The 60,948-nt window shown below is 41.2% G+C and overlaps 2 protein-coding genes across 5 annotated transcripts in view; both read left to right on the top strand.

Annotated features, from left to right (window-relative positions):
• The first annotated feature begins 17,225 nt into the window (after positions 1-17,225).
• Positions 17,226-29,101, top strand: CNDP1 (carnosine dipeptidase 1). The gene is made up of 11 exons (XM_086742143.1): positions 17,226-17,326; positions 18,093-18,236; positions 19,833-19,995; positions 21,106-21,194; positions 23,167-23,367; positions 24,793-24,877; positions 25,450-25,610; positions 27,074-27,238; positions 27,434-27,575; positions 27,982-28,129; positions 28,996-29,101. Exons 1-11 carry the CDS (start codon positions 17,240-17,242, stop codon positions 29,099-29,101), a joined length of 1,491 nt encoding a protein of 496 aa, XP_086598269.1. The 5' UTR covers positions 17,226-17,239.
• An 11,693-nt stretch (positions 29,102-40,794) lies between these two features.
• The window catches only part of ZNF407 (zinc finger protein 407), a 345,968-nt gene continuing 325,814 nt past the window's right edge, over positions 40,795-60,948 (top strand). For 2 of the 4 annotated variants that reach the window (XM_086740543.1, XM_086740547.1), the window contains exons 1-3: positions 40,812-40,865; positions 59,162-59,267; positions 60,320-60,373. In XM_086740543.1, coding sequence (XP_086596669.1) covers positions 60,352-60,373 — 22 coding nt within the window. In that variant the 5' untranslated portion in view covers positions 40,812-40,865; positions 59,162-59,267; positions 60,320-60,351. Of the gene's footprint in view, positions 40,866-59,161; positions 59,268-60,319; positions 60,374-60,948 lie in introns of all 4 variants that reach the window. The other 2 variants (XM_086740546.1, XM_086740544.1) reach the window with 2 other exon arrangements.

The raw sequence follows: 60,948 nt of genomic DNA, 5'->3' as shown, positions 1-60,948 counted from the left end.
TCTTGATCATACCATTCTACATCATTATGTTAGATTATGACAAACCCTGAATGCTAAGACATGTTTTTCCAGTACTTTTACATATTCATCTTTCTATTAATTTTAAATATCCTTAGTGATTCTGAGATTTCTTGAGGACTGCTGAAAATGCATGCCAATAAAATATGCTGGCTGATACTGACACCTACAGTAATGCAGTGTCCTCCTGTTTGGGCAAGCTTATGTTCTTCTCAATCATGGAGACAGCCTGTGGACCTCTTTAGACTGAAAAATGAGATAACCAATGCAGCTGAGCAGCTGCTTTTGTCATTGTTATTGTACCACGCTCTCCTTCGAAAAAGCAGATGTCCTGTTTGCAGTGCATTTGAATCATGAGAATTGTTGCATCATCAGAGGATGTGTGGTCTCTTCACAAAAAAATAAAAGCTAACTCCACCAAGATAACTTTAGGAGTAACTATGTAGTTATAATCTATAACAACTGTGACCCACAGCACAAAGTGCCAAATATTGTTGGAAAGTGAAATATGTTTGGTTATTAGGTACTTCAGAAAGTCTTTGTGTAGAGATCTCTTCTGCTTTAGCTGTTGCTTTTGAATACGTATGCCTTAGAGTTGTCAATCACAATCCACCGGTCTGTGGATTTACTGCTAGCTTTAATAAAGTCTAAGTGTTCACAAGCAACATGTATGAATAGCATTTAGGGAAGGATCATCTGAAGGCTGCTGTTACTGTCTATATCATAGAATCTTAAGGTTGGAAGAGACCTCCAAGATCATCAAGTCCAACTGTCAACCCAATACCACCGTGCCTACTAAACCATGTACTGGAGTGCCATGTCTACACATTCTTTGAACACCTCCAGGGAGGTGTTCACCACTTCCTTGGGCAGCCTGTTCCAGTGCCTGATCACTCTTTCAGTAAAGAAGTGTTTTCTAACATCCAACCTAAACCTCCCCCACTGCAACTTGAGGCCATTTCCTCTCATCCTATCACAAGTTATTTGGGAGAAGAAAGAAACACCTGCCTCCCTTCAACGTCCTTTCAGGTAGTTATAGAGACTAGTGAGCTAGGCCTGTAGCATTGCATGGGGTTGTTGTGACCAAAGTGCAGGACTCACCACTTGGCCTTGTTGAACCTCATACAGTTCACCTTGGCCCATTGATCCAGATCAATGAATCAATCTGACCTGTTCAGATCCCTCTGCAGAGCCTTCCTACTCTCAAGCAGACCGACATTCCTGCCTAGTTTGGTGTCATCTGCAAACTTACTGAGGGAGCACTCAATCCCCTCATCCAGATAAAGATATTAAACAGAACTGGCCCCAGCACTGAGCCCTGAGGAACACTGGCTGCCAACTGGATTTAACTCTGCTCACCACAACCTTCTGAGCTTGGCCATCCAGCCAGTTTTTAACCCATTGCAGGGTACACCTGTCCAAGCCATGAGCCACCAGCTTCTCTAGAAGAATGCTGTGGCAGACAGTGTCAAAGGCTTTGCTAAATCCAGGTAGATCACATCCACAGCCTTCCTGTCATCCACTATGCGGGTTGTCTGGTCATAGAAGAAGATCAGCTTGGTCAAGCAGAACATGCCCTTCATAAACCTGTGCTGGCTGGACCTGATCCCCTGGTTGTCCTGCACATGCTAGGTGAGCACACTCAGGATGAACCGCTCCATAACCTTACCCAGCACCGAGGTCAGGCTGATAGGCCTGTAGTTCCCCAGATCCTCCTTACTGCCCTTCTTGTAGATGGGCATCACATTGGAAAGCCTCCAGTCATCTGGGAGCTCCCCTGTTAACCAGGACTGCTGATAAATGATGGAGAGTGGCTTGGCAAGCTCCTCCGCCAGCTCCCACAGTACCCTCGGGCGTATCGCATCTGGCCCCGTAGACTTGTGCGTGTCCAGGTGGCATAGCACGTCAATAACTGCTTCCTCCTGGATTGTAGGGGTTTCATTCTGCTCTCTGTCCCTGTCTTCCAGCTCAGGGGGCTGAAGACCCTGGGGATAACTGGTCTGGCTATTAAAGACTGAGGCAAAGAAAGCATTAAGTACCTCAGCCTTTCTGAGATGCTGCTGCTTGATTTCAAGAAAACCTATTAAACTCTTCCTTAGACTTGCGGCCATTCGCAAAGTAACAGTATGACAAAACTAACTGAAGTGTTAAGGTAGAACAGCTGCAAAAGACTCTTGCAAGCCAGAATGCTGTCCAGTATTTATTTATGAAAATGCCTTTGATAAGGTGTTGTTTTCAGACTGTCTTACTGGGGTTGACATCTTTCTCTCTTTCATTATGAACTATGTACTCGTGCATCATTAGAAACCTTTTAAATGCAAGAATTCTGTTTATTTTGACGGACTTTTTAATAGTATGTGCAGAGTACAGAATGCCTGGCCTTTGTTGCCTCCAGTACTCCCTGTTGCTGCTGCTCTTTCTGCTCCCCCTCTCCTGCTATTTTTTCCTGTCATTCCCACGAGGGGAGCTAACTCTGCAAGGGTGACCCATGGAGTTTCCCAGGAATATGACCAAGCTTTCACTTTATAATGGGATCATTTATATGTTGACTGGACTGAGTCTCTTCTACTTTTTGTATTAAGATTGTAGTTTTTCTAAAGCTAACATGGAAAATGCTAGCAGGCAATGATCTTTAATTTCAACTTTACTCTGTAGTTGCCACTGCAATGGTCCTCAGTTTTTGGAAGTTGGCACAACATTAAATGGAGTGGGAAAAGGTAACTTTTTGTTTCAAAATTCTTCTCCATTAACCTCTTTACTCTTTGGGTCAATAGCAATCTGTAAAAATTCTGGCAGAAGAGTAGCTATTTCTGCAAGTCCACTGGAACACACTTTTTAATTTGTGGAAATACTGGAAATTAAAGGCATCAGACAAAAGACACTGGTTCCAAGGCAAATCTGTTTAGGTTTTTCTATTGTATGTGAACACTTAGCTGGATGACTCAAGTTCAAAGCTGTAAGAATACAATATAAATTCAAAATACAGTATAGACTGCATGTCATCATCTTCAGGAACTGGTTGTCAAACAGAGAGAATTAATAAAAAGAAAGCCAAAGATTTTTTTCTGCACAGCTTTGACTCTTGTTTGTATTTCAGAAATATCCTGTAATGCGTTGTCAGCCACATCCTAAACTTTTGTACAAGAAGGCACAGTGCTGCTCATGATTATTGTAAAATAGTTTTAATTCTGACCGGGTGGCTTCAGAAGTACAAATCAAGAAGGGGGAAGACTGGATCATGTTGGTTACCAATTATGTTGTCTGGCAACAGAATTTCAGTATAAAGATATATCAGTGTATATACTGATACAAAGATATATCAGTATAAAGATAACTTGAATGTGGAGAGATTGGGGAGAAAGACAGGTAGAGAGCAGGTTTCAGAACTGAAGTAAAAGTCTTCATGAAAAAGGTATAAATGAATGTATAAATATATGTTCCTGGAGTACAGGCGGCCAGAGTTTATTAGCTTCTAGGCTTTAGTCTGCTAATATTCCTTTGCACTGGTCTGGAAATGATGTTTAATGGAACTTGGCTGGTGATGAACTTCTGTAGGTTTGCAGAGCTGCACAGAATTCTTGGAAGCTTTACTTGGAGTTGTCTGACACTCATAGGTGGAATTTAAATACCTTAGGACCACTTCAGAAGTCCTTATTTTTTAAAGTTAATAGGATTTTTGAGGAAGGGATTTGAGAAATGGTGAATAAAACATTGTCTTTAACTGCAGAGAAGTTTAAAATAGAAGTACACTGAAAAGTAGCAAACACATCTGAGTTTTTTTCCCCTGGAAAACAGGAGTGCTAGATTTACTGAGTATTAAATGAATAGAAAACTATGTTGTATTACATTGCCGGCTTTGTGAAAGTGTTCCTATAGGATATGACAGGTAATTGAGTCATCAACATAAAATATTAATATTTAAGATGATATATCCCACTTCCTTAATGCGTTGTAGTTCCACATCTATCTACATGCAAATGACACAGATTTACTGGGACACAGCAGTCACCTTGGAGCTCTGCTCAGTAACAGCTGATTAGCATTATCTGTTCCAAATGTAAAACAAGTTCAGCCTCTCTGACCTCATTAGAGGGAGCTGAGAGCGCCTCAGGAATAAATGTTCCTCTAGCTCCTTCCAGTATTTTGATTTATATGGCAGAAAGTTTTAATGACACAATCCCTGCCACTAACTGACTAGCAGTCCTTAAGGATGTAGAAGAAAAATTCTGAAAATAAGTAGACAGCACCAAAATTAAAAAGGAGGCTAGAAAAGGAAAATGTTATTTTTTTTTCAATAGCACACAGTCTGCAGTACAACAGTTTTTTCATCCACTTATATTCCTAGATGTCAATACGGAAGTGAGACTAATATATCCAGAAGTGCATGGTAACCTGTTCATAAACTTAGATCTATCCACCTGTTTTCTTTTGAATTTGAATGACTAGAGTCTGTGTCTATCAAAAATAATTAACATTCTGGCACACTGTTTATTAGTCTTTCGCAATTACTGACTGGAAGAATTTGGGGTTATGAAATGACAAAGTGGTCTGTAAATCTGAGAGCCTGCTTTAAGTTTGCATCTAATCAAAAGCACAAGACATGGTGATTTCAAACTCTGAAATGTTCCAAAACTTGTTTGCTGTATAACAGAGCAAGAAAGTAAACTTTAATTTCACAGACTTTGCATAAGATTATAATGCAAAAATAGAGATTGTAATTAATCTGTTCCAAATATTCTCTCTGTATTGTTAGAAACTAATGTGTCATCCTGAGCCCTTTAAACTTGCTAACTCAAAACGAACAAAGAGAAAAATGGTATAAAAGCCTCTCTCTTGTCATTTGCAATTAGGGAGAATTGTTTTCTTCAGGTATATATGCTAATGCATAAATTTATAAACTTGGCCTGTCACTCATTTTTCACAGATTTATCAATATTCAGAGAGTCTTCAAGGTCAGCAGGAGCAGAGAGCGACTTCTATTGCTGTTAGCAAAGGAACACATCAAATGCCACAAAGCCCACTCTGTAAACCCCTTATTTCATAACTTGAAGTGGCACATGTCACCTGGATAACATCCATTTATCTTTCAGTTTATAGATCAAAAACCCTCTGTATGTTTTCACAGTGCTCTGAATTTGAGAGCTTGATCCCACTAAATCTGTTAGCTGGTTTAAGGCTCAATTACTACTCATCGGAACAAAAGAAATCTTCAGATAAGATGACACCATGCTGAGATAATTCAAAAGGAATCAGTCACACTACTTCAGGCTGACACTTTTTTTCCTTGAAATATGATTCTGTGAAAACTGACTGTTTATTAGAAAAAAGCACTTTTTTTTTTCCTTTGCTTGCAACTCACAGCCTCAGCTGTGAGTTGCATTATCTTTCTAATATCTCCACAGAGCATTTCCTCACTCCTCAGCTCAGAAAGAGCAAATCTAGGTAGATAAGAGGTGTGTTTACACGTGGCTGGGAAGGCGGCACACCGATGAAGAATGTGACATCTCTGACACCTCTGTATTCAGCTGAAGTCACTCATAAGGTACGAAAATGGATGCACAGCTTGAGTCCATCGTGTTCCAGAGTTAGAGTCTTCTGTAAGAGTCCTTCACGTAACTACTGCTTTGGAAATGGAGGTATGTGCTGCCTCTAGCACTACTTGTAATAATAACAACTTTTCCTTTACCCCAACAGTGACCGATCAGGTAGATGAAAGAAGACTTATTGTCAATGGAGAAATGAAGGCTGACATAAATATATTTGTACTTTTCTAAACGTGTCAGGAAAACTGGGTCCATTTCATTACACCATTATCTTCAGTCAGTCCTCATTTTCTTGTGCTAGATTCCTGCACACACTGTTGTGTGTGCTCCTCATGTAGGTTTTTGTGGTGGGAATCTACTTGACCAGCCAGTTTCCCAGTAGGTAGCAACATGGAAATAAAGTATCCTAATCTCTGTAACCTTAAAGAGGAAAGGCACCATGGGAAAGTAAGGTGACATCAGAATACCTTTTTTGGTTCCTGTGTGCTTTTCTGTAATCTAGGATATTGACCTGTGACATAAGAAATACAAAAAACCTGCTAAACAAAAAGTTTGTTTGTATTCTGATAGAGAGGCATAGCAAAAGACGCAGGCATTGTGCTTTTTACACATAGAGAACTAAAGAAAAAAAAACCTGCCCCTAAATTTTAAATGTTTTGTTATGGGAAGTTTCTGTGTAACTGCATGTCATAGACTCAGATAAAGAATATCCAGCTGTACCACTGACTATCTCTGTTCCAGCATGTAGTAAACAACCAAAGAATACAACGTGGTCATGCAAAGAAATGCAAGGCAAAAGCTATCAGTGTGTCAGACTGGGGTGGTTTGTGGTTAAGAGTCAAATTTTTAAAACCTGGAGTTGTTTGGTTAGGCTGTCCAGTAGCACTCTGCTACTACAGAGGGGTTTGGATGATGACCAGTTTGGGTTGAGCCCTGGAGGGGAGCCTGGAGCCCTGCAGTGGGAGCAGTGCCTGTAGCGACGCATCAGGCACAGATCCATGCTACCAGGCAGCCCTGCAAGCGAAGGGAGCAAGCTGAGGGCTGCCCTAACATTCAACTCAGCGTGGCAGGGAGAACTCAGCACCTCTCAAAGACAGGTGACAAAAACTTTGTATTCAGGGGCCTAAGCAGGAAACCCTTGAAACAGGGAATTAACTATCTGTTAAATATTGCTTGATTTAGGAGACTGTCTGCTAGAGAATGCCTAACAATCCTGTTTGCTTTGAAACGCACTTAAGCTTATCAGGGACTGGTATTTGTCAAGAACCTGGTATTCGTCAAGGACTAATATGTCTAGCAGAGGATGGAATGTTAGTTCCACCACAAATTTGGTCAGAAGTCGGGAAACTGCTGAAATCGCTAAGTGAAAGGAGAGGATGGGTGAATGACTAAAGTTCATCTAGAGGAAGATAAGACCCCTGAAGAAGTAAACGACCACCAGAGACAGATCTGAAATGCTAACACAAGTGTTTTTTTAATAACCCCGCCTCACTTATGCATATGTATGTATGTCTGTATTGTGCAATCCTATGAATATGTATACCTGCACACCGTATAAATTTTTAGTAAAATGTGCTGTCGGTGCGCGTGCTTTTGGAGGAGCGATCCCCCACGCACCCAGCACCGAATAAACATGCCTGCTTTATAACTCTCTCCGAGTTTGATCCGCACATCACCCTCGTCAAAAACAGATGAAAACCAAGCTCATCAGCAGCACAAGAATCTTGCAGCTCAAGCACATGTTCAGGCAATGTGTATCACAGCATCACAGAATGGTTTGGGCTGGAAGGGACCTTAGATACCATCTATTTCCAACCTCCCTGCAAGAAGCAGGGGTATCTCTAACTAGATCAGGTCACTCAAAGCCCCATCCAGCCTGGCCTTGGACATTTCCAGGGATGGGGCATCCACAGCTTCCCTGAGCAACCTGTTCCAGTGCTTCACCACCTTCACCGTAAAGAATTCCTTCCTTATGTCTAATCTAAATCTTCTTCCAATTTAAAGCCATTACTCCTTGTCCCATCACTACCTGCCCTTGTCAAAAGTCCCTCCTCTGTTTTCTTGTAGGCCCCCTTTAGGTACTGGAAGACCGCTATAAGGTCTCCCTGGAGCCTTCTCTTCTCCAGCTGAACAATGCCAGCTTTCTCAGCCGGTCCTCATAGGATAGGTGCTCCAGCCCTCTGATGTGTCCAATGTATTTGAGGTGTGATTTCCTCCCCTTCCTTCCCATTTCCCAGCTTGCAGGAAAGGGTGTATAGTTTATTGCAAAGGGAAAGAAGATATTTTTCCTTCTGGTCAAGCTGTGTCCCCCTTAAAGACTGGCTTCCAGGCAAGAGGAGAGGAGTACAGGGTGGAACCGTTCCTCTAACAGCTGTTTGTGCATTTGATCTTTCATAGCTAATGGCTTAAATGCATTATTATTATTATTATTATTATTATTATTATTATGGGATTTGCCCTGTTTCTCTTTTTTAGTTCACCCTAAAACTTAATTACCTCTGAGGTGCAGTGAGTGAGGGGGTACAAACCTTATGCATCTTCATTAATTATCTCAAATATTTCAACTAAAATTTCATAACTTATATAAAGATTTAGGAGTGTGAGATTAATGACTTACATCCAAACCAGTGATTTTCAGAACTGTCATTCACTTAGAAGTTAAGAGATATAAAAATATTAGCTCTAAACGTTCAGGTTCCTATAGTATAAAAAATGCAAAGCCATCATTGCCTTTTAAGCCTCGCCAAGGCACATGCTACACTTCTGCTGAAAGGCCTTTGAACGTGTAAGAAACTTCTCTGCCTGAAAAGACTGTAAGGAAGAGAGAAAAATACTTGTCTGTAGCGAAAGCATTTTAAGTCCAGACTCTAAACCCTCCTGGAATGTTAGGGAATTATTTTCCACAGAAGTTGCAATTAAGTTTGTAGCACCTCAGCCAAAAAGCCTGATCCACTAGTCACAGATCATTGAGTTATAGAATAGTTTGAGTTGGAAGGGATCTGTAAAGCCCATCTAGTCCAACCCCCTGCAAGAAGCAGGGTCATCTCCAACCAGATCAGGTTGCTCAGAGCGTCATTCAACCTGGCCTTGAATGTCTCCAGGGATGGGGCATCCACCACCTCTCTGATCCACTTGTTGGCAGGCTCACAGCCTATGTGCAGACATTTAATGAGATGTCCAGATATGAATTAGTTTTCTAACCAAAAGCACCAGTCTTGTAATTATCTGCTTCTCTGTTTTTGTTGAGGTGCTATCACGTCTTTCACAAAGCTGACTGTTGATGGTATGACTTGGATAGCACATGAATGGTGCAGAGCCTCAGCTTAGTGAGCATCTGCTCTGGGCTCTCGAAGCATGTGCTTTGTCCTTGATATAGTCAGTGGCACTTTGACAGAAGAGATGTGCTATGAAGTATCTCACGCTCCCCTTTAAGAGGTCACAAAGACCTTGCAATGGTAACAACTGTTGCCATGAGATGCAGCAGTATTGCATGCGTGTATATACATTCATTTATACATATGTATATATATTCATATATGTATAAAAAGTGAGTTCCTTTATTTTTAAGCTATTTAAGAGCAACTTCTACTTGTCAAGAGAAGAACCTCTCTGCTTGCTTTGGCCTTCTCCCAGACACACTTCATCAACAGGAGGGCTGCAATGGAAAAATACTCGTAAGCCTTTCCTCAGAGGCTGCTGCTCCTGGGACACCCAGCCAAGAGGCAGAAGTCAGTGAAGTGTCAAACTGAGCTGACTTTGCAGTACTCCAGACGCGTGCCTTGAGGGACACCATGCACACCACCACCTCGGTGACTCACGCCCTGCCTCTGCCAATTCCTGGGCCTCACAGAAAGCTGGGAGGAGGTAGCGTGAAGAGCTGCATAAACGTAAGTTCTGCGTGGTTAGTATCAACTTCACTCTGTGAACTCGTAAAGCCAGTCTCTGATGTCTGTTTGGGAATGACTGAGTTATCAGCTGGATAAAAACCTCACTTGCATGAAGAGCATTAATCACCTCTAAGGGAATGCTGCTGTTACTTGGCTGAGCAAACCTGTCTGAAGGATCAAGATGGGAATAACCTTTTGCCATCAATTCGGTGTGATTAGTATCTGAAAATACTTTTGCTTAATCATTAAGCAAAATGATTTACAATCTTGCTCTTGGACAAATAGGAGTGTCTCCTCCTCAGAATTTGGGGCAGCGTACTGGAAAAGGCTCTGGACAAGAAGAACTTGTTCCTTCCTCTCCAGGGTGTATGACTTACAGCCTGTGTGCCTGGAGATCTGCCTACGAAGAGCTTACTGAAGTAGCCAGGAGGTGGGGAGAAGGCTTCATGTTTCTGCTCTTCCTCTACAGAGTATCTCTGATCTGTGACCCTGCTCCTGGAAGGTGCCGAGTAGCGTTGCTCCACGCACAGCTGTTGCCTGTGGCCACCAACCCATGAAGCAGTGTGCGGTCTCCTGCCTGGGTAAGGGGGCCTTTTCTAAATCAGTCTCCCTCTACTGACATCACGGTGTGATTTTTTGATGTTCGGGTAACAACTACTAATGCAGGGTCTTGGGGGTCTTTACTGCTCTACCAGTGCAGTCTTGCTCCACCATCTAACAAGCTCTTGCAGTGGGCAATGTTGCTTAGCTTGTGGTCCCACGTTTTGGCATCAGTTATGATTATCCTGAAAGACAATGGCTGAGAAATATTCTTCAAACTGCAGCGTGAAGTGGGAAGGAGTGAGGAGGTGAAAGGGCTTGCTGCTGCTGCACAGGGAGCACAAGTAGAAATCCTGGTAGGGAGAGCAATTTTGGGAATTGTGTGAAGGAGCCTCTCCATTCCACACTTATACTTCTAGGAGACAATGATAACTTCTATGAAGGAATATACTGAGAAATGACATTAAGCTGCAATAATAACCAGGTACCACTGATTGTGACATTACAATATTATTCCCATTTTCCTGCCATATACCTTCAAGAAATGAAAAATAGCTGGCTTCAGCTAGAGCTAGTTGCTTATAGAGTGACAGGTAGTATTGAAAACCATCGTATCATTTGTCTGTCAATGAAATATTGCTCTAACAGCCTATTTCTTACATATTTGCTCACTCAATATTGTAATTACTTAAGATACCTTTTTAATTAAGGTAACAATTAAGGCATGTTAATTCTGCTGAAGTACCAATGAAATTAAGTTACTCTTGTTTCCAGTCTCATTTTGTAACCAAGAGAGGCTGCTGCCCTGATGTAGTAATAGAAACACAAAGTAGGAGACTGTCTCTGCCCTGGATAGCTTACATTGTCAAAGGACAGGAGAAACAAAGACATTGATGCTTTATTTCTTTAACATATTGTTTTAGTTCTGCTCTCATTTTCCTGCGATTAATCTATTTCCTAATCCTTAAACACTTGTTGTATTCCAAAGAGGAGTTGTCTATACCAGCATTCAGCCAAACTATACAAATTGGGTCTTTAATTTCTTGTAGTTAATAAGATGCCATCAAAAAGTGGTTTTACGAAGAAGATAAAGCTGCCTGCATTTAAAAACGCCTCTGAACAATGTAGGTAATGTTTATGATACGCCATAAATGGTATAATGACCATAAAAAAAAAATCTCTTGTACTATGGACTATAAACCTTGTTCCAAGTTATAGGTTATAAAATAAGGAGAAATTAGCAATGAAATAATGAGCTACAAAGTAATCATCACTTTTTTTTTTCCATAATGACTAGTTTCTCAGTAGCATAAAGTGATAAATAAGCAAATAGTTGAATGACTAAATTTAGTGGACCTATTTCTAATCTCACTTGTACTAGTCTAATTCAGAAGTAACTCCAGTGTGAAACATTTAAAGTTAGGGTAAAGGAAAGCAAGATTCATGTAAAAATAGAATTATTTTAAATGGATGCAAATAAACATTTAATTGCTCCACAACTTTTGCATTTCATTTGCAAATGAGTTTTTATATATTTTATATATTATATATATAAAATATATATTATATATTATAAAGTATATAAAATATATTTTTATATGTATTTTTATGTATTAGTCAAGTGAAAGGCAAATATTTAAAAGAAGAAAAGGTCTTTGTAAGGCTCTGAGACAGGATATTGACCTCCCTTTGAAGACTGATGCTTCTTACTGAATCCAGTCATGTGAACAGTGGTTCTTTCAACAGAGGACCATAAGGCTAGAAACTTGTACGCAAACACAAGGACCTAAAACTTGCCACAAGTTCAGAGGCCTTCTGATATGGAAGAACTGGCAGCAAGGAGACGGTGAGGCTATCCACATCTAAGCAAGAACAACACACTTAGATATGGATGTCACATGCCATCCCGGCAAGGTGGAAAGCAGTAAATATTCTTCATGTATACTCTAATTTTCCTTCTGGTGCTCACTGTGTTTTAAGGGCAGAATAAACCAGATTAGTAGCTCAGCCTTACATACTAGTGCACGTAGTTTGGCACTTCGCTGTAACTCCCACAGTTCTTTCCATTAAGTTTTTTTGCTATGAGAAGAGCAAAAGACAGTGCAGTTGTCTTTCCAAGAAGGATCTTTTTATACCAGTGCTTATCTGATTGCAAACCAATGAGCAGTCAAGCTCAGAAAATTTTCTTAGGTAAATAGTGAATTACTTCTCCTCAGTGGACACTGAGTGAAATACTACTTCCTGGGAGAAATTCTTCTCCTTAACAGAAATGTATTATTTTCTTTTCCAGTTTTCAAATCAAAGCAACAAGCAAAAGCCATCTCTTTTCTCTAAGTCCTCCAAAATACTATTGTAAAGCAGCAGCACTTATCAGCAACCCTGAAGTGCTTTCTGAGGCTGGGATTCCTGCTGGGATCTGGGACTTCAAGGGAGAAAAGGAGGAGGAAAAGGAGATGGAAAAATTTCCCATGGCTTGGTATGGTAGTGATCTGGTTGTGCTGCTTGGATTATTATATGATAGAAAAGCAGACTTAAGCATCTAAACCAGAAGTTAATCTTTAATTTAAAAGTAACCCTTTATAACTGCAGAACATATCAGTCATCTGAGATAACATGTCCTTGTTCTGCAGGTGGAAGAGGAGATCTTTCCAGTTCAAGCTCTCTCTGTTACACAGTTTATTGGATTTGATGCCATTTCTTTAATTGTCTTCAAATGCATTCAGGCTCTGTGAGCAGGCGCTCATCCCCATGCAGGTGTCTGGATTTCTGCAGCTCCCAGTCATTGCAACAGTGGCTGCACATGGTCAGGGCTGGCCTTGAGAACTGCCACGTGAAGAGTCACCATCATCCTCCTGCTCCACAGGTCTCAGCTGGAGAGGCGACTGCGGCTTGATTGCCTGCTTTCACCAAAGGTAGGCCGTGCACCGGTGAATGCTGTTAAAGAAAGTTAAATAATAACCCTGTTATCTTCATTATCTTCCTTGATGGTGATTGCTTAGAGGGAATGTTCCTTTCTATCCCACCGTTGGCTTGGTAAATTAGCTCCTACTGCCATACACATCTTTATCTCCTTTCATGTCAAATGTTCTTTATGTTATTTGCAAACTAAGCAACTTCTGACTTTGTTTTTCTCTGGGTTGGTTGCAAAATGTTCAATTTTCATTGCCCCCTCCCCGCTCTGCCCCAAACCCCAAGTGCTGCACGGCAGAGAGGAAGGCCCGTGAGGCATGTGCTGCCGGAACAGCCAGGAGGGCAGCAAAGCTGCTGCTCCTCAAATGTTTGTAAGTTTAGTTGATATTTTATCAGAGTCATCCTAGTTAAAGAATCAACTTGGATTTCTTGTTAAATCACCCCCTAAGAATGCTGAGTTTTCTTTTAACACTATGTAATGAGATGGGAGGAAGTGAGACACAAAACGTTCTTACTAAGGAATGAAGGAAGAGAAACTGCGCGACTGTCATGCATTATTTCTAAAAATAGTCATACTACATTTTTCTATAAAGCAGCAACTGCTCTTTAAAACAAGATCAAATAAAATACACTTGAAATTGAACACTGAAGTCTTTGTTTGATATTTCCCCCCCCAGGCTTTATCGTCCTTTCTAATCATTTTTCCCCTCCTCGTAACACCGAGCTACTTTAGCCTTGCCTGAAATCCTTCTGCTGTTTTATTAAACCGACTCCCTTTTTTTACACAAGCTTTCCCAGTTATGATCCAAATGCTTTCTAGCAGCATTGTCTGTATATTAGCAGTGCATTAGCATGAAGTTCCATCTGCTACTGCCCTCCCTCCCTCAAGTGCAGCACAACGTAATTGCTACCTAATTTCTTGTTTGAATTTTTAGTATTTGCTGCACTCTGCTACTCTGGAGGACTGTGTAAGTATCTCCTCATGTTCATTTTCCCAGCTTTGCCACTGCTCCTGCTTATTTTTCTTTATGAAAGCAACTATTTTTGTGATATTCTATGAGTTTTTATTGAAGTCTCTCTTTGTTTCGAAAATATCACAGAATTATTTCAAATATTTCTAGGATGTTTTGCTTGTTTTAATGTTTGTTTCTTTCCCTCCACAGCATTTTAGTTTTCTCCTTTCATTTTCTTAAACAGTTAAAAGCTAATGGAACATGACTTGAAGACACATGTCTCTTGTCTGCATCTTTCCAGGTCGTTTGCATGTAACATAGATAAAAAGAGGAAGATACAATTACCAGCCCACACATCTCCTGTGAAAGCAGCCCTTTTGTGATTTTGACCTTCATGTAATATTAAAATATGTGTTTCTTCAAGTCACTGTAGGGTGCTAACTACATATATATACACACACATTCTTTTTAGAATGAAAATGCATAGAATTCAGAAAAATTGTATATTTGAACAGAAAGAGGGAAAATCATATATGATTGGGACACTGACACCTATCCATTGCATGAGTGTGGTTATGCTAGCAGCCATTTTCTGACCTGTGCTCTGATCCTCCTTGTTCAAGTGTGGCATACCCAAAAGGTATTTTTTTAAAGTACTGAACCTGGAGAAGCCTGTCTGGTTTTCTGTGACAAGATTAAATGAGGGTGCATTCAGTGCAGATACAGGGTGCAGTTACAGATATTTTCCAAATCGAGGTTTGGAAATGGCAACGTAGAATGAATCAGTGAAATATGTGTGAAACTGAGGCATCTAGCAGGCTTTGTGGTTAACTACAGTAACAGCCCTAAAGTCTCTCTAGATGAACAGCCGATTAAAATCCTCACATGTTGAGATCTCTCGACCTGATCTTGCCCATGGCAAGACTAGGTTTTATCTTGCTTTCAGCTGAATGACCACACTGTACAATGCCTGTTCCTATCACTTTCTTCTGGGGGTGCGGTGCCTTGCACTTTTTTGGACCCCCTCAGAAATGTACGCATCAGGGGTTCCATCCTCTCCTCAGCCCACGTGGGAACCAGCTCCCCTTTGCAAGACCCAGCTCGGAGGTGGAAGACACTACGTCTGCAATAAGGACCAGCATGAATCATAGAATAGTTTGGCTTGGAAGGGAACTTAAAAGGTCATCTAGATCACGGTAAACTTCTCTCTGCTGGGACCCGCTGCTATCTAAAGCAAGGCTGAGCAACATCATGCAAGCAGAGCCATTGCCTGGTCCCCCAAAAGCACACAGCAACAAAAGGAGAAACAAGCACCACAAATGGCCTCTGTGCTTGGCTCTTAATCAACAGTGATCATCTCCTGTGCCTTTCGCACATGACCATCTGTCTCAGCTCAGATGCTCTCCTGTATCTACCTGGGCACTGCCCCAGCAAGTCCCAGCATCTTGACATTGTCAGGAAACCCTGCTCATTGGGAAACAGTTACCACCACCCCAGTGTGGGAGTCTCAGTCTTGTCTACCCTTTGTAGACCGGGAAGGCCTCCCGAGCATGTCTGTGATTGCACTCCTATGTGCTATCACCCTCTCTAAAATGGACTTCAGTTGCCAAATATTTGCAGCAATTTGCACAGTCTAAGGCTGGAAAAAACAGCCAAACTGAGGATGTTAAGTTTGGGATACTTGTTGCAAAACTCCTGTTAAGCCTTCCTTGCGGAAGCTCTATCCAAAGATGACTATAAACCCTAAGCTACCAAACCCCAAAACCTCAATCTCCTCCACTCCTTTGTTGCTAAATCCCAGAAGCTGCTTTGTCTCTTCTGAAGTGTCCTGAATTGTTTCATGCTTGCTTCAAAAATTCTTGTAATAATCCCTTTTGATTTAGGCCAAATTGCTTCTGCTGTGACAGCTGATGGGAATATTTGAAGAGGATGGTTGATTAAATCCACCCCTTAGAGGTAGGGTTTACATTTTCCTGGAGAAAACCATGACCATTCTATGATTCTATGTGAGAAAAAAAAAATGGTACTTTGATCATTTAAGGGTTTTTTTTTTTTCCTGGCATATATTAGCATTTAAATAATATTCCTACATTTAATCTCTCTATCCTAAAAATCCCACCCAAATTTGGAATTTTTTTTTGTCTCAGTTAACAAGTTTTCTCCGTAGCAGGGCTTTGCAGCTTCACTGTCCTGCAACATTGGCATTTGTTCTCTTCCAATACCAGTGTTTCCAGTGTCAACAGATGTCAGGAACTGGACACTGGGGACTGCATCTAGTATCACAGACCTTCTTAAAGATTTACTTCAGAGGAGTGACCATTGTGACAGGCACTGTGGATGCAACTTTGCTTGCAAGAGAGGGTTGGAAAATGAGGCTTATCCTTCACACAGCTAGGATTTCCAGCTGAAATGAACAATGTTTCGATCCTCTTGCTCATCACACTTGGGTTTTCCATCTTTCTTCTCTGTCAGGGAAACGTAATTGAAATTGTTATTATTATTACTATGTCTTATCACGTTAGCAATGTATCAGAGTTAAGGAATTATGGATGGACCTGCAACTGCGTGCTTTGTCACCAGTATAGAATCAAAGTGTTAGGTTTTGACCTTGGAGTCAAAACCTGTCAAATCTGCTAACACTGATTCAAGAAACTACAGTAGGAACTTCAAGGAAACAGGAAGAGAAAACTTCAGGAAGGAAGAAAAACACTTTTAAAAATCTTATGGTTTTTAAATCTTCACTCATCTTGTCAAAACAAGATGGCAGAAAGATTTGCACGTACTAAATGAGTTCTGAAAAACTTGGTAAGTGCAGTATTGATACTGTTCTTATTCAAGCACAAAAAGCTATTTGTTGTCTAATACTCTCTGGTGTCAGGATTGATCTCCCTTACTCATATGAAATATGCAATGTGTGTCAGTGAATCCATTCTTCTCCCTCCTTCTGGAAATTAATACAAAGAAAAATGAGTCCCCTGGGCCACTGGTGTGTGTTGGTGTTTGCAAGTCTTCCCCTGGGGTTGTCTTCCCAGAACACACAATTCGAAGTTTGTGCACTGGAAACTAATGCAACGAATGTTTCTTCAGAAAACGCTTCCCCTAATGTACTTACAAAGCAGAAATTGTAGAGCTGTTTATTCTTTGGTCGTTTGTTCAATTTTTTCTTTCAGGAACTTGACTGAGTTGACTGCAGGTTTCATGTGATAAGATAATTCAGGTATACTTTCTCCTGGCTTGAAGGACTTAAATGAGACTTAAATAGGTTCAGCACTTTGCAGTGGTCTGTGCTTTCTAGCACTGAAAAGTTCATATTGCAGAACGTCTTTAACATCTTGAATTTTATCTTTAACTTTCAGATAGCATCCATCTCAGCCCTGTGCTGCTCTTTATGGCAGGAATGTCCTCATCATCCTCTTCAGCACTGGAGACGGAGATCTTCCAGTACATTGATGTACACCAAAGTGATTTCATCGAGGTAGGAACTATATTGCAGTGAAATGATGAGCCCAGAACTGATGTCTCAGAGGCTCGTGCTCTATGTGTCCGATGAGCGTGTGCCACTATGGTAATGAGCAGGGTCCTGGGTCTGGCATGAGGCGTGCCATGTGTGCTTCAGAGACTGGCTGTGAGGGGAGAGTCTGTGCTGAGGACCCTCTGGGTGGAAGAGGGATTCGTGTGGACCTCCACAGACCAGGCTGTGGGCAGCCTTTGAATGTGTGCAGGGAGAGGCTCTGCTGAGCCAAAATGCACTCACATGGGAGAAGCAAGCCAGATAGGATGCTCTCTCACTTGCTTTACATGAGAACTGGATTTTGTAGGTTTGCTCTTGACAAGGAGAGGAGTCTTAGTCCCATGCTGGTTTGTTTCCATTTTTGTCAGTTCCCTGCGAAAAGGCAGAAACAGGGGCAGAATTAGTCCCGTCAATATCAATTATGCTTTAAAACTGTGGGCACTTCTGAATCCTCAAGAGGATCACCAAGGTAATTCGGATATAATCCAACTTCTGCAATGCAAACTGTTGCTCAGCCTCTACTCCAACTCCTCTTCCACCAGGTTTTAGACCCATGGTTGACAGTGTGAATGCCTAAGCGTGGACACCCTCCCTGTTTAAAGAAAATCAGGACTCTCAACCCTCAGGACCCATCTAAAAAATTCCTCCCCATTTTGAAGCCTTTTCTCACAAAGACCAAACACTGCAGCATCCTGGGTGATTTAACCACATTTCTCTCCTTCCTGCGCAGGATCTTAAGGAATGGGTGGCTGTGGAAAGCGATTCTGTTCAACCACACCTGAGGAAAGAAGTAATACGAATGATGGCATTGGCAGCAGACAGACTTTCGGCGCTGGGAGCCACTGTCAATTTAGTAAACCTGGGGTCACATCAGGTGTTTGTCTGATTCTTGCATTTAAAACATCATATTTGCACACGGGTTCTACCTATTACATTCAGTGCTATGCATATGCATAGGTATGTTACGGCTTACTGGTATTTTTGGTAGCTAGACAACAATTTATCAGTAGTCGTGCAGCTATATGATACCTGCTGAAATCAGTCCCTCCTCAGACTGTCTGAGAACAGACTTGGGAGAGCACACAATCCAAATGCAAACGATGTTATCTGCATAGCAGGCGCAGTTTGATACTTTTAATTGGAGCAAAGCAGCTTCCAAAAGTAAAAGGCCTGAGCTTTTTACCAGGGCTCGTTTTTACTGTCTTCCAAGTAGTGAAGCATGACAGTTAATGCATCTGTTCATCAGCAAAATTTCTAAATGAGGGAAGTAGCTTTTACAAGGAAAATGTTGCCAAGCAGAAAGGGCTAGCTATCTTGAGCATCACCTTTGGTTTTGGGAGCTTCTGACAAGCATTCCAAGCCGTTTTCTTAATGATTGTTGGAAAGCAACAGGCAAGAGTTAATCTCTGAGCATCTCTGTCTCTAGTTTGCTTATCTTACTGTACCCGAAGGCTCTTTGCTGCCCTGGGCTGTTAGATTTCTATTCTAACAGGAATTCAAAAGTTCACTAACAATGATTCCTTTTGCCTTCCTCTGAGGTTTCTGGGGAGGATAGTGACAGCCTTAGCACAAGGACCGTGCAACACAGCAATACTTAAATATTTCAGGTTATGCCATTTAATAGTCGTAATGAATGCATTTAAAATTAAAACCTTAACATGCAGTTATGCTTGCCAAATTACATAGCAACAGTCTGTAGATAACAGCGGGGAATGGATGATCTGTTCTTGGAGCAGAGACCAGAGATATTTTTCTCTGCCTAGAGCCAAAATGGGTTTTTTCTTTCATCGCTGGGCAAGAAGCAGCTAAGTTTTTGTGTTGTGACAGACCAAAGCAAACTGATATTATTGGTGAACCCAAGGGAGTACACACATTCTTTCATCTTCTTATTTCTCTCTCCTCTGAGACTCCCAGACTCTCTTGGCCAACGTGGAGATCTGTTCTGCACAGCGGTACCTTACAGGATTAGTTCAGAGCCTTAATCTTTTCTGAAAAGAGTCTGAAATAGCTACTGTGCCTCCTGCCAGCAAAACTTTATTTTACTTCTGTATTTGGGGGCAGGTCTCCTGCCCTCTGTTTGTGGTGAAATCAAACCCCAAATTACTTTGTGTGGCTTTTGACTATTTCTGTGTCACAACATATGCTTTTGCCACTACAGCACATAGTCAGCTTTGTCTTCTCTAGTGCTGGAAAGTGAGAGTTTAGTAACGAGTGAATTTATGACAGTAAAATCTTAGAAGAGCTCTGTAAAGCCCCTGCAGAACCTAAACAGGTGAGGAGAAAAATCTTAATTTCTCTGGGTATGGTCTAGCTAGATTCAAAGTCAGATTTGTGCACCTGATCAAATCAGTGCCAGATGAGCATGCGGAAGTATTTTCAACACTGACATTTCAATTAAAAAAAAAATAACATTTGTAAGGTTTCAAAGACTTGTTTTTCCTTACTTGCTTTTTTAAACATTTCTCTACAGTTCCTTGATGGTCAGGACCTCCCACTGCCTCCTGTGATTCTTGGGGAACTGGGGAAGGATCCACAAAAACCCACTGTATGTTTCTATGGTCACGTGGACGTGCAGCCAGCCAAGAAGGAAGATGGCTGGAAAACTGACCCTTACAAACTGACTGAAATTGATGGTGCGTACCTGGTCATCATTTTTGTATTGTTATTTGAATACGTGACTTTCAGATTCTGAGTAAAAGGAAGCTGCTCCTATGTTTAACCACAGCACGAGGACTTCTCCCATGAAAATGTGAGGGACAAATCCAGGGGCTTTGAATCTTGATGACCGTGCTGTGACTAGTGACACTCATCAGTGATGGCTTAATATTTGGTGTGGAAGAGCCATATGAGGTTAATGCTGCTTTATAGAATATTCAATAGAGAAACTTTAAAATTCTTGTTAGGTTATTGGATCAGCCATTATCTTCCCTTGCACTTCTTGTTCTTGCTTCATAATTCTTTAGTACCTCCACCTGCCATGCTGGAGCTAAGGAGCATTTGTGGTGGAAGAATCATCCTTCCACTACAGCCAGCTGCAAAAAGCTGTGTTCTCTTGAAGGACCGAAATTCAAGATGGAGGATCAGCAGAAGAGTAAGACCAAGAACCCAGAAATTCTGATTCCCAGGCCCGTCTATAGCCATTAAATCGCCCTTTCCCATCTGTTGAAGCCAGTTCCAAACACCCTTACTGGGGTAACTTCTGCCTCCAGTGGAGTCTGCCACAGATAAATCTGGTAGTGGCAATCCACAGATTTATGTGTATATGAAACAGATTTATCTGTACATGAAACTGAAATCTGTTCCTGTATATAACTGTACAGTCAGCTTAAAAAAAATTATGTACCTAGACTTGTAGCTCCATACATCTACTCTGGTATTTATCTGTGGGGTTTTTGCTGCTTGTTATCTGAGCTGGCTGATGTGCACAGAAGCTGCATATTGTGCAAACTCTCCGGGCATGTCTGGTGTGAACACACAGCTCCTAAGAACAAAAGTGAAGCTCAGAAACTGGCATGTAGCAGAAACCACAATATGATGTACATAAAAAGGGGGAGAGGAGTGTACCAGTCCAGTAAGACACACCCATCACCTTATTTAAAACAAATTAATGAAATGCTGATTCTTTTGACACTTCACTTAACATACTACTACAGCTTCTGGGGTAACAGGAACTTGCTGATCACATTTAAGTGATGAGAGAAGTTTCAAAGACTGCTTAAAATCTTTCCTCTTTTCTTTTTTAGGAAATCTCTATGGGCGTGGAGCAACAGATAATAAAGGACCTGTCTTAGCCTGGATAAGTGCAGTGGAAACATTCAGAGCCTTGAAATTAGTAGGTATCAGTGAGGAATTATATTATTATTATTATTATTATTATTATTATTATTATTATTATTATTATTATTATTATTATTATTATTCTCTGGAGGGATGCATTTACCTTCCTGTGAGTTAGATAGCTGTTTGGACAGAGATGTGTCTACACGCATTTTGAAATATTAGCTTATTTCTAATGCTATATCCCGGGCACTGGTCCCACTCTAGTAAGAATCTGTCCTCGAGCATTTCTGTTTTGAACAGCCTGTATGCAATGTAAATATGGTATTGCTTTCATTGTCCTGCAGAGGAAAACACACTGGAGGAAGCATTCAATATATATTACACACCTTAAACAGCTTTGATACCCTATTCTCTTGAGAGCTTTTAAAATCGTAAAATAACATCCATCACAGATTGGTCATGGAGACTCATTTCTACTGTTACATTCTGCTGATCTTTGGTTTTGGCTACCTACAAGTTGCCTTCCCTTGATTTGTATGCATGAAGAGAACAAGTATCAAGAAATGCTCATACATAACAGGCTATTGTTTCAATAACGTCTTAGATTTATCAAAGGAAATCCTTTGAATGAGTGCATTAACCAGGTACAAATATACTTGCTTATAGCCTGCCACATCTCTAAGAATAAACCTTTTGCCTAAATTATTACAATGACCAACACAGTTATCTTTTATTAAATATGCAGACTGATTTATTTTGGGTTAGTTGAATCCCCAATGCAAAGCTAAACCAACATATAGTCTAAGCTTATAACTTGTTTAGCAAGCAACCTTTAAGGTGAATTTGCACAACACATTTTGTTAGATTGTGGAGAAATAGTTTTGTGCCCCTGTTATGACATTATAGTATAAACTGAGTCTAAGTCTTGACTTTTAAAGTCCTTTTTTAACCTGCAAAGCTGATGTTTTTCTTGTATCAATAGTACTGAATTGACCTCAGTGTCTCTTAAGTGCTAGCAAATACAGATTATTTGCCTACAGATTAGCTGTTCTAAGTGGATATGGTTATAGAACTGTCTTTCTGCACCTTTCCAATTTTTCAAATCACTAATAGCTATTTTGGCATTTTAACAAGCAAGCATAAAGAAATCTTTGTCATTTGAAGCCTTTCCCTAGAAAACAACACAGATTATCAAACAATATTCATGAACCGTTTGTTTCTAATTTTTTTTTGTGGTCGTTCAATGAACCATTGGTGAACCCATCCATAACACAAGTTCATGTAGTTCTACACATTTGTTCCTGCATTTAATCTAAGTACTGAATCAAAAGAGAAAACATCTTAAAACCAGTAATGAGAAAATGAATTAGAATGGGAAACTAAACTCAAATTTATTTCTCCTAAGGAACGTGTCAGCATTTCTAACTCTCACTATTCCATAATAAAAGTTCTCTTAATTACCCTGCATTCTTACAAACTCGCAGGCAAATGGATTCATGAGTGCTAAAAGGCCAATTATAGTAGAATCACCAGCAGCATTTTTACCACCATGTGGTGACAGATAACACATTGGAAAAACCACAGCAGTAGACCTCTGCCACCGGTTCCTGCATGGGCACTAACAGTGGAAATAGGAGAGGCAGGAAAATTTCTGTGAGAATGTAACTGTTATTACAGAGTTAGCATTTCCAAAGCAATTAGAATATTTAATAGTACTGAGAGAAAGCCCATTTAATGAGACAGTCCAGCAAGTTTTCTGAAAACAGAAAGAAGGAAAAAAGTTATAATTTATTCTCCTTCAAAAATGAAAAGTAGATAAACACATTAGGAAAAACAAGTTTTTCTGAGAAATTGTATGTGTATTTTTATCACTGCCCTTTCTACTGAAGCAAGCTACATATCATATATCCTTGTTTTCCTAACAGAATGTGTACTGTAAGCCACTCTGCTTTTGATTTTAAAGATTTTTTTTTTATTTTTTAAAATGCTTGTTCCTTACCCAGACTTCTCCAATGTTCATCTAGGCTATGCCAGTAAACTTCAAGTTTGTAATTGAAGGCATGGAAGAAGCAGGGTCCCTGGGGCTAGAAAAGTTACTTGAAGAAGAAAAACAGAGTTTTTTCTCTGATGTTGATTATATTGTGATTTCGGACAACCTCTGGCTCAGCAACAAGAAGCCTGCCCTTACATATGGGACTCGGGGAAATGCCTGCTTCTTTGTGGAGGTAAAGGACACAGGCTTGTTTCAGCTGGGCCCTTGACCAGCGAGCAGTGATGTACCTGTAACCACGTCTCTATCTGCATGCAGAGAAAGACTGAGAGCAAGCTTAATATTGACCTATACAGACCTTCCTTCCCTTACCTTTTTTTGCTTGTGTGGATTTCCCCCCTCATTTCAGTTCAATTAGCCTTATCTACTTTCATTAACTTTTCTTCAATAATCATTTCTCCACTTAGGCTCCCTCTCCTTGATCCCTCTCCTATCCCATTACTCTCCTGATGCTTGCCCAGTCTTTTCTCATCACCTCTTCCACACATCAACTCCGTTCTCTTGCAGCATCATCCCTACACTCCTCCAACTCTCTCACTCCAAAAACATTTATTCCGCAGCTCTGCCCTTTTTGCGGCAGATACTGCTTAGTGCAATATATCTGCCTAAAGGGACTCAATTTAGTTGGATTCCTGTGTTTAAAAGCCACACAAAATTTTTGTAACCATTGGCAGAAGCAAATAGTGCACTGTAGTGTATTTAGCAGCCAACATGAGCCACTGTGAAATGAAGAGCAGAAATTTCTCATCTGGAAACTTCCTGATGCAGCATAAAAGGAATTCAGAGAGAAGATTAAAGAACTAGAGAACTAAAGAAAAATCTGCATTAAACTTTATGTCTGAAAAGGAATGAAATTTGTTTTTAACCGAAATTGCCTCAGCAGCCATGATTCAATTCTTCTAAGTCTCAGTTAAGAAAAATGATGCTATTAAAACATCAAAAATTATCTCTGCCTGCTACCAGACAGTTGGCTGTAATGAGGTTTAGAGAAGAATAAACCAGTTCATTGCAGGAAAATAGTTTATGACAAACCTGTGTAAGAAAATGTGTCTGGAAAAAGAACCCATTTAATAAACCAAATGCCTCTCTATTCTAAAGCTGTATGATTCAAGAGACGTCTAAATTCTTATTTGTTGCAATCTGGAATTAAAGCTGAACATATATTTTCTTAAAGCAAAACAAGTAAGGTTTTTTCTTGCCTTTGTTATGAAGATTTTGGATTAAATGAAAAGGATAGAGAACTTCAAGAATTTATTCTGCAGTGTTAGAAACAGTAATATGCAAGTGTTTCACTTACGATGTATTTAATCTTACTGAAGCAAAGGAGGGAACGGAGAGGCACCCTAGCTCTCAAATGCCTGTAAGTGCTACAGACAGCTGAATTTGTCTTCCTAGTGGTTAACAACAGAGCCCCATCTTCTTCCTGCCAGAAGCAGATTGTTCCTGACATGATGTTTTCCATTTTATAAATAGAAACACATAATTGTTTTCTATTCATTTGTGGCCTCCTTTAAAAACCAGAAGCCCCCAGTTGCTGTGGAAAACACACATTTGCAGAAGTGTGGGGAGCAGTTATATGTAACCAGTGGTTTTGGTACAGGTTGAATGTGGTGACAAGGACCTTCACTCCGGAACTTTTGGAGGCATCATTCATGAGCCACTGACGGACCTGATAGCTCTGCTGGGTAATAACATGCATCTTTGCTGAGGAGTAACTGGGGAGCAATGCCTAGCAATCAGCCTAATGAAGATCAGTGCCATGTTAAATTGACCTGAGTAAGGCAAGTCTAACTGAAGTAAGATTCCCCGGTTTCCAAATCTCAGCATAGCTATGGGGGCAGCAGCTGAGGACGGGAACGTCCCAGCAAAGGCCAGGACCTCAGACGTGCCCATTAAGCTGTTGCCAGTCATACTCAGATGTCAACCAAGACTCTTTAAGGATTGCTGGCAACTTGAATCCATACGCGGTAGTGAAACCTGACATTTTAATGCCTATTTGCATCTCAGTAGGATGATGTTTTCATGTCAGCAGCTGGGCTGACCCACTACACATAAACAGCAGCTCAATGGTTTTCTTAATAAATATGAAAGTCCATCAGCAGAGGTTCCACAACTTGATGGATGCAAACAGTTGCCAGTAGTTAGTTGTCAGGCTTACTCATTCGGTAAAGAGTTAGGCAGAAGGGAAAAGGTGTTGTGATTGCCAAGTGAAAGAAAGAGGTCCCACTTGCACTGATACCTCTCTCTTATTTTGTAGACAGCCTTGTGGATCCCACAGGTCGTATTCAGATCCCTGGAATCTACGACAGTGTCGCTGCCCTGACGGAGGAGGAGAGGAAATTGTATGAATCAATTGAATTTGATCTAGAGGAACATAAAAATAATAATGGCGTGAAAAAATTCCTCTATGGTACTAAGGTAACATAAAATCTATAGAAATGGTCAGCAGAAAGAATTTAAAACTCCCGTTTGTGGCATTTATGTATATAAGCCAAATGGAAAGATATTTTCAGTTACTGGCAAACTCAAAATAAAAGAAAGGAGCATAGAACATTAACAGGTAAATAAAATTAATGTGCTGAAAATGTAAGCTACTGCATATGGGGGAAGCGATCCAAAATATGAGTAAGCAATGAAAAGGAATAATGCAAAACTAACAGTGTCGCTCCCTCTCTCTCGCACTGCAGATCCTCTCTCCCTCACCCTACCAGCCAAAGAAAGCAAGCATTAAAACCTCTGCATATGGGTTGCATAGTAGGAAAGAAGTTGTATTCGCCTCTGAAAAAATGAGGAGGTAGCTTTAGGCAGATGTGTTTTAGGGTGGTTTTTATGTGTTTTATTCAGATTTTGGTGTCTACCAAGCATGCCAAAAAAGCACCCAAAGCTATAAACCTCTCTGTGCCAGCATTTAAAAATTATATCCTAAATAAAAAAAACAGCAGGTAAAGGCTGGCTCAGAAAGATTCCTCTGCACAAGAGTGGCAACTGGGAGAAAGGAAAGAACTGATTCATTTTGTTTTATCACTAACGTAATTATACTGGTTTAAGCTGTAATATGGATGCTTTTATTTCCATGAAAAAGCCTCTGAATTAGCCTAAGCTAGACTGTAATAATCTGTAATACAGAACTATAATGCAACTACACTAAATAAGTTTTGATGCTTTACCTCTATGAGGATGAAGTGGTGCAAATTTTACGTGCACATTAAGCTGTAGTCTCATAAAAATGCTACAGAGGGAAAGGAGCTGCACCCTGGGGTTCTGCATGAAGACCAATTTATAATTCATATATTTCTCCTTTCTTCCTTAGAATAAACATTTACTTTCTTTTTTTTTTTTTAACCCTTCTTATCTTCTCCAGAAAAACAGATCAACTTGGTTACTGAACATTATCATCTTACATCTTGTATTATTTAATGCTCATTAGTAGAATTTCTTCCCTGGTATCACCTGGGAGGGGTCTGGCTATGACCGTCAAGAGATGACAATGGAGCCATTCACAACTGATATAAATAAACTGGTCACAGGTTTCTCCTGTGAGAAGTTCTGAGATCGACAAATGGTCAGATCAGAAGTTGTTATGATTTTTCTTTGCACTAGAAAAATTTACTTCCAAGATATTTTAAAATAATGCTACACTTTCCTTGCTGTGCACAAAAAGCTGTTCTCATCCAAATATTTCTAAAGGTAAACAAAAGTTAACTAAAAGCGGTAGCATTTTTTTAAAATGAAAGATATGAGCATAGGTTTAAGTTACAAATCAAACATCTTTAACGTACAGAGGTCTCCAAATGCATATTTCAGAATGGAAAATGTATTCATATCAATTGTGAATGGTTCCAGTGTCACCCCGTATATTGTCAATGTTATTTTTTTTGAAGGAAGAAATACTTCTACACCTGTGGCATTATCCTTCCCTCTCTATTCATGGGATTGAAGGAGCTTTTCATGAACCAGGAATCAAGACAGTCATTCCAGCAAAAGTCATTGGCAAATTCTCAATCCGTCAGGTCCCCCACATGGAGCTTTCGGTTACGGAACAACAGGTAAGAGGCAAACCTTTTCTTTGGCCTCTGCTGGGTAAGCTAAGTCCCTCTTAGCACCTCACAGATTTACACCCGAAGTAGTAAACTGAATGCTTCTAGCATGTCTCTGTTTCTGAGAGCAGAAGTGGGAACGTGGGTGTAACCCTGAGTTGCAAGAAGTTGAACATTTCTGACTGGAATGTGTTTTCCCCACAGGTGGTGGAGCACTTGGAGAGCGTCTTTTCCAAGAGGAACAGCCCGAACAAACTGAAAGTGTCTATGCCTTTGAGTGCAAAGCCCTGGCTCGCTGGTGTCAATGATCCGCTATATAAAGCAGCAAGAAGGGCAATAAAAACAGGTATGTTCCTTCTTTTTTTTTTCCAGTTCTTAATGTGTCTGCAAGTCTACAGGGGAAATGTGCTCATCCACAGAGCAAAAGGGGTTTCCCAGTTCACTGCTACAGTCATTTACCCCTATGAATGTCATGGATTTTGATACAACTCAGTCACATCTTCTTCCACACCTTGCCGAATTGGAGTATACTTAACAGGAGTAGTCAAAAGACCTCATTTAGTTTCTTTGTGTACTGATACGAAGGCAGAGGTTTGTAGAGTGCAGCTGATTCATTAAATCAATTGTCTATGCACTCGAAAGAATTACTACCCAGAAGCTCTTAATATCAGCTGTCTGCCCACATATATGGTAGCAGAAGAAAGCACCTTTATTTCATTTAACAATGAATTCATTCTTCCCATGTATTTCAGTTTTTGGAGAAGACCCAGATTTTATTCGGGATGGTTCAACAATTCCTGTTGCCAGAATGTTTCAGACCATAACGCAGAAAAGTGTGATGATGTTTCCGATCGGAGCAGCCGATGACGGGGAGCACTCCCAGAATGAGAAAATAAGCAGGTTTCTTTTTTTTTTGTCCATTTGCACTATAAGAGAAGGGAGGACAACCAGAAGTCCCGAGTACCCATGCATAAGCACTGCCAGATGGGAAGCTTTGCTCTCCACTGGACAGTCCCAAACTAGTGTCTCTGGCAAACTTGTTGCTGTGCCAAGTAAAAAGTAAAATTCTCAATCTAATGTGCACCGCTATGTTTTTGTCATTAAGTGTTTACTCAGTCTTTAAATACTTTGCAGTGGCAATTTTCCACCGCCAACTAAATTTGTCTCTGGTCTTGAAAGACGATGATGTAGATGGGCACATTTCCGTCACAGCATCAATTTCAGCGTGTTCCAGTTAGACACACTCAGGCTAATGGTTAAGTAAAGGTTTTAATGGTTTTCACTATAAATGGATATAAAAGTGTATTTATATTATAGGGACCAAAACTAGTGTAATTATATGAAATTTAGCTTCAACTTGCCACTTGTGTTTATTCTTTGAGGAGCCATGTTAAGACATCATTCAACATGTTGCCTGAACATTTTTGCAGCTTCTGACTCAAGTAGTGCCAATCTCGAGCAACTGGCAAATCCTACAATAATTCTCAGATTACTTTTTATTGTCCCTCAGTGTAGCCTCAACCCTTGTGGCTACAGACAATAGTAACAGGGGACATCACACTGTTGGAGAACGTTTCCTCAGTGACTCTGTCAAAGGAATGGCAACTGCAGGGTGTCCAGAATTTCTGTGCACTTGGTCCTTTTTTCGAGTGACCAATCTTGCAAAATTCCTCTGAAGACTCTGAAAACTTCACCAGACTATGCCACTAATTTGAAGAGCAGAACAGCCTGACAGGGCTTAATTCTCTTTCTTTCCTTCTTCATAGGCACAACTACATTGAAGGAACCAAAGTGTTTGCAGCCTTTTTCCTGGAGATATCAAAGCTACATCAGCACTTATATGAAACTTCCAACACGGAGACTAACAACTGATAGAAAATCACAAGAAAATCAGCAAAACACCTTTTCAGTCTTAAGCTTTCTAGCTTCCTGACCTGGAAAACCATATAATTGCATATTCAGTGGGTCTGAATTGGTGGAAAAAACAAATGTCGTGCTATTACTTGCCACACTACTAAACGGCATGCATTTGTGATTTGGTCAATCAAGTAATCTTTTCCCTAATGCTATAAAATAGACTTAGGGGTAATTCATTCTTGTTGAGTGGAATATGTTACATTTTTGTTTCAAAAATCCTGGCAAAGGAAATTTTTACATTTATTTTATTAAAATTCAGAATCACCGTGTTCATGCTGCCTAGTTTGAAACTCGCAGTATTCAGTTTCTGAATATGAGCAATACACAACACTGTCATTTCCTCCTAACTGCATACAAATTTTCACTAGTTAATTGTTTGAAGAAAGGCCCGCTATCCCTGTCTTTCACAGAAAGCTGTAAATAGGAAATGCAATACAACTAGCTTGCTGAATTTGATGGAAAGACTTGCCTATGAACATTTATTTATGGGAATAATCTCTGAGGTCAGTAGAACTGAAATAGAAAGTAAACATTTCCAGGTCTGGATTCTGCCACCTTCCCTTCATGTAATCCAATTCTCCTCTCATTGTGCTGTGAGCACAGTATTAAAAATCACTACATAATATGTTTCCTCAATTTGACTTTGTTTTGTAGATCAGAAAAAAAAAAAAAATTGTAAACATCTGTTCTGGCCAAAGTCTGTCATCAGAAGGGTGTTATTCCACTCTACTAGTGACTGGTTGTTGCTAATTAAATTTAAAGCATCGGTTTACACTGATAATTAAATTAAAAGACCAATGTTATGTTTTGAAATGAAAGCAATCGTTGAGAGTTCTGTTTGCTGTTTAGGCAAATCACCTAGCACAAATTATGCAATTCAAATCCATATTTTTTACATTTCAAAATGTGATTTTTATTATAACATGTAGTTACTTCGCACACAACCAAAGTGACTGAACCAGATTTAAATAAAAAATTCAGTGTTATCCCTACCGTTAAAATAAATGACATTAATTAAATCACAGAAATTAGTTGGTGTGTTTCCTTTCTTTCCTCAAAAAAGTGCAAGAACAAAGATGATTAAGAGCATAAGGTCTGGATGTGGAGTCTATAGAAGGGAATACTGTACACAGACAGTTTGTATGAACAGCTGACATGGAAAGTTATCAGGATAAAGGCCTAGGCTGAATTTAAAAACATAAATAAACAAGCTTCTGATTTTTAGTATCTCCCCTGACATTCCCGGGGGCTGGACATAAAGGTAGCTGGCCTTTTAAGAGGTCTGGGAGCAGTAATCATAGAATGGTTAGGGTTGGAAGGGACCTTTAAAGGCCATCTAGTCCAACCCCCCTGCAAGGAGCAGGGACATCTCCGACTAGATCAGGTTGCTCAGAGCCTCCTCCAGCCTGACCTTAAATGTTTCCAGGGATGGGGCATCCACCACCTCTCTGGGTAACCTGTTCCAATGTTCCATCACCCTCATTGTAAAAAAATTTCTTCCTTTTCTCAAGTCTGAATCTCCCTCCTTCTATTGTAAAACCATTACCCCTCATCCTATCACAACAGGCCTTGCTAAAGAGTTTCTGGGATACTTGGGTTTCAGTAGTTCTCAATAAACACCCATTTTCACACTTCCTTGGGGCTGTGAGGCTCACAGCTCAGCTGTAAGAGCTGAGTAAGGATGCTGGCTGCTGGCGGTGCTCAAGTGGAAAAGGAGGACCCAGCTCCCTCTCTCTCACTTGGCTCTGCAGACTGCGTAACTGTAGTGTAACTTCTGGCACCTGTGTCAAGAGAGAGGATCCAAGAGAAGGACTGAGCCTCCAAAATCGGAAGACTCCAATTTGCACATCATCGACTTGCAGAACAGGCCTTCTACAGTCTCTCGGCCCCCTTCACCTGTTTAAGCCATTTAGGAACGAGCACGCTGAGGAACACTGCAGGGGTGAGGACTCTGGCACCTGCACAGGACTCATGGCAGATCGGTCCATGCTTAAAAGCTCTCACTCCATAAAGGTAAATCATTGAATTTTGATGAAGTATTTAACGACATTCAGTTGACATAAAACATTATTTGCCATCTCCTGTTTTGCAGTGGCTTTACAAAGTGACTTCAGCCATCACTGAGAGAACAGCTACCCATAAATATGACCTTTTTGGCAGAAGAGAAGAGTAGAAAGCTCAGTGAGATGGTGGAAATGGCAGATTTCCTCATGTAAGAGGTACAGAGGCTGTATTTCTAGGAATATAACTGCTTTGGAAAACACAATAATCCATGCTGTCTATGGGTTCTACAACACTAAGAAGTGCAACTGAAGGTGGACTTATACTATACAAATTTTTTTTCTGTTGCTCTTCGGAATGCCAAATAAAATACGAAGTCACTGAAGACAGCATCACTTTATAAGCACAGGCATCATCACAGCAGTGCGCTGAAATAAGGTTCAGCTCTGAAATAGCCACTTACTGTCGAGTTAAAACCATGTGTGTGAAACCAAGGAATTATGCAGACCATCTTCATGCCTCCTTCAGTCTCAGAAGAGAGAAATAGCAGAAAACTTCAATTTCAGATTCTCCTGGACAAGAAAGAAAGTGCTCGGGAAGACACTACCGCCCACGGTGGGTACCCAGAGCTACTCTTTTCCTCTTAGATCAAGTAAGGGCATCCACCAGTCATCTTGTCTTTTTCTTTTTTTTTTTTTTTGGGTGTGCAGCATCTCAGCAGCCTTTTGGAAAAAAAATCTGGTTCGCATTTTTCAAAGTTCTGTATTGTATACACCATTTCTAGCAATGTTACTTCTTGGTTGCATTAATAGCTATTTGTTGCCACAGCAAGTCAAAGATAACGCTAAATTAATAGTGTTGGAAATACAATTCAGGTTTCCTTCTATTTGCTAGCTTTATTCTAGATACGCCATATCCCATGTCAGAGCAAAATTCTTGTTCATAGTGCAAAAGTTTGAACTACAAACGCTACAATATGTTTATAGCACAGCTTACACAAAGTCACAGGAAAGCGACACCAAAAAGAGGTGACTTTTCAGTGTAAATCGGACAGGTTACATTTTACTCCAGACTAATTTTTACGCCGTGATAAAGGTGTTGTGTTAATTTGTGTTTACTTCAGGGTACCTTTTCACAGTGGAACTTAAGTACAGTTTGTTTCACATATCATATTCTGTATAATCCTATAAGAGGATGCTTTGCTGATTAAACCCACCCAGGTAGTAAGAAAACAACTTCGTAGGGATGTCCACTAGCAGCATCTATACCTTTGAGAGCATGACTGAGGTACCAAGACTTGGATGCCTAATGCCATTGAGGATGTCCTATGGCACGTGACAAATGTGCCCCACGGATGGCAGACACAACTCAAGCCCTGTGTGAACACAGCCCGTGGAGTGGAAGCTGGCCAAATGGAGCACTGCAAAGCACCTCTGATAGCACCAGGTGCCTACACATAGCGGGTCAAGGTCTGCTTGTCAAGCGGGTCAAGGTCCCTGGTACCTTGTCCCAACTCTTCCCTCCTGTAGGCTGTACATCCCTGTTGTAGGGAATCAAATGCTCAAGGGTAGGATCATATTTTCCTAGCAATTATTAATGTGAAAGAAGAAATTGGAGCATTTTAATTTCAATTTAAAATAGTGACCTTAAGTGTGAAAGCTGCTTTTTCATATTAGATAAATACAGCTTTTAATCCTTCAGTAATGTCTCAAAAGAGAAGACTAAAAAATGTGTCAGTCATCTGAAATCATGGAGAATGAGTAAAATAATAAGATGCTGACAATAGGAGCTGAAGGCGTAGAGAGATGAGCAGCCTCCTGACACTAAGAACTAATCAGGTCACCATCTGCTTAGCATGTGAAAGTGGAAGATCAGGCAGTTACGGTTTTCCTTTTCAGTGACATTACTCCCAAGAAGCTTGACACTGACTTCTGCTAGTTATTCCTCTCAGAATACGGCACTTAGCTTGTTTGACAAAATGTTATACAATGCCTGGCTAGTTAAGGTTGTCCACAGTCCATGTTTGGACAGGGAAGATTGTGCAACTGTGCCTTTACTGGTGACACAGGAGCTCGTGCTGCAGTGGCTGGTGCCCGCGAGGAGCCACAGTCCCCTTGCTCCTGCTGGAAACTTCCACCTGCAAATAACACGTAACATAGTCTTCTCATTTCATAGATCCTGTTTAGTCTCCCTGGCTCATCTCCATGTCGCTCATCACAAGGGCGTGATGGATGCCTGTGTGTGCAAAACTTGCCTATGGGTAAGTGTACGTAACTGCACGCCCTTCTTCTCACCTACCTCCAGAGTCTGTCCCTTCTGCTAACAGAAACCCTTGCTGCCAGCTATTTTCCACAACGGGATTTTCTAGGATCCTAAAAAAATGTGCAGTTTCTCATCCCTTCTCTTTTTCACTTCCTTTTTCAAATACATCTGGTTTTAGAAGACTTCTCCTCTAGAAAGAGGCTGACTCTGGAATTGGCCAGTACCGCACACGTTACCATAGCTTTGGTGCAAAGGAAAAAGTGTGGTACTTTGCCAATACTTACTGCCCCAGGGTGAAACTTCATTGATTTTCAAACGTACACCTTGTATCATAGAATCACAGAGTATCTTGACCGTTAAGGATCATCGAGTCCAACTCCATATACGTCCATATATGTCTGTATTTTGAGACACATCATGTCTTTTCAGAGGTAAATCATCACAACATATTTTAAACATAAATATATGAATAGAAAAACATAAACAGTTTCCTGTTAATAGAGAGCAATTTTGTCTACTTAGCTCTACTGACAAATATTTTGGTGATCTTGTATGTATGAAGAACAGCTTCACATTACGGGTCATTTTGACAAACAGTGAATGCTTTTGCTGGGATACTGCTACATTAGACATTAGATTGGATATTTCCAGCGGTTTCTAAGGAGGCAAGCGAAAGCGCCACTGACTGTTGTAATGGGGCTTTCCAGCCCCAGCTGTGGAACACCAGTTCCTGCAAAGCTTTTCAGCTGCTTCTGCAACCCACATGGAATGAGCTGTTTGAGATTGAGGGTGACAGAGGGGCTTCCTAGTTACTTTACTCTCACACAGTTTTAAAAATTGCAAATACTACCTGAAAGCAGGCCTGCATTTTGCTATATAATTCCCCTCAGGTTCTTTGTGTGAAACTTACTCCTTAAGGCAGGAACGATAGCTATGTTTCTTTGTGGACTTAAATTAAACAGGTGTGTAAAAGTGCTGGCAAAAACACAACTAGGCATTGAATTTGGATTCTATTTGCTAAGAAATTGCAAATATTCCACCCTTGGGCAAGGAAAGAAGCCAACAAAACCTTGCTTAAGCTTCAAAGTACACAGTGCACATCCTGACAGCAAAGAAAAACACTCATGTTCCTTACCTGATGAGCATTTGAGAACTTCAGTGTGTAACTAGGAAATGTTTTCCATAAAGCTGACAGCTTACAGACGTTCTTATTTCAGTGGACGTAGCTCTAATGGGACTCGGATGCACATGCCAGGTGGGTAGGAGGCTGACTTAGTGGAGATGAAAATCAAGGATTAAATCTGTATTTCATGTAGCGTGACTTTCTTTGCAAGTTCTGATCTGATACCACAGTAAATCTTAAAGTTAATGTATTGATGCATAATGTACCAGACTTGATGTTTATATTTGATATATTTGTCTTCCACAAACTTGCTTTGTGGGTTTGCAAGATGAATTACACAGTGGCAGAGCTGTAAATACTGGCAAGCTGGACATATTCACACACAGCAGATAATATGAGGTAATAAATGAATCTCTTTCCTTTTACTGCAATGAATTACCTTTTTATTAAAAAAAAAAAAACAAACCACAGGACAACAAAAACAAATCCTTGGAGGTTTGACACTGTCAGCCTCCAGACAGACTTATATATAGCCGTAGTTAAAAGAAACCAGACACTGTGCACGTATGCGTGAATAATGCTGATGTTGCTACCTGTCTTAAAATCATTTCAGTGATCTCTCACTATGAAATAACCTGAAGTGCCAGACAATTGCACATTCCCCATCCTTTAGATGCTGTTACAATTTTAAAATGTTCTTTTAATTATTTTTATCTGTAAGAATAATTCAAAGATCATGCCACCCATGCCTTTTTATTGGTGGAGCTGAAGGGGATTTTTTTTGTCTTTTTTTTTTTTTTTCCTGAACTTAGAATTGAAACTGTAATTTCTGTAATAGAAGTTGGAAAATTTTCAAGATGACATGGTCCTGACATGCAGCCTTCTAGTGTGAGGAAACAAGTGGTGGCAGAGCCCTCATATATGTATTTCCTGTAAGTTTGTATCTCATTCTTTTTTTTTTTTTACACAAGAATTAGTACTGCTTTGCTCACCTCCTGTGCATTACTGCCTTCCTGATAAGCCAGCAAATTCTGTACATGGGGTTACCATCACCAATCTGCCAGTGACCCTGACATTCCAGTGGCTGCTTTAAATGATACAGTTTAGTTTAATCATAGTGGAATGAACAGCGAGATCTGCCAAGCACATCCTTTTTGAAGTCTTTCTTTTGGGGTTCTGGATACTGAAAGTTAGTCATATGCTCAATTTTTAATTGAAAAGCAGTGGAATGGAAGACAATCCACTTTAACAAACAAACAAACCAACCCATGATGAAGAGATGTTGCGCTAGCTTCATGACTGGTGAACAAGCCAGCAATGACAGCCTGTGGTGCCTTTGCCAAGTTGCCACTGTAATGTGCACACAGAAGCAAAAATAAACTAATCTTCACCTGCAATTCTCTCTAGGTGGTGGTCTATCTTAAAATACAGTTATCTGAATGGAACAGCCTGAAGACTTAAAAGGCAGTGTTCATGGGTTAAAAATCCAGTTGACTCAAGTAACCTCAGTATTTGGCAGCAATGAAAAAAAAAAAAAAAGAAGAGATCTGATTTACTAGTACGCTCGTATTGATGTTTGTATCTAGAAAGCCACACCCACAGAAACATAAGTAATGCAACTTGTTTGCATGTTTTGGACTGTGTGTGCAAAACATTTTAATTATTTGTGCTTACATACAGCTGCTTTATTTGATCATTTATTACTATTTATTTCTGTGACATTGGCTATTGTGATATTGAGTAGATAGCCAGCTGACTACTGCTCTAGACTTCTACGTATCGTAATTGCTGCACACCCCTCTCACCACTTCTCAGCTGTACTGCAGCCTGGCTTCAGAGGAACATGAACTCAAGGTTATTCAGTATCTGACTGAGGATCATGTCTGACTCCTCAAGTACCTCGACCTCTCAGTGCACAGGTAGATATCCGTCGCTCCTGTGCTTCTGTGTTGCCGGCTTCAGGGATCTGTTGTGCAGCCATTCGCAGGATCAGCGCTTCAAAGATAAATCCACTCCAGTGGTAACTTCTAAAGCTGTCAGCCCAAACTTTGCAACACCAGATCATCATTTTGCTAGAAAAAAAACCAACCTTGAAAAGTTCACATAAATATTGCCTTTGGTTTGCAGTAGGAAACGTTTGGGGTTTTTTTAAGCTACAATTAATTGTATCTTCAGATATCCAACTATAAAAGCAGAAAGGATAAAAGTTAAACCCACAGAAATTCTGCTTCAGTTCTAAGGCACACATTGCATTCCTTGCATTCGGAAAAAGAGGCCGACATGATCCACCAAGGCAGAACAAGTCCAGCTGTTTCATTCCTTCAAGAGCTGAACAGAAAGCCTGTAAGGCTACTGGCAAGAGCAGACCCCGATGGTGCTTCTTACCGGTCACACGAAAGGACCTGCAGGCGCTGTTACTCTATTTCGTTACGATTTGTGACTCTAAGCCTTAGGATAAGGGGGGGAACCTCAAACATTATTCCATTTTTCTCAAATTCTTGTAACTTCTACATGCAAACTTAAACTGCTATAAGCAGTATTTTTCATTGAAAAAACTATTTTCTCCTCTTGAAGCTGCTTAAAAATTTCCTTTTTGTAGATTTTATGAATAAGAAATTCAAACAGATTCCTTCTAAGCATCCATTAAAGCCTGCGTGCATTCTTTCTCATTTTTCTCAGACATTTATATTGCAGTTACGGTAACACGAAAAGCTGGAAAACCACATAATTTTTATCACCTTTTTACTTGTCTGCATAACGTTCTCTAGACGAAAACAGGAAAGTTTAACCAAAGGCACCCAGCAGCAGGTAAGCATTTTGTTTATGTGAAAATGGGTAACTATTTGTACTTCAAACAAGTTAGGTGACACAGCTTGGCCACAGGGTAACGTGAAGGAAGAACGCGCAACCTTTAATGGAAGAGCGAGCGCGGGTGCCACAGGCGGTGTGACCTTGCTGGCGCGTCACAGCACAAAGGCGCAGCCATGCCCTGACGCGGCCGCGCTTTCTCTGGTTTCCAGAGCCAGCGTGGCCACGAGGTTGCGGAGCAGGCTGAGCGGAGGTGTGCAGGCTGGCTCTCCACCCCTTTTTACATGAGGGGCTGCAGGGACTGAAATGGCAGCTCAGTTCTCTGCCCAGCGTCCGCAGGGGCAGCCCCATGGCAGTTTCCCACAAACCCACGTCGGGGCTGCCGTGACCCTTCCTTAGCCAGCCCCAGCTAAAGCACAATGCTGGCGGCTACCTGGCCCCCACAACACCTTGACGCTGCCATCATTCACAGCTCAAGCACCTCAAAACCCCCAAAGCACAGCACTTATTTTTCAAGGCTTATCTGTGGATTATTTTTTTTTTTTGTGGCACAGTAGCACATCACTCAGACTAGCAGGTCTTTCAGTCTGATTACCTAAAAACACATACATTTACATCATTATTCTGGTGTTTGCTTAAGGGAAGCAGAAGGAAATAGTCGTTTTGTCCAGGCACCAATACACGCGAAGGAAGATTTCACCCAATAATTCATGCACTGAATTAAAAAAAACACAAACAAAACCAAACAACTAAAAACATTGAAAAAATCATTTAGTCCCACTTTTCAACTGAAAGAAAGCCACCACTTAATAAGGCTTTTCAAAGGTTAATTGTCTTTACAGGGGAAAAAAATATTTCACATTAAAAAGGGGAAGGTATAAATGTGTATATATGCATAGGTAATTGACATTTTAAAAATTCCTATGTTTACACCTGAATTACTCTGTTTCATGTTTTCTTACGGGTGTAATTGCATTGTCAGACTAAGGATATATGCAGATTTTTTTTTCAAAAACTTGCTATTTTGCCAAAAAATAATGGCAGTGAAGAAACTCTTATGGACAATACTGTCGACTACTTGCCTATCCTACAGACACTATTCAACGTCCTTTGGAGGGCCAGAGACGTTGCCTATGTGACCATTGTCAAGTCACGTCATATTCTGTTAGAAAATAAATACACTCTAACTTTGCTATTAATTTATAAACTAATCTATTATCTAATTAACACTTTATTAAGTAATCACTGAATTATTCAGTTCGCATTTTAATATATTTTAATCGATATAAGTATTTCAAAACAAAGAACAAGCATTTAAATTTTCAGCATGACTTCTAAACACATCTAAACCAGAACATTAAATGTAGGTATGTCTGTAAACATTTAATAAATAGAGCTTAAAATTACGAAAAAAAATATTTTTGTTACAGATATAATATTCCTCTCATTAACAGCGATTCTGCTGCAATTGTTGCTTCTACAATACCAATGGCTCCCTCTTCAGGCTATTCCTAAAAAACGTTGCCTCTCTTAATTTTCTGTTAGAAATACCGGCATTTACAGAACTCCAGCTCGCACAATCATGCCTTCTCTCCCAGTATAGCCCCCCTCAGTACGATCAAAGAACTCACGGATCAGGCATGCTGACCTGGATACTACAAATATTTAAATATAGGTGTTACTTGAGGCCCAGACACACAAAAATTCTCAGGCATATAAAAGGAACTTGTAATCTGCAGAGAAACTGAGCTCGAGGGACATCAAATGGTTGTTTAACCTACTTTTCCCATGCTGAAAGATATCTAGAACAATTAGACTGTTCTCAATTAGACTGTTCTTAATCAGAGAGTTCTTAAAACTGCCAATGGTTTCCGTAGTCTCTTGATAACCTATTAAAGTTCTTAAATGTCCTTATACAAGTAAATATATATATAACCGAGGACAGCTTTACTACAAATTAAGGAGTCTTCCCCTGTGTAGATTTGTTATTACACAAAGAGCAATTAAAATACGCACTATAACCCTGAGGTAGTGGGCAGACAAAGGGATATCCTTCTGCTACATTAGATACTTTATCTCCTGATACTAATATGTTTTAAACTTTGTTCATTCATTTCAAGCGTTACCAAGACTCCGGTCATTAATCTAGGTTCTCTGTTTTCATTTGATGAACATCTCGGGCTGTAGCGACTGCTTACCCTCAAACCATTTTGCAGCCTTTACAACCTGCTCCAGAACAAGTAACGCTGTGCCATAAGGCTAACAGAGCAGGCAATGACTAATTGGCTAAATGAAACTGTAAGTTGTTAGGCCTAATTAGTAAGCCTGACTGTGCCTATATACACTGTAGGACTGGAAAAAGTCAGTGAAACTCCAAATGTGTTGATAATAGTGTGTTCCCTCTTCCTGACACCCCTTCTGCATAAATGCTGTTTAACTAACATACTTTGACCTACTAAAAATACCGTGCAATAACATAAACGGTAAACTTGTGTTTTTAAAATCATAGGCAACTGATGAAAAGCAACTACATTCCACCACAGATACCGAAACTCTTTAGACCATGCTTCCTCGTTATTAATAATGTGACTTAACTTAAAAAAAAATGGGAAAATAATATAAACCATTTCAGTATTATGGTTTCTTCACCAGCTAACAAACTGTAAGATGTTTTACAAATTGCCTCCCTCTGCCTCTCCAGCTGTTTCCCTTCTGAACTGCATCCTCTGAAAGACACTGAAAGTAGTGCAGCCAATGCCTCGGAGCGTTTCTATCACCTTCAAACAACAGCGTTAGTGCATGACTGCTGTGCGCTGCCTCATCTAACCCGCTCTTTACCACTCCTTCAAAGCACCCATTCCATGGGTGAGAGCAGATTCCCATCGTGCTGCCCGTGCCAAAGGAGACCATAAAACATTTTATTTCGTGTACACCTCTGCACGGCACAAGCTTATAACCGTGCAGCCCAGCGCCAGGAGCTGCCGTGGCAGAGGCCCCACGTACACCACGTTTTGTTTGCCAGGTGCAAATGAAGGCGCAGAGTCTACCACTCGGGACCCAGAGCCGTGCTCCCACTAGCAGCCCCTCAGCCAGGAGGGTCAGCGCCAACACCAGGCAACCCTTTGGGGCTCCTACCCTCCCTCAGCGCCATGGAGCCCCTCTCCCGGGTCTTTCCCGGCAAGGGCACCGGGCGGATGGGGCGGCAGCAGGAGACAGGGGCGCCCCAGGCCGCCAGCGCTGCCGCCGCCGGGCCCGGGCAGGGGAAGATGGCGGCGGCTGTGGGACGCAAGCCCCTCGCGCCGGCGGCGGCACGCGGGGCCGGGCGCTCAAGCGGCGCCTCACGGCCTCCCGCCCCGGCGTCGCGCGGCGTCACGTGAGCCGGCCTCGCCCGCCCGCCTACCCTCCCTCTCCTCCTCGCGCCGCGCCGCGCGCCTCGCGCGGGGCGTGACGCAAAACGGCGAATCTACGGCGCGCCACTTGTGACCAAGATCATCACAAGCGGAGGCGGACGGCTCCCCCCGCGCGGTAAGCGTTGTCGGGTAGGACGCGGCCGCTTCGCCCCCGCGCTCGGCGGCGCGGGGCGAGTTGCCGCTACAGACCCTGGCGGGGGAGGCTGATGGGGCGACGGGGCCGTGTCTGACCGGCGGCCGCGCCGCCGTCTCCCCTCGGGCTTTTTGGGCCTCTCCGCTACCGTCGTTTTTTTTGGTCCTGGTGGGCGGGCGGCCAGCAGCGCTCCAGCGAGCCAATCCCGTCCTTTGTCCCTCCCCCGTTGCTCGCCGAGTGGCCAGGACGCCGAGGGCGGGAAGAACGCCCCGCGCGCTCATTGGCTGCCTCCGCCGGCGCAGGCCGCGGCTCTTCCCTTCCGCTCTGCCGCAGGCGGCCGGCACGGGGGGGTGGGGGGCAAAAGGAGGGGGGTGGGGGGCAAAAGGAGGGCGGCGGGACGGGCAGGGGGAGCGGAGAGAGCCAAGCCGGGGGGGGGGGGGGGCGGGGCCGGGGGTGCGCGCCCCGGCCGGCTGTGTTGCGGCTCCGGCGGGCGCGTGCTGTGTGTGCGCCCCCCCAGTCCCCCGCGGCGAGGCTGGCCGGGGCCACCGCGCATGCGCGGGACAGGCGGCGGGGTTTTGACTGCCGCCGGCGCTGCCCCCCGCGTCCCTCGGCTGGTGGGGCAGCGAGGGGACAGCGACGGGAGCGCCGGGCTCGTCACCTGGCGCCCCACGGGGACGGTACCGGGCAGCTCCCCTTAACGCCTGCGCGGCGGCGGCTTGCGCGTGTGCGCGGCCGCCGTCTGTGCAGCGTCTGCGCAGGCGCGGCCGCGGCCGGTCCCGGCCCCACCGCCGGAGGTGCAGCCGGTAAAAGGCGGCGTGTGGCGGGGTTCGGCTCTGCCCGGAAAGGCTTTTTTTTGCTGGTCAGACCCCGCTTTTGCTTACTTCCCCTCTTTTCCCGAAGGGGGTTGTAGCGTTAGTGCGGGAGAGGTTGAGCAGTTGTGCGGTTGGCAGTGGGTGACAGCGCGTGCGGCCGCCGGGGCTTTGTGAGCAGTTCAAGCAGTTCTTACCAGCGGTAAAAAAAAAAAACAAAAAACAAACAAAACAGTTGTAGCCGTTTTCCTTTTACTCTGCCGAAGTCACCGAGCAGGGCAGTCTCTGAGCCACGATCCCTTCGGCACTCTCACAATCGTGACTTTCGACAGGGTTTTGTCGTCTCAAGGACTCTACTCATCTCTAGTGGACTTTGCGGGCACCTGTGAGACTGCAGTAAGAAAAGGGACTTCCCATAAATAGCGTAACAGTTTCTTAATATATATCTAAAGACGTGTGCATCTTCAGTGGAAAAGATCATTAAACCAAAATAACCGTTTTAGGTGGCCTTTGGGTATAGATTATAATCTTGTTTAATTCCAGTTGTTACGACAGGTTCCCTGATGCTCCTTCAGATAATTAGTGCGACCTGCGAACCACAATGTTCATCTTAAAGCAACATCTTAAACTGTAGTGTTAGTTAAGGAGAAAGAAAAGGAAAAAACATTAAGTGAAGGAGAAAGAAAAGGAAAAAACAAGACCTTGGATTTGTCATGTATTCATGTTCATTTATATCATACTAAGCATGTTGCTAACACCTAGGGAGTAGTAAATAATGGGAATCCAAAAGTGCAAGGGTAACAGTGGCAGGAATGATTTGCTGATGGTGCAAAACAATAATAGACTAACGTATAATTTAAACATTGGATGTAATTCGCTGTGATTCTTACCTTAATAATCTAAAGGTGGGGCCTGTGAAGACTGTAAATTTTCTTTTTCCATTCTTGTATCAGAACATGAGTAATCAAGATGTTTGCATGAGGCTGGAGCTTTGGATGTTGGGATCTATATTTTTCCCAGGTCACACCTCTTCATGAAAGATGAAGACAATTACAGGCTTCAGTTTGGTCTCTCCTGCAATCTCCTAGACTATTCACAGCAAGTTACATTCATCACAGAAGTAACATTACAGTCATCCCACTCTTATTTCATAAATTATTTCAGCATGGACATATAATCAGATTGTAGCTTTTATATATAAAATATGGAGCCTGGCAGTAATTGTATAATCCATACATTTTAAAAAAAGTCAAATGCACTGATGTGACGGCATGATGATGGAGTGTGACTTTTTCAGTATGTTCAAACATGTCAGTTTTATTAGCATTTTGGGAAATGTAATTCAAACGACCTGAGTTAAATCCTTTACTATCATTCTTCTGTAGGAACTATTGTATAGTAACAACATCAAAGATTTCTAATTTATTTGCACAAAAGTTTTCTTTGTTAGAAACTTTTAAAAAACTTAAGCTATGTTGTCTCCCTTTTTACTTGGAGAGGGAATGCATGTGAAGCAGATGTCAGTCACAGTACATGAAAACCAACCTTTTGCAATAAGGAACATAATTTTTGTGTTAGTGTCCACAACATGAAGAAAAACATAGCTTTGCTTTGCCTAATTGGTTGGTTTTTTTTTTTTTTTTAATCTTTTGAATGTATACAGACTTTTGGTTTCTTGCATGAGCTAAAATTTACAGACAGACTGGCGTATGAAATGTGGTTGAACTAAAATTGTTGAGAGGCTCCTACATTTGAATTTCCTAAGATAGTTTAGAATTTAAATATTCTCTTTCTTGGCGAAACAAAAAGGCTGCACTGGATGGATGATCCCATCACTCAAATAAAAACACTGGTTTAAGAGACATCTGGTCGAGTCATTCATTCAAATTAATGTGTCAGTGTTACGGTGCATGTTGAAGTTATTATGTTCACATTTTAGAGTGCACATCCTGGAGTATAGGTTGTTCTTTTGAATTGAGCACGTCACCAAAAATAGGGCTTGGGGGAAGACAGGATGATATGATTCAACAGATGTAGTAGCTGCTGTTCTTTCAGTGACTTTTTTTACGAGGGTTGTGGTGATGGGGAAAGAAGAGTAGCTGCTCTGTTGTTCACAAAGCTTAGCCACTAGACGTGGTGATCTCTGTTCTGTGCTTTGAACTCCGTAAGAACTCAAACAGAAACAGTACTTTCATTTTGACAGGTGAGCGGAGCACTCTTGGCTGTGCTTCTATCTCAGAAATGTGTTGTTTTGTGTTGGCCTTCCTAGCTCGGGGTAGCACGGCTGCCCAGCGCTGACGCTACTGCCTGAGGTGTGGCTGCATCCACTGCCTGGCCAGCGGCAGCACTGGCGTGGAAGCGCTGCTCACCGCAGGAGATGACCTGAGCGGTGTTGTGAGCAGGACGAACAACGGTGGTTCCTGGTGGACACAGTTGCGTGTAGGAAATTAGTAGTATGCCTTGCTAGTGATCCTTAGTGCTAGTAAGAGGCATAGGATTAATCATGGATGTTTTGAAGAGAATGAATTAGAAGTAGGGCTGCACGGGAGGTGGCATTGCAAGCTGCTTAAATGTTGCCTGGTCCAGGATGTCAAAGTTTGTGTGACATCTATCTGATCATGTTAGAGTGGTTTGATCTTTGGTCTGTCAGCCTTTGCAGTGGACATTCTTACACAAAAGTGTATGAAAGTTTAAATGAAATACACCTACTTTTCTTCAAAACTGGGTACTTTTTAAATTTTGTCATTTTGACTTGTGCTAAGACATAAGCTCAAAGTGCTTATTAGCCTGTGTGTATAAAACCAGTGAAGAAGTAAAAAATGTAAAGATGTTGTTCTTGTAATGTAGTTTAGCCCTGGTCAGGACCAAGCTACGCAGTCTCTCTCTCACTCCCCCGCCCTCCGAGAGAACAGGGAGAGATAATATAAGAAAAAAGGCTCCAGGTTTGAGATAATGAAAGGGAGAGATTCTTAAAGTTACTGGCAAAACAGACTCAACTTGAGGAAAACTATTTGTTTATTGTTAAAACCAAAGCAGGAGAATGAGACAGAGAACAAGATAACTTCCCCCCACCCCTCCCTCTTCCCAGGTGTAACATTATCTCTACCACCTTCCCCCCACGAGCGGCCCGGGGGGAAGAGGGAATGGGGGTTACAGTCAGTTTATCACACGTTGTTTTACGCCGCTGCTTCCTCCTCGGGGAAAGAATCCCTCACATTCCTCCCCTGCTCCATCGTGGGGTCCCTCCCACGGACTACAGTCCTTTGTGAAACTGCTCTGGCGTGGGTCATCTCTTCCACGGGGTGCAGTCCCTCTAGAACAGCTGTCCCAGCGGGCCCTCCATGGGCCACAGCCTCCTTCAGGCATCTGCCTGCTCTGGCGTGGGGTCCTCCACGGGCTGCAGGTGGATCTCTGCCCCTCCGTGGACCTCCATGGGCTGCAGGGGGACAACCTGCTCCACCATGGGCTGCACCACGGGCTGCAGGGGAATCTTGGCCAGGAGCTGTATTACTCCTCCCCCTCCTTCTTCTCTGACCTTGGTGTCTGCAGCCCTTCCTCTCACAAAAAAATCTTCACAACAGGCTGGCAGACGCCTCTCATCTTCTCTTCACATCTCATCTCCACTTCTTGCAGCTGGACTGGGCCAAGTTGGGCCCAGACGGCCGCCCAATGGGAGGCCAGAGGGTGAGGGCTGCAAGGCCCATAAGGTTTATGCCTCCCCCTCTCTGCCTCCTGCTTCTGCTTCTTCACATCTTCATCTTTTTTTTTTAAATTATTTTTCCCCTTATAAAATACATTGTCATAGAGGCGTTGTCACGGAACATTCTGCTACCAATTGGCTCAGCCCTGGCCAGCAGCGGGTCCGCCCTAGGCCTAGCTGAGTCTGCTGGACAAAGGGGAAACAACTTCTAGCAGCTTCTTACAGAAGCTTACCAACACATGTAATCTCTTAATTTCTCACCTACAGAAATTCCATAGGTGTCTTTTGCTTCGCAGAAAAAAAGTTGAATGTTTAAAACAGGGAAACCATACTCGCGTTGCTACTCTGCAACTGTGAATTCTGGTGTTCCTGTTTCTGCCATCTGCCACTGAAGCGTCTGTAGTTACAGAAGTCTATAGCCCATTCTAGGTGTTTATGTTAAATATATGTGGTAGGTTTCTTCTTTTATTTCATTTTGGCTGTTCAGCATGTGAAGGTGAAAGAGTATTGTGTCCCAAACTTCAAAAATGGCAGCAATCTGGAGCTTTAGAGCAGAAAGAAGTCTAGTTACCTTCTTTCCTCAATAAGAAAAAATTACAGTAAGTGCTAGCCAATTCACACACTTCTTTACAGAGAAATAACCCAAGTGCCATTTAGAAACAGGCAGTAGTGATGTTCCAAACGTAAAATGCTTGTTTGCATGACTCATGACTGCTTTCCAGTCCTCCATTAGCAGAGCTGTTGATTGCTGATTTTTTTTTTTTTTTGCTTTGTTTTGTTTTGTTTGTTCTACAGCAGGCTGACCTTATTTTCTGAGTAGTCTGGATTACTACTGAACTACTGTCTGTAGCAGTATGGGTTATATTTAACTGGGCTGGGAGGCTGTGAATGTTCTTAGTTTCCTTTAGTCCTTAGTGGTACAGGCATAAATTTTAATTGCCTCTGCCTTTCTGAGTCTAAAAATACAAGCTGTTAAATGTGTGTGTGGCATATGTAGTGGCCACGGAGGAGGCATGCAGAGTAGTGGGGGTATGCAGTATTTCAGTGTCTAGATCTGGATGTGTACATCTCTATAGATTACTGTTTTGCTACAAACATATATATAGATGTTTTCCTGTCTTGTGCTTCTTAGCCTCATTGTGGTTAAAAAGAGAGTCTTACTGTCCTTAGCCCCGTCTTTGGTATTTAAATAGTATCTCTCAAAATGTAGGTACAAAGATTTTAAAAATACATTTAAATGTTGAAATTCACTGCAATTACAAAGTGTAACAAAACTCGTCCAAATAGTAATACTAAGTCATCAATTTATATAGAAATCACTGTGACGTTTTTATTATGGAATCCATAGAGTTATGTGGTATTTTCATGGTTTAACACCAGCTGGCAACTAAGCACCACACAGCTGCTTGCTCACTCCACCTACACTCCAGTGGGGTGGGGAAGAGAATTGGAAGATTAAAAGTCAGAAAACTTGTGGGTTGAGATAAAGACAGTTTTATAAGTAAAGCAAAAGCTGTGCATGCGAGCAAAACAAAACGAGGAATTTGTTCCTATCGGCTGGCAAATGTTCAGCCATCTCCAGGAAAGCAGGGCTCCATCACACATAACAGTTACTAGGGAAGATAAATGCCATCACTCCGAACGTCCTCTCCTTTCCTCTTCTTCTCTGAGCTTTTATGGCTGAACATGACTTGGTACGGAATACTTTCTTTGGTCAGTGGAGGTCAGCTGTTGCAGCTGTGTCTGCTCCCAGCTTCTTGTGCACCCCCAGCCCACTCACTGGTGGGGTGGTGTCGAGGCAGAAATGGCCTTGACACTGTGTAAGTGCTGCTCAGCAGTAACTAAAACATCCCTGTGTTATCAATGCTGTTTTCAGCACAAATCCAAAACATAGCCCCATAGCAGCTACTATGAAGAAAATTAACTCTATCCCAGTGAAAACCAGCAGAGGAATACAAATGTTTCTGTGGGAAACATTCCAGCAAGAAGTTTGAAAAGTGTGGAGGTCCTGACAAAAATTCTAATTTAAGCAGAGACAGAAACAAACTGTTCTGGGGCCATCTGGATGCCCTTAAGAGCTCTGGTATGCCTTCATACTTCTGTACATGTGAGTTCTCTCTTAAGACAGGTTTTCAAGCTTGGACTTGCTCTGGAAGAGCCTGTGGCCTGCACCTGTTTCCATTCGGTGGGTTAGTGGTCGGGTTTGTTTGCTTTTGGTAAGTTAGTGGAACATGTTTGCTATAAACATTGGCTATAAATGTATGAGATAGTCCACCCAGAGTTGGTTTCAAGACACATCTTAGCAGGAGGAGGCTTGCTTGCTTTACCTATATGGGTGGTAAGTAGCCTGTCGGCAGCACCCACTTCTGTGCTCAAGGGAAAAGTGTGAACGGGGCTGACCTAGCGGTCTTGGTCCATGCGAGGAAGCATCAGACTCACTGCTCGTGTACTGCCTGGGGAGTTCGGTGCCTCTGGGAAGCACCACGCTGCCTGTAACGTGTGCTGCAGCCAATTCGTGTGCGTGCTGTATGCCCAGAGCTTGCTGGAGGTGCTGGGTTTCCTGCTTGCATTCTGCACTCGCGCAGGAAATCCCATGTGGCGGAAAGGTGTCAGATTGCCTGGCGCGTAGGGTGCAGGCAGTAAGCTTAAGGCTTCTGAAGAGCGTGTCTTGACGTTCATGTGATGCCCAGCATATGTCCCCATCTTCCTCCCCAAGAACCATGGTGTAGAAGTATGGCACCTTTGCATTTTGCAATCCCATGTCGTCTGTTAATAAGGAGAAAGAAATGCATGTTTTGTGCTTGTCTTCCATTGAATGGTTAAGTGAAATAATGTGTTATATTTAAGTTGGATTATTCCAAGTACTTGGGAAAAGGATAGCAAACTCCAGAAATTCAATAAAAGCAAAATGTTGCCCTCTTCTAGTTTCTTGCTGTGTAACACACCTTCTGCAAGGGTGAATTGACATTGGATTTGGGACACTGGATGTGCGGCAAGGATGGCAGTGATCCTTATGTTTTGTTTTCTGTTTGATTTGTTACTTTTGTCGTCTTCACTTCCTGTTTTCAATGCCAGTGAAGTAAGGGCTGTTTCTTTTCATGCTCCTCGTGTGAGGCAAACCTAGATTTTTCTTACTCTTTAAAGGCAACGGGGTTCTCGCCTTATGCCATGTTAATTGTTAACAGGACATACATTTCTGAAAATGTATATGTAAAATAATGAGAATAGAAAATAAAAAAATCTAAAAGCATCCATAAGCTGCAGCTTGTTTGTTTGTTTTGGCAGCTGCAGAATAAAGTGCAGTGAATACTAAAAATTACTAGCTTTGCATGTGTGTACTTTACTGGGCACAGCCTGATTGTTATAAGTCAGAGCTAATTTTTTTTTGGATTGGATCCAATGCTAGCATAATATCTAAGTTCAAAGATACAGTACATAAAAATGTTTTCTGGATGTTGTCTTCAAAATCTGCCAACTTCTTTCCTATTGTTTTCAGTTTTATTGGTACAACAATGGAATGATTTGAATTGCATTTGTTTTTTTTCTCTCTGTTGTTCGCATTTTCATTTTAAATTATTTACAAGTCTGAGGCTTGGAGATGAGAGCCTAATGAATGCTTTTAAAAATAAAACCTTCTTCTTTAAGCATGTTATGCTTCATGTTTTGAATTTATAACCCAAACCTTAATGAATTGTTTCCTAGTTACTCTCATGTTAGAATTTATGAACTGTCCTATTTACAAGTTTTACCTATGCAATGGAAAGATAATTCCTGTTTACTTTAAATGAAAAGAACTGTTCTTGTTAACAAGCTTAAACTGCTAATTAGAGGTAATATGGCAATAAATACTATGTCAAACCTTTTAGCAGTGCGAAGATGCATTATTTAGTTTTGGGGCCTGTTCCTGGTACATTCCATGTAAGAAGACAGTGTGTTGTGTTTTCTGATATCTCATATGCGTATCAGATGAATTAAAAGTATTTTAGGGAAAAACAGTAGCCTATAGGTCCTTACAGGAAGCAGGCTCACTTCTCTTCTGCATTTAGGGTGATACGTTGGTGCCCTCATACTGTAATGTTGCTGTAAGACTTGGTACTGTGAGGCTTCAGATAGATGGCAGACATGAAAGAACCCTGATGACTTCATGTATATGTGTATGTGGTGTTTTGTTAACAGTTAAGTTATTCTGCTAAAAAAAAAATAGTAGGACTAGGAGTAGTTGCTTTGTTTTGAGTGTACATTAATGTAATTTAATCAGGAAGGAAAGAAAACTTGGGACTAGAATTTGATGTCATTTACCTGACTAGAAATTGGAATATCTCCATTTAGTTTAACAGAATTTTTTCAATTTGTGTCAAAATGATCTAAGTCAGAATCTGATATAAGTTCTCCATCTCATAATTTGTACATACAAAATCAAAGAAATAAAATTGGATTTTCTAAAAAATCTGAATCTTAACACAAAAAACAGAGCTTGGTTTTTGAGCAGAGGTTTTATAATACAATGTTGTTACTTATTGGTACCGGGAACTTTGCAGATATATTGTATGAAGAAATATTTTTGTAAGTTGTTTTTGATTAGACTTTCATCGTCAAAGCTACAGACTTGTGAATTGAGAGCCATTCTAAGTCTAGGTAGCTTCACAATTCTTGACAGGTATTTTCTTCTGTATGTGCTGCTGATGATATCTGCAGAGGGTGGTATGTAGGCTTTGTTCCCTCTCTGATTTTCTTTGTTTCACCTGAGGAGTTTGCAATAGGGATGGCAGCCTTAGGAAGGAAGAAGAGGATGAGGCTGGAGAGAAAGGTGATGTAGGTCTGACATTGGAGGTGTCCTTTCTGCTGCTCTGAAGCAGAAATCTGATGAGACGTAAGGAGCTCCTCCTCTCTGAGGAATCTTCCTTGGGTACAAGGTTATGAGGTACCGTAGACAGTTCTTCTGAGAAGGCAAGTAGAACCATGACGATGCATTTTGCCAGCTCTGTGCGGGCTACTCCGTTTCCAGGTGACAAACATGCTGACCTTTACAGGTGGAAGTTGACTTGCAGGGATACCTGCTTTTTTTCTTTGTTCACATCATCCTGATTTTAGAAGTTGCTATTACCAATACAGTGTATTTTGGGGTACAGTGTTGAATAAACTTTTATTTTTTGTTAGAGAATGGGTACCTTTGTATTTTGGATGCAAAGGGTAAATACCCTACTGGGAGTTGGTTTCTGAGGAGGTGGCACACAGGCAGAGGTAACACATTACACCAAGCACTGTAGATGGAGAACTAGGCAAGCTTTTAGGCACACAAGCCTGTCTTCGAATCCGTTGCTGATACTAAGATAATTAAACTATACTTGAAATGAAAACAAAGTTAATCTCTGAGGTTTATACTTAAATGTTGTACGGAAGTGCAGAAATGTAAGGAGTGTCTTTTCATGGGGTCAAATAATATTTTATTTATACATTTGTTATAAGTACTTAAAAGTCATTAGAATTTTAATTGGAGAGTTTTGGATGGCACCTAATCTAACTCACAGTGCTGAGAAAACTGTGGCTGTGGCCATGGTTTCATTTTGATTTTACTTTATAATTATTTTTTGTCCTTGTAAATTATATTTCTAAGCTCAGTGGTGTCTGTTTTGAGAAAGGAGAAATACTTCACATAACATTTAAATTTTATTTGAATAAACCACCTAGAAAGTGCAGAGAAAAAGAATGGTACATTCCCTAAAATAAAACTGCAGTAGGAATTTTGCTTTGTAAAAGAAGATGTTGATAGTGCTGAAATTGTCTAAACCATCAGAATTGCCAAGCATAAATAATTACATAATTTCACACTTTCCAGTAAAGTCAGACTCTGATTAAGAAGTTGACAGCCTGAGAAAGTCCGCTCTTTGACAGTGATGTCTATATTCCCTAAATTTGTAGAGGCTGCCTCTAGGAAAACAGACTGAGCTTCAAATCCTTTACTTTGAATGAGAATCCTTATTAACAAATGTAGAATAGTCTTTTTCTTAAAAAAGTTTTCATACTTCGCAGATGTTTCAGCTTTTCTGCTTTCAGTTAGTGTAGATTTTGCTGATACTAGGCCTTCTCGCTGTCTTGGTCCTCACTGTCTTTCGTATGTTTGATATTCATATTTCTTTTTTATTCCTTCTTCCTTGCTGTGCTTTTTTTCTTCTTTTTCTTAAACAAATAGATAATATGGTAATACGAACTCTAATAGGAAAAAGGCATTGTGTAGCTCAGTTGGGGTACTACTAATCCAGTCACCAAATGTAACCATAACACAGCATGCATTTTAATTATTAAATATAATGGAAACTTTGCATTTTAAATCTAGAGCTATAAACCACTTGTTTGAAAATGCACAGTTCAGCACTATGATTTTAGCTTGTAGTGAATTACAGGGCAGTATTCTTTGATCAGTTATTACAAGCTGAAGATTAGTAGCATTCAGTGCTTGTGTTAATTTTGAGAATACATATAGGAGTCACTGCAGGTCAAACTGAAGCTCAGTCCTGTATATTTTTAATGATTTAGTCAGCTGGCTGGATAAAGAAGTGTGAAAATGTATAGATAATACAGTCATGCCAGTCATTCCAAGTAAGGGTAATTTAAAGGAACATTTTCAAGACTAATACTGCCCCAAATTCTAGTACTTTGTTAAATGTGCTTTCTTACTAAATGCAATATTGTTGAGCTTTTTCTTTTAGATACTTACTTGTTTGAATAGTTCTACAAAGTGCTCCTAATGCACTTTTGATGTCTTTCCACTTCGTAACAGCTGAAGAGTAGAACAACTAGTATATGTTTGCTGCTGTTTGGTTAATACCTGTGTTTGTAATGAATACATTTTTATGGTAAATAAATGTAATGAATTCTAATAGAAAATCTTAGTGTCTATGCACTTCTTGACATAAAAAATAAAAATACTCTTAGAGTTAATGTCGATTTTACTGAATCATCATGAAAACTAACTAATCCCTGCATGAGATGTGCAGGCTTGAAGCTCTGCTGTTTTCAGAAGTAGAGGACATCACATTATTGAGCAGCTCCAGGAGGTTTGGAGGTGTGGGCTTTGCTTAGGCGCCTGCTTCAGGACGCCGGGACAGCTGGCATGCCGTACGTGCAAGAACAAGGCTCTCCAGATCCGTGGGAGGTAAATAGAGTGGTAGTCGCTCAGCAGAGCCAATGTTTTCTTCTTCCTTTTATTGAGGTTGCTAGACCCAACAACTCTCCTTTTCTGGGTTCACACCTTGTGCTCGCTGTCTTTCTCCTCTAGCTGAGGAGGCTGTCCTCCGTGGGTTGAGCAGGAGCTGTTTTTTTTCTTTTCTCTGTGTATTGTATGTGAGACTCTCAGGACTCCAGATCTCACTTTCTGTTCCAGACGTTTTAAAGCTTGGCATTGAGCTGTTCAGTAGTGCCTGATATCCCTGGTGGATACAGGCTTAAGTAATTTTGGACTGCTGAATTTTTGGAATCAAGTGCAGATTTTTGTTCCATAAGACCACTGAACCCTTAGAGCATTCTTGTTGCCTGGTTCAGCCTTCCCCTTTCTTTCATCTTTTTCCTTTTGGTGATCTGGCATAAACTCCACAAACTGGTAACTGATTGTACAATTGCAGCCTTTGCTGTTGAGTCTGGTTGTTTTAAGGTTACGTTTGTCATAGAGCATCTACTTTCACATTCTTTTTTTTGCTCCTTGCTATTCATCTCTGTTGCAAATCAAATTATGATATCAAAATAATTATGATATCAATGTCTACTAGATCCTTAAAATTCTTACTTTGTAGTTCTTTTTGCTCGTGTACCTTTCGTCTGTGGCAGGCAGGTGCATAGGTAATATCTTTCTACAGGGTTTTTTTTTGTTTATACATGCTATTTTTTTTTTTTAACTATGACCACCTCCAAGCCTGAATCACTGTAGAGAACCCACGAATTTGTAAACATTACTGATTTGTATTGTTCCGGGGATGGGTTGCAAACTATGTACATTGGCTTCATGGGCTGTAGTTAAAGAACTGCTAGGAAAGCACCTTTTCTGATGAATAAAGTTAGTTACAGACTAAATAAAGGCTATGTTTGAACCCGTGGCCTTGGTGTTTTCCTGTAAATGCAGGAGTGCAGCATCACCTGGAGAAGCTGTGAGCATCCCTGCACTTCAGGTCTTTGCCAGCTTCCTAGGCGCCCACCCAGCGTAGCTTGCTTGTTGCTCCTGCCAGCTTGACCAACTCACCAGCTGTATGGTGAGAACCAAAGCAGGGTTTTGCCCCCTTTCTACTTCTTTCTGTTCCTTTCAGGTCGTAAAATGAGGGCTCTGAAGATGAAGGTACATTATGATTTTGTACTTTTTGTTGTGCTCTAGGGGAAAGCTGAAAATCGGGTATTGGTAGTAGGAAATAGCCTAGGTTGTAGCGTACAACGTAAGGTCACAGGGTGCCTGTCTCCTATTGCCTTATTTCATGCTTCATTTTGTAATCTTATGTATGAATTCTTTTCCATGCTCTATTAAATAAAATCCTTTTTATACCCTTTAATCCTTTGGCTTCCATGAACTTCTGATGTTTTTTTGGCTGCCTTTATCTTTCTGTTGCGGTTTTCATTCCACAATACATTGTTCAATCTCCAGTTCCTGAATTTTCAAGTCTTGGAGGTTTTAATTGGGAAATGCCCGTTTTTACATGCCATTTTGTCTGTTGTTCATTTTTAAGATGCGCTGCTTTGTTTTGTCTTTTCTCCACCGCAGATGATTTTAATGCTGCTTGCTGTTCTTACTCATTTTGAATTCCTAGTTGTACGGATGACTCCGGGAGGTAGCAGTAGGACAGGGACGTTTTCCTCCCTGGTCTGCCAACCTGAAGCTGGCCGAGGTCAGCAGCACGCATTGCCTGGTGCCCATCTGCCCAGGAGCTGCGGTGCAACCAGCTGACCATCTCATGCCAGTTTCTTGGGGTGGAAGATGGGTCTTTAATCACGTAGATGCCCTTATTTACTGATTTAAGTGGCTAAGCATTGAAGTTTTTAGTCTGATTGCTTTTCTCCTTCTCTTTTCTGACATAATTTCTTGCCTTCCTCCTAGAACAGGTTATTTTTTTTTTTTTTAATTTGTCAAAGGAAAAGTATACCAACTTTAAGTATGAAGTGAATTTTTACAGCTGAGTTATAAATTCAAAAAACTAGAGCGTTTATAATGGAAACGCTTAGGAGGGAGAGGGGAGGGCGCGCTATAATACATATGTAACCTTTTTTCCCTCTCTTTCGTGAATAGACCGTTTAAACTAAATTAAGTAAAGGATATAAATTCTGTTGTTTCAGTTTTTAATATTTCATGGCTGATTTTATAGATAAAAATTACATTTAACAATAAATATGAAGAAAAATTTATACAGCCTGTTCTGGTTTGATATGGAACAGCAAATCCCATTTCTCTGTAGCTGTAAAGAAAATTCATTATAATGTCTTTGGTTGTAAGAGATGGCTTCATTGTGATTAGTTACACTGATAATAAAACAACCTTTTTACAAATGGCGCAAGATACATGAGATCTCATGTGTCTGCCTTTTAATAGCACTGAATTTGTGCATTTGCTACCTTTATTCTGTAGTCCTTTTTTTCTTTTGTAATTGGCCACTTTTAAAATCTACAAGTTATTAACAATAGTCCAATATAACTTAATTTTTCTTTTGAAGGATTCTGGACAAGGAGTTATTAATGTAGCTAAGCATTCTTAATTGTTGGATTTTCAAAATAAGAAACCTCTAATTTTCATTACAAGCCCATGCTTTTATGTAATTTTGTTCAATTCTGAATAACAATTTTTGGGGATAAAATAATGAAATCTGGGTATCTGATGTTACTATCCAAATCCTTTTTAAGTACCTGAAGAAATATCTTGACTTTTAAATGCCTCATTCCCAGTGACTTCAGTTGGATTTAGACGTTTGTAGGTATTAGACTCATTTAAAACACAGGTAGTGGCATTAGGATGCCTTCTAAGCAGTTGAGAGAACTAGTTCATGCGTTTGGGGCGTGGGAGGATTTTATGAGGGATTCATAGCCATTAAAGGGGCATTTGTTTATTTTTTCCATTGTACATGCATTTAAGAATAGTTACATCTCCTTAGCACAATAATGCGGAATGAGTTAGATGAGAAAAGTATAATAGTTGTAATAAGAACCTTTATATATTTATATTGCTGTGATTTGTGCTGTTACAGGGATTTAACTAGTAAAATCTTCTGTATTGTTTAGCTTATAGAAATAATACCAGATAATAGATTCTGGAAAAGTGGTGCCTATGCAACAAAATGATATTTTTAATTGTAAAATAGAATTATATGGCCACTGTTAGGAGTGAATTCCTTTCCTGCTTCACATAAAATGCAAAGAATTTGGTGCTTTAGAGAAGCAGGTTGCAGAGCCGACAAAACAGAAGTTGCATTTAATTATCAAATATTTATGGAATTTACTGGAAAGTGAAAATCTGAATCATAGTGCTTGGGAAAAATAGGATGCAATTCTCAAGTCTTCTGGAAAATACAAGGTGGAACAGCACACTTAATATTAGATTTCACTGTAGAAGACATAAACCAACATTTTTGCTCCTGTTATCCGTAAGCTTAAATTTTAGACTGTTGTCTCTTTTCCACTGATGATTACAGCTAGGAAAAGAAGTCCTGTAGCACTTGTTGACCAGGAAAATGACTACTGATGACTGAAACATGGGACTAAATATTATTTTTACCACCTGAGAGAAAAATGGGCTATGCCAGCACTCTGCTGTAGGAAACAGCCTGTTTGGCTTTCAGTCCGCTTTCCTTGCTCCATCAGAGGAAAAGTCTGGGTCTGTGATTTGGGCTGCTCGGTCAGCTGAGAGCGCAGCACCAAAACCCTGCCCTGTCTGCAGTAGGGAAATCTGACTTTGCGTCCCGGCTGTGCTCTGCTGTGATAAATCACCACGCGAGTCGCCCATAAGGGTGAGCTTGTGGTCCCTCAGATCCTGGGGGTATTTGAGCTGAGTGATAGCCTACTTAGTAATATGTCGATTTTTTTCTCCCAGGAAAGTGTTGGAGCAGATGTAATTTCTTACTCTAGCTCAGTCTCCGGGTACTTGCCCATGGTTGCCACAGAGTATGTTTTCTGTGTTCATTAAACCTATTGATCTCAGGAAAGTTTGTGGGATTGATTTTAACTCTGTGCTTTTCAGGAAATTACTCGTATTTTTAGCAGTAGCACTCTCCTAATGTGTTCCCAAGAGAGAGTGATGTATCGAGGAAACACAGAGGCCACATGCCCGAGTTGCAGCCCTCACCCAACTCCCGGGGTCCCCTTAGCCAGGGAAGTGCCGCATGGTCCTGCTGCAACCTCCTGCAATTCTGGGAGCTGCGTCCAGGATGGGTCCGGCAGCATGCTGCGCTCCCTGCCCAGGAGGGATTTGGGGACCAAGAGGAAACAAATGGGGCCACCAAGTTTACTGGCATACATCTTCCCAGCCGGAGGAGGAGGGCTGCAGTGCCACCCTGATCACGCCAGCCACCGGCCAGCTTAGCAGTGGCTCTGCGTGGCCGCTGGGCTACAGGGGAAGGAGGAGACTCGCTTTCACCTCAGGCTCCATTGTTGGTATTTTCCTGGGGAGCTGTTTGATAGTGTGGGTGCCGACTGGAGATTCAAGTTTGTGTAGCTGTTACATGGTGTGCTTCCAAAGAGTGAGAAGATTTTGCAGGCTAGATACCCAAATAACAGAAAACTAGTAAGCCAGATGCGGTTCTTAGATACAACAGAATGAAGCAGCGTCATTTTTGTAGGTGTCAGGGAAGTGGTCAGGTCCCCAACGCAACTGTTCCTGATGTTGTGCTGCATGCGTCATTCCTGCAGGAGAAATGAAAATCTTAATTGCCAAATCAGTTCTTGTTTGAGAATGCACTTGAACACATGGACCTCATGTCAAGCTAGGAGGAGTCCTGCTGATACTGTGCCCGTGCTTAGGCATATAGCTAGTTCTGGAAGATAGCTGAATTTCAGGGACTGATTTAGGTAGGCACCAAATCTGTTGCATTGAAACAAATAGACTTACGGGAAATGGATACCGTTGATAAGCAGCGGCATTTGAAACCTTCATGGTATTTGTTCCCAAAGTATCAGTACTGCGAATGCTTTGGACAAGAGGTAAGAGGAGGTTTGATAGGTGATGGTGGTGTCAGCAAGGGGCCATCCCTTCTCCTCAGTTCCTTCCCTCTTTCAATTCTAGCTGACTAGAAGCTGTCCTGGGGAGATGTGGTTTCACCGTATGAGCCACAGTACAAGGAGGATGCTGCTGTGGCATCCCCCAGTTCCCTTCTCCCGGGTGTACAGAGCTCTTTGCTGTAGCACTGTCTCCTCCCTCATTTGCCTGGGCTCTCCATCTGCTGACCAGGTGCGTGTTTTGCTGGGGAGAGGTGGGAGCCTGCTCGGCTTTCAGCCTCTCTTCTCTCGTCTGCTGGAGTGAAGGCACCTTTTGTAGCTACACGGCTTAGCTACGCTGAAGGGCGTGAGGATGGGGAAGGGAAAAGGCTCCATGTTGTGCCATAGTAGTAGCTCTTGACTGGTATCGCAGACACTGCAGAAGTCACAGATAATTTTTATATCATCTTACATTGCCAGTGGTTGGACTCATGATGCTACCATCAAACCTGTACTCCTCCCATTGCTGTCTTGCATTCGTTTTTCATCAAGACGAAAATTAGTATAAAATTCAATGGTAACCTCCTGAACTGTTCAGAGAGCAGAAGTACGTAGCTTTAAAAGGTGCTCAGTGACTGGCTGAAGCATGGGTTTGATCACCTGAAAGTAAGTAACAATTATTGTGGAGGAAGCCAAGCTTTGCACAGCTATGCATGGTCTCAGTGATGATGGTCTGTTGGGGAAAAAAATCCCCCTATGTGTTGCTGAGGAGATGGCAGCAGTTTTGTGATTGCTTGCACATATTACAAGAAACCATTAAGGAGAAAAGGTGTGATTTGACATGCAGCTTTTCCCCTGCGTGTTAAGGGTTTAGCCCCCTGTAGCTGAGAACTCTGTACTGCTATCACCTTTTTATACTAATTTCTAATGATGGATATTAATTTCTTTTTGTTAGAAATCCAGTGATGGGAAGAAGTGAAGGCTCCTTCTTACGCTTTGCAGGAGAGTGCTGGAGGACTGACATGTTGTGGAAGGGATTAGGGCCAGCACCTATCGCACGGGGCCCTTCCGAGTGCACCCCGGTGCAAGGCAGCCCCTCGCTCCCACCCTGCTTCTCCCCCATCACCCTCTGCCTTATTTAAGTAACCCAGCTAGAAAATCAAAACTGGTTGGTTTCATATGTCTTGTAGGATTGAGCTGAAGTACTTCCAGTGTGCTCACTTTCATTTCATTGTACAGAAAAGCAAGTTTTGTCTTTAATAATTAATTTTTTTGAATATGTCTGTGTTATACCAGTAATACAGTAATTTGATACATACGGACATGTAAACGTGTATTCCAGTGAGTATATATTCCAGTTGATAATAATATCAGCTGTTACTTCTGTAGATACTCTCACCAAAAGAACATGGAGCACATTTCTGTTTGAGCTGCTTTTCTCAGATGAAACGCGATTACTTCCTTGTGTGAAGTGGCCACCAGGTGTCATCAGAATGCTTTTTATTTTTATTAATTTCTCCTTTTCTTTAGAGGTGTATGTACACTTTGTATTCTTCTCTGGAAACTTTGTTAACCTACCACACAAATAATCCTAACTCCTTATGTTCCCTGTTCAGCCAAAAACTCATGCAGCTCTTTTCAGCTGAGCTACTTGAAGAGGCAGCTGACAAGAGGAAAAAGGGAAGCACGAGAACAGAGAGAAGCTTGTGCATATATATCCAGGTTACTACATGTGTTCTTTGCCTCAGTAATTTAAAAGATCGCGATAGATACAGTAAGCTAAACCATGTGGGCCTGATTTTCCTTAGTGGAATGTCATTAAAGAGCTACAGGCGAGACAATTAAAACGATTAGTCTGAAAATACTAGTATTTAAAACATGTTGAATTTCCCTTTCTACTTCCTGACATCTTCCCTCCTGAATGCCTTTTCTGCAGTTTTGGTATCCAGACCTCACACTGAATGTGTTTGTTTTGGTTTGGTTTTTTTTAGTTAAATATATTTATTTATGTAATTTAGCTGTGAATTTTTGATATACTTGCATAAATTGTGGATAAAATACCTTCAAATGATTATCAGTCTACCTTTAATTTTAAATGATATTGGTTACGTTCTTTTTTTTATGTTCAGTGAGCTATGACTCAGTGAATAGCTGAGTAATAAATATCTGAAAAATGCTCAATATCTGCATTCTATTTTTTTTGTTATATAAAAAATGAAGGTAATGTTTCAATGAAAAAAAAATTTTTTTTTTTTTTTTTTTACTTCTGCCTTGCAGATCTCTAGTTCCTAGTTCCCTTCTGCATCTTGGTTCAAGTTACTCAAAAAATGCGTTCTTAGTTGTCAGCTGTCAAAGAGCTGGCCATTTGTGCTGGCCTTTTCACCTGTGCTGGTGCTGCTACCTCCGAGAGCCTGCTCAAGTAGTAGACACATGCGTCCTAAGCACGGAGGCCTCTTGTTGCTTTTTGTGTGATATGGTAGTTTAAACCAAGAGGCCAACAGAGCCATCTATTTTTGGTTTTTAGGTTTAATTTTGAGCAAAGGTGATGAAAATTTAGTAAATCTTAGCAAGTATTAAACACCAGAATAGCTATCTAGGAAATGCATGCTCCTTATATTTTAAAGGAGAACAGAGTCAGGGCTTGTAGAACCAGGTTTCTAGGGTAAAATTTCCAAAAGCCAGTCTGCAAGTAACAGCAATTTCAGCTTAGTTTTATCCTTTGCTGCCAGAGTGCAGGAAAAAGTTAAGATATCAAACATTTTTTTTTTTTTCAGGTGTCACTGATAGTGCCTGTGTACTTCCTCTGATGAACTCCAGTGTGGTCTACTGTATGTAAGAGGGTACTACAGCCTATGGTAGAAAAAAATTCAAATTACATTTACTTTTTGCTCCTCTCTGTTTTTAATTGGTGAAGGTGGTGAGAATTGTGTCTCACATGAAACCATATAATTCTGAGAATTCCCACAAACTGCAGGACTCATTACTGTATGTGAAAAATGAGCATTTCTTTCCTTAAAGTTTCCTTCATGGACCTGATAAACTCTCTAAAGTGCTTTGAGAATACTGAAACAGTGCTTATAATCCATAGATATCATAGTGCTACACGACTATGATCTTTCTTGGATCCTCAGAAGTTTCTGTTGCATATTTTTACTGCTATTGTTATATGTATGTCTTGCTCTAGAAATAGTAAAAGTTCCTTGAATTTACAATTCATTATATATAGACTTTTTAAATTTTCAAACATTGAAAATCTGGGAGCTCTTCAACAATTTTCAGGAGATACTATCGTATTTCCTTTCTCTGTCTTGCACATACATGCCTGTTGATTTTGACAGCACTTGAGATGAGCGTATATCCATGTCTTTGTTTTTGACTCCCTCTTAAATTGGATCTAATGTGT

This window comes from Chlamydotis macqueenii, chromosome 2, assembly GCF_036417535.1.
Source record: "Chlamydotis macqueenii isolate bChlMac1 chromosome 2, bChlMac1.mat, whole genome shotgun sequence".
Lineage (NCBI taxonomy): Eukaryota > Metazoa > Chordata > Aves > Otidiformes > Otididae > Chlamydotis > Chlamydotis macqueenii.
Note: the sequence above shows the minus strand (reverse complement) of the source record. Positions and strands in the feature narration are given on the sequence as shown.

Coding starts and splice junctions, on each gene's coding strand:
- CNDP1 (XM_086742143.1), top strand. CDS start 17,240: ATGGCAGGAATGTCCTCATCATCCTCTTCAGCACTGGAGACGGAGATC. Junction 27,239..27,433: donor TTTCGGTTACGGAACAACAG/GTAAGAGGCAAA, acceptor TTTTCCCCACAG/GTGGTGGAGCACTTGGAGAG. Junction 27,576..27,981: donor AAGAAGGGCAATAAAAACAG/GTATGTTCCTTC, acceptor CATGTATTTCAG/TTTTTGGAGAAGACCCAGAT.